Below are 69,605 nucleotides of genomic sequence, written 5' to 3'. Positions count from 1 at the left end.
CGGACTACTCTAAGTAATTGGCTCTCGGAGCTCCTTAAAAAAAACTTTCATATAATAAATACTAAAATCTCCCTATTTTAGGGAATTATATATCAGAACGTAATTATATCCAAATCCTTAATACTTAGCTAGGGATTAGAGAGAAGAAGCTTAAGTATCTTTCTTTATATTTAAGTAGTTCTGGAATATAAGAGGCTTTTATTATGATTTTTTAAAGCTTAGGAGAGATTTCTTAAGGCTCTTGCTAGCTTCAAATATACTAAAAAGAAACCTGGCCTTATATTACTTTTCTCTCCTTTTTCTTTTTATTACTCTTTCTTTTACTTTCTTTTAATAATAAATAATTCCAAGACCTACTTATTATATACTAGATACTTGCCACTTTTAGCCTTTTCTTACGGGCCTATAGGTACTATCCGTAAAACCTATATGGCCTATATAGTCCGTATTTCTCTTCTTTATCCTTAATTCCTTTAACTAGTTTCTAGGAGCAGTAATATACCCGAACTACTAATTAGTACCCTGCCTTATAAGAACTTAATCCAAATATTCTCCCTATCTCCCGGCAATAATAACGGTCGGTTACGGACGTCTCTATAGACAAGCCAGCCCTGTAGCGCCAGTAACGGATCCATTAATTATCCGTTACGGCCCCAGTTTATATTATAAAAGATCCTCTTACTAATTCACCTATTATACGGCCTCCTGCCTTCCTTTCCCGCTTCCGGCCAGCTCCTATATATATGACTGGTCTGCTTACAAATTACTATATAGCTTATAAAGCCTTCTATTTTGGCTATATAAATAATTACTTTAAGGCCTATTATAAGAAAGATAATATAATACTTCCTCTAATCCGCAAGCCTTCTTTATACCTCTCTTACCTCTTTACGGGCAATAATCTGCTTTACCGAATCTTCCGGGTAAATATCCGAATATATAATTATACTTTTGCTTTTATATTAGTTAAGTATAAAAAGGATATATGAATTGATTTCTCCTATAGAATCCAGTATTTTTAGATCTATAGTAAGCTTTTCTACTTCTAAGGCCTGCTATAGCCCGCTTTATATACCGAATCCTCCTTTATATAGCTTTTCTTTTATAATCCGCTCTTTATAACTAATATATAGGCTACTAACTTTCCTTATTTAGATTATATAGTTCTTTTATAGCTTACGGATATACTTACGGATTATAATCCGTTTATTACGGTTTATAAAACAGCCTATAAATGTCTTATAAGCCAGTAAACCGATTTCCGGATCTTATTTAATTCGCAAATATACTTAATTCTCGAATTAGATACTAATTATTATTATAAGAATCTCCTAATAAGTAATAAGGTTATAGCCCTTATCCCGGACAAGTATACAGATATAAGCTACTATAATCTGGTATTTATAGTCTATAAAGTAGGCTATAAGTATCCGTAAATATATATAGTTAATATTATATATATAATATATATATTATTTTACTATATCTTACTCTTCCTATATAGTAACCCGGGCTAGTACTATGATTTATAATTATAGGACTATAATAGAACCTATTAGTAAATACGGCTCAAATAGCAGGTCTTTTACTAGTACTATCTCTATATCCGTCTAGCCTTTTTCCTGTTTTTTTATACTAGCTACCTCTTTTAGTAGTATATTATTAATATATATATTACCTATAAGACTATCTCGCTTGACTGGCTCCGCTTATACTAGTAGAATATTTATACGAATATCTATACGGGACTTATAAATACTTTAATTCGTAAGAACATCTATATAAATAATATTAGCTATTACTTTATTTTTTTATTAAGCTTTATAGGTAATAATTACTTTATATAATAGCTCTTTTAAGACTTAATAGCTATTATATAGTACTTTAGTAAACCAAGCTTCTTTATTACCTTTATAACTAACCTATACTAGCCTGAGATTATAGATTACCTCTTAAACGGATAGTAAGTAATTAATTATCCGGATCTCTTCTACTAGGTCTTTATCCTAAAGATAAAAGAGCTCCTTATAGACCTTAAGAATTATCTTTTCGGATAGTATACGGGCCATATCTATATAATTAAATACTAGAAGTATAGCCTTTTATATATATATCTACTCTTATTTCTTAAAAGAAATACTATTTTCTTAATTCCTGATTTAGTTAATAAGATTATTTATACCAAGCTTCTAGACCTGTTATAGGATTCTATAAGTAAACTTATAGCTATAATTACTAGCCAGATATCTTACGGGCCATATAGTCTTAATAATAATTCGAAAGCCCCGTATATAGTCTATAAGATACCTATAGCCCTGCTTATATACCAGAAGAGGTTCTCTAAAGCATTTGCGGCTATAATAATTATTTATAAGAATAGGTATCTCGAATACTAGTACTAGAATAATAGCCGTATATTTACGGTTTATAAACCAGGCTTTCTAGACCAGAAAATCATTTATAATAACTACTAGATTATTTCATATAACCTATATTTCCTCTAGAAGTTCCATTTATATATTAATATCGAGGTTTATATATTTATATAAGTAATTAAGTATATCTATAAGTATATTTATAAAGAAACAGACTATATAACTATTATTATTTCGGGAATAAATAATAAGATTACCTAGTATCTCCAGGCTCGATATATAGACTCTATAAAGGCTTTCTAGTACCTATTCAAATACCTAATATACCAGGAATTCCTTCCGGTTTAATATTTTATAATTTACTTTCTTAAGTAATATATAATCTATTTTATAACTAACCTCTTACCCGAATAGATTATAGACCGGACTACAAATACCCGCTCGACCTTAATAGTCTTTTTTAAATATAATATAATATATAAGAACGGATACTAGTATCTATATTACAAGTTCCTATAGTACTTTATATAAATTACTAAGATCCGAATATAGAAATACTATAAGTAAGGATATAATATCGGCCGTATTTACTACTATAGCCCAGTTTCGGGTAAGCGGTTCTATTTATAGCTCTTACTAATGGTTATATACGGTCTATAGTCCTTTAATAAGCTCTACTTAGTTAAGGGCATTCGTTATCCTATATACTATACTGCCTATATTATTTGCGGCTTAGTAAAAAATAATTAGGAATAGTTCTAGTATTTTAATGAGACTATTTTATTAATAACCGGCTATGGTTTATAGATATTCTTTCTTATAGATATCTACTAGTAGCTAATTATGGATATATAAGTAATCTGGAACCGGTATAAGAAGTATTTCTATAATAACTTGGCCTATAAACTCGCCTATAATCTATTAATTAATTTCCCACTATTTTTAGTTAATTCTTACTATAATTATAGCCTTTTCTTACTTAATCTCGGCCTTATAGATCTCTAGTAAATACTTATAGATATTATCCTGCCTAAAAATACCTTTAACTAGATTATAAGCTACTATACGGCTAATTTATAGGTTAATTATACCCGTAAGATATTACTAGTAACTATAATATAAGCCTAGCTAAATATAAACTAGTATTCTTGCTTCCAGATAATTATAATAGTAATTACAGACGATTTATAGACGGCTCACTTCTATTTATAGGGCCCGGGCGGGACCGGTAAGACATTTCTCTATAAGACCCTCTACTACTATTACTATAGCTAAGATAAGGTAATCCTATATATGGTATTAATAGGTATTACGGCTCTCTTTCTCCCGGACGGATATATATTTCACTCCTAGTTCCGGATCCCACTTGAGTTTAATAAGTTATTTATAAGTATGATTACTAAGATAAGCCGGCTCAGAGCACTCTTATAATCTATAGACCTGATTATCTGGAACAAGGTACCTATATAGTATAAGTACTACTTTAAGGTAGTATACCGGCTAATAGTTAATTTACGGTCGGTTATAGATAATATTTTCTTTAGAGGAATACCTGTAATTCTTAGGGGAAACTTTACTCAGATCTTACTAGTAGTCCTATATAGTTTACAGGCTAATATAATACGGGCCTACCTATAGCAAATATAGATCTGGCTATAGCTCTATTAGTTATTATTACGGATTAATATACGGGTCTATAATAACTCGTCTAAACAGGATTTTATAGACTGGATTAGTTATCTGCTATATAATCCGTCCTTAAATAAACAGATTATACTCCTACCTTTTATTCTATATACCCAGTCAGTTACGGACCTAATTAATTATATTTACCTATAAGAATAATTCTTGCAGGCCTTATATAACTACCGGGCCTTTAGTAGATAGGTAATCCTATTAACCCTGAATAATACGGTCCGTAAGCTTAACTAAATAATCCTGGATATATTTCCTAGCCAGGAACGGATATATTTTATAGTAGATTCGGCTAATATAAATGAGGCGGATCCTGAAATTACAGAATTATCTCTAGAGATCTTATAAAGTATCTATTTACCGGATCTACCTCTTTCCAAGCTATAATTCAAGATCGGTATATCCGTAATACTTTTATAGAATCTCTATCTATAGGAAGGGCTTTATAACAGGTTACAGATATTAATTTATAGCTTTGGAAGGTTTTCGATTTATATACGGCTACTAGATAGCGACTTTAACGGCTAATTATAGACAATTCTATAGATCAAGCTCTAGTTAACGGATTAGTAACTGTCTTTTATACTCTCCCGTAAGCAGTTTCTACTTACTTTATCCTTTATAATAACTATTAATAAGTTATAGGGCCAGTTATTTGAGGTAATAGGAGTAAATTTATAGTTACCGGTCTTTTCTTATAGCCAGTTCTATATAGCAGCCTTACGGGTAACCTTATAAGCAGGGCTTTATATTCTTTTATTCCCTAATATAAATCATATAAGTAATATAATATATCCAGAAATATTACAGGGTCTTATTTAGCTTTTGACTTACTTATGGGCTATTCTCCTTCTTATACTATCCGTAAAGGCCTTTACTAAATCACATATCCCTTTTAATTCCAACCCTATTCGGGATAAGTTTAGGGCAAAATTATTAATTAGCCCCAGAGCTTATATAGGGCCACTAATTAATAATTTTAGTAAAGCGGCCCTAAACTTGTAAAATAAAAAAATCTTTATAAAAATCTATTTTATTAGTTTTAAGAATTAAAAAACAATTAATAATATTTTTAATAGTTTATATATAAAGAATTTAATAAATTAGGCCAAGTTATTAGAAACCGATTTTAAAATCTATATTATTCTCGAAAAAAAATTTATAACTATAATTAGAAGACTAATATATTAAGGAATTTATAAATATTTAATATTATTATAATAGAAATATTTAAGTAATTTAAAGATCTTTATTATTATAGATAAGAAATAAATATAAAATAAAATTATATTATATATTAAATATATTCTAATTAGGCTTATTATAGTTTTTAATATTATTTATATTAAATCTATTACTAATTTATTTTTTAATTATAAGTAGCTAGTATTTTTATATATATATTAGAAAAGATATTTAATTATTAGTAAATATTAAATAGTATAAAGATTTCTAGAAAAAAGATTTTAAAGAAAGCTTTAGTAATATTTCTAGTAATATTATAAAATAATTAAAAATTAAAGTTATTAGAAATATAAAGAATATAATTAAGAGATTAGTTTTTATATAAATCGAATAAATAGTATAAAAATAAATAATAAAATAATACTAAAATTATTAAATAAATATAAAAAATAATACTAGTAAATACTTATAGTTTTAGAAAACTATTTCTAATATTTTAAAACTAAAAGAACTAAAAAAGAACTTTTATAATTATTAACTAGAAACTATTATATATTAATAAATAGCTTTTATATTATATAAGATATTTAATTAATATTTTATTATTATATTTTATTATTATATTTTATTATTATATTTTATTATTATATTTTATTATTATATTTTATTATTATATTTTATTATTATATTTTATAATATATTTATTTATAAGATATTTTAGTTTATAAAACTTTTATTTATTAGTATTTCCTATAATTTCTTTTATTAGTTTTTATATATTTAGCTTGGGTTTTTTAAATAAATTCTTTTTTTTAAAAGTAAATTAAATATATATAATAGAAATTATATAATAAATCTTTTTAAAAAAAATAAAAGATCTAGTTTATATATAAAATAGCTAATCTTTTTTATAATTATAAAGTATTCTATATATTATTTAAAAAGTTTTAAATTAGGTTTTCTAAATAAATCATAGCTTTTATATAGCTTTAAATATATTTTATTATTAATTTCTAAAGAAATTAATTACTATTTAGTATTATAGCTTTTTTTAATAATATTTATAGCGAAATTAATTAAGACTTAAATATTTAAATAATATAGCCTATAAATAATTAAGGGAAATTTCTATTTCTATTCTAAATATAATAATACTTAATTTTATTAAAGCTATATTTAATTAGTATATAAAAGAAATTAAAGAAATAATATATTATTAAATTAGGAAATTCCCGAATATTTATATATATAATAATAAAAAGTAATTTTAATATATTAGTTTTTAATTTCGAATTATTTATTAGTTTATAAATATTATATAATTAAATAAAAAAGCTTAGTATTAAATAATATAAAAATCTTTTCTTAAATTACTAATATAAACTTAAAACTTTAATTAGAAATAAATTTCTTTAAAATATTTCAGAATATAAATAATAGTATTCTAATTAAATAATAATCTAATTCTTTATAATATATATATTATATTTAAGAATAAATAGAAACTTATAAGAAAACTTATAAATATTTATTATTAAATAATTAAAATTATTATAGCTATTAAAGAACTAAAATATAATTATATTAATTTCTAATAATATAAAAATAAAATTTATAGTAATTATATAAAATAAATAAGAAATAATATAAATAGACTAAAGTTTACTATTTAATTAAATAATATTTATAAAATAACTTAAATAATACTTAATAAAATTTTTAATTTTCTTAATTAGTTTAGAAATATAAAATAGTTTTAATTTCTAAACTATTTTTAAGATTTTAAAATATTTCGGGCTATAGGCTTTTTTAAATATATTTTAAAGAATTATATATTAGAAATATATAATTTATTATAGTTTATTATTATTATATTATATAATAAACTATTTTTAATAAAAAATAGAATTTCTAGCTAAATATATAATTCAGGAAACTTATTATTTATATATTTTAGAAATTAAAGAATTTACTAGAAATATAAATTCTTAATATATTTAATTATTAAATACTTTTTAAATTTCTTAGTTATATATATTTCTAATATTATATAAATATTATTAAAAGTAATATTCTTAGAAATATTCTTTAATAAAAAAAATATAAAGTTTAGAAAATATATTAGAAATAATATATTTTTAGACTAAATTATAAAGATATTATAATATATAATATAAATATTTTTTTATTTAATTAATATTAGAAGTTATAAATATAATATAATTATATATTTTATAAATAATAAAATAATTAATAAAAATAATAATTAAATACTTTAATAAATAAAATAAAATATATAAATAATAATAGATATATATAAAGTAAATAACTTTTAATATTATAAGATAATAATTCTTTTCTATAAGAATAAAAAGCTTATTAAGAAATAAAATAAACTAAATTATTATAAAAGAAATCTTTATTAAATTTTTAGATATTTTATAATCTTTTTTAAACTAAAAGAATATAATTTTAAACTTATAAGTATTTAAGGTATTAATTTTTATATAAGTAATTATTTTAGAATTATAGTATATTAGAAATTAAAAATTAGAAAAATAGCTTTTTACTAATTTAAAAGAAGCCTTTTCTAAATTAATTAATTCTTATATAAAATAGATATAGAATTTCTTTTTTTAATATTTTTTTACTAGTATTTTGGTTTTATATTATTATAAAAGCTTAATTACTTTTATATAAAAGAGAATATATTATTTAAGAAATTCTATTATACTAATAAAAATCTCAAGTTTTTTAATTACTAATATATATTTCTTAATTATAAATATTTCGAGTTTATTAGAAAAAGAAAAAGATCTATTTTAATAAATAAAGAAAAAATTTATTAAAGATAATAAATATATTAATTAGTAATTTTAAAAAAATATATATTATTAATAAATATATTATTAGTATAGCTATTTCTTTAGGAGTTATATATATAGTTACGAGATACGGGATACGGGATATAAGTAATAAGATATAAGTAATAGGATATAAGATACGGGATATAGTTATATAACCTTATATCTTATTAGTAATTTGACTAGTAAACTAGACTCCTTTAGGCTTAGTAGATTTAGGGATCATATATTAATACTATAATACTATAATCTCTACTTCTGAATAATAATAACTTTACTAATCTTATATAAATAGTATTTTACGAATATATAATAGTATTATATATTACTAGTAAACTAATACTAATTAGTTTATATTTAGATTAGAATAAGGTCTATTTATATATATAGATTAGAGAAGATTTTAGATTAGTTCTAAAAGCATTTAGTAGCCTAAGACAAATCTAGTCTATTTTATATTAAAGAAGGAAATTACTTATTAATTTTATAAAAGTATTCGGTAGCTTATAAAGAAGATATCTAGCTCTTACTAATTAGTAAGTAGTTAGCTATTTAACTATCTATATATTTAACTTCTATTATTCTTTAAAACTAATTTCTTTTAGTCCCAAGACTGCTTTCTTAGAAACTATCTTTTCTACTTATATAATACTTATATTTATAGGACCCTCTTTCCGGAATATATACCTTATATATATCCTTAAAGCTCTTTAATTACTACTTCGATTTTATTATTAAATTAAGTTCTTTAAGCTTTAGACCCTTCCGGAATTATAATATTTTACTTCCTAAATTTCTTATTACAGACGAAATATTTAAGGGCGAAATATTTACTTTAATACCCTACCAGTGTGTCAAATGAATAGAATAGAATAGAATACTGGCTAGTAATCTAATCTATTCATCAAAAATACCCACTAATTATATTCTAATCAGATTCTAATTAAGGTAATCATGAATATTCATGAATACTTTGATTACTGTACACGTGACTGTCGCACGTGATATACTAGCCTAATTAGGTATGGCTCCCGATCTAGAATCGTCTTTGCAAGCCTTTCGCCTACTAATTAGGCAGCGAGGTGGCGCTAAGGCGACACTAGAGCGGGGCCTCTACTTAATCAGGCTAGCGTATCACATGCTATAGTCACGTGTAGAGTAATCAAAGTATTCATGAGTATTCATGATTATATATTCTAATCTAATCAAATTATTTAAGCATTGCAGTAATTATATTCTATTCAAGCTAATCATGAATATTCATGAATATTCGGAATACCTTGATTACTTTTTTGACACACTGTACCCTACTAGATATCTGATATCTTAATCAGGTATCTGAATTAGGTATCTGGTATTTAAATCAGGTATCTGAACCAGATATCTAGATATCTTTATTACCGAACCCTTTCTATAAACCTACTATAAACTACCTTACTTTTGAATTCCTCCTGCCACGAATTATATATATATACTAGAGAGAACCTGAACTCGGTTTAGTATAAATACTAATAAGGGAAAGGAACTAATTAAGAAATAAGAGAACGGTATTAATCTAGTAACTATAATAAAGGCTAAACTTCAGGAATATATAATTACTAAAATATATTAGTATATCTTATATAGGAAAAGTAATAATAATCTATAAGATCTATTTTAGAATAATTTTAAAAACTTTAATACTATAATATATAGTCTAATTAATTATATATTTATATAAAATCTTTGAGCCTAACTTTAGTATAGTAGTATCTATATTAAATAGAATTATAGAAATCTTATTATTATATAATTTTTTATTAATTTTACCTAAAAAGAAATAAAAAGTATATAAAATAAAGCTAATATTATTAATAATAATCTAATTAGAATAGATGTTTTTTAGGAACCTATTATATTAGTTTATCTTATTCTAGATAGAACTAGATATAAGGGAACTAGATAATCTTAGTCGAGAAATTAAGCTATCTATTTACTTTCTCTAAATTAAGGCTATTTACTACTTCTACTTTTATTATTATTAGTATTACTACTAAACCCGAACTATTATTAATTAGTACTTACTATTTCTATTAGGAAGCTTATTAGGGAAGTAATAAAGATATATTCTAAAATATAGAAATATAATAGAACTAATAGTAGTTTTAATTATAAACTTATTATTTTCCTTAATATTTACTAATATATAAAGCTTCCAGAAAAAATACTAGTAAGAGCTTTTCCTATTATATTAAAGGGCCTAGTATAAGACTACTTCTATAATAATTAGCTCTTAAGTCATATATATATAAAGAGGCTTATATGAATATTTATAGCTTTTTTAAAGGCCCCGGTTTCTATTATTAAAATTTAGATAAATAAAATACTATTACCTTAATAACTATAATAGTAAAGAATTCTAAAAAGACAATATTTGAGCTTGTCTAAATACTAATTAATAACTTATATAAATTATAATATAGCCTTATTCCTATCTTATAAAATACCGAATTCCTATATAATAAGATTATTACTTCTTATTAAGGCTTACTAGTATACTAATATATAGTTTTAAACTTATCTAATAATCTCGGCTAGCTTATTAATAAGCTCTAATTATTTATTATTACCTATAAGAAGAAGTAATAAATTACTACTAAAACCTACTTTACTAATTAATAATACTATTCTTAAAATTCTTTAAATTATTATTTATCCGGAAATTATTAATATAGACCTAGTTATAACTTCAGAACTCGTAATAATTACTCTAAGTCCTATAATTATAATAATTATACTCTAAAGTTATATTTTATATATAAGAGATCTAAATACTACTTATAGAAATATATATTAGAGAAATAAGAAACTAAGAAGGCTCGATTTAAGAATAGAAATATTTATTAATTTAGATTCCGAAATCCTTATAACTTTAATAAATACTTTAGTAATACTTATATATAGTATATTACTAAATTTAAAAAAGAAGAAAATAATAAGAATAGTAAGAATAAACTAGTAGATAATAATTTTAAAGCCTTATTAGTAAAAATAAATAAAAGAGAGAAATATTATTTTAATTCCTATTTTACTTTTATTAAGAGCTTCCTAGCTACTCTTATAGCTCTTATTCTTATTATTCTTATAACTAATACCCTTATAAATAATCTCACTTCTCTTTTTCTTATATATTAGATAATAGGCAAAAACTATATCTTAAAACTTATTAAATAAATAAAAAACGCCCAGATATTATAATTAATAATATATTAAGATATAATACTTATTATTTTTATAGAGTTATAATTAATACTAGAGCTTCTAGATTCTTAATTACTAGTTCTAACTAATTCCAAGCTTTATAGCAGATTAATAGTAATATTTAACTTAATAAAATTACTAAAGATTAAGTTAATATCTAGTTTAGTATTAGATCTATATTCTTTATTAGATCTATAATAATAAGAATACTAATTAGGTAAGTATAATTCTATATTATACCTATAAAGACTTTATTTCTACTTAGCTTAGCTAATATAGATAAGCTAGGAGTTTACTTTAATAATCTTACTAATTATCTTATTATTTTTACTAGATGCTTTATACCTATAATATAATGTTTTAGATACTCTTTCTTACTTTAGAATATTATTCTATAAAGCTTTATTTCCGAATTCTTTATTTATAATTCCTGCTTTTTTATAGAAATCAAATTATAATATTTATATTACCGTTTTAGTTATTTATCTATTAATAAGCTTCGAAATATACTAGAATAAGCAGGCTATAATATTAATATAAAAGCCTTTAAATACCTTATAAAGTATTATAAGTAATACCAGAAATTCAAATAATTACCGGAATAATTTAAATTTAATCTAAAAAATAATATTAGCTTTAACTACTTTATTATTATTAATATTTTCTATATTTCTGGTAAGCCTATACTTTATATTATTAATAAAGGCACTAGATATTAAGCCGGCTAATAGCTTTAAAATATTAGTATATTATATATTTGGGATACCCTAAAATAGTATTAGATTAATACTTATTTAGGCTCTTCTAATTAGATTATAGCAGATATTAGAAAGTAGTTTACTAGTAAGAAGTTTACTTAGCTTATAAATACTATAGGAACTAAGGTCAAAATCGTTCCTATAAAAGCTTATAGTTCCGTCGGAATTATAAAATACTATTATAGCCTAATTTAATATACTTATTTTATTATTATAACTAAAATTAATAGAATTAATAAGGATATTATACTTTAAATAGCTTTTAAGGCTATTAATAATTTTGCTAGACCTAATAGTATTATCCTAACTCTTTTAATTTATAGCGCTTTATCTTAAATAACTAAATATAATATCCTATTACTAACTATATTATAGTAATTAATAGTATTTAAGAAGGCAATAATAGAAATTTAAAAGCTTTAAGTTAGATACCAGATTACAAATACTCTAAATACTCGAAATAGTTCTAGTACTACTAATATCTATAAACTTTTCTTGAATTTGAATATTCTTATATAATATAAAGAAAATACCGGTTAATCTAGTAATTAGAATAGGCTATATAAGCTAGTAGCTATTAATAGAAAGAACTATATACTAGCTCTATTATATAGTAATATTACCTTTTACTTAATCTCTATAAAACCCTTTTATATAGAAGATATTAAGGTTATTACTAATAGCCCCGAACTTAAACCTATTCCCGAACTTTATAATAAGGCTAAAAATAATACAGGTATAATTCCTTCTACTATTCCTATTTTTTTACTAAAGTATAATAAAGAATATCTTTATAAGAACCCGGATTTAATAATATTTCTATAGGATAATAACCTATATAAGAACTTTTATTAAGTTAAAGTTACTAGCTTTCTAGAAAAGGATATATTTGAAGTTATTTCTAGATCTCAGATACTAAAAGAGATATATATTTTTAATTCCCGGTTTATTAATAAGATTAAGAATAAGGATATAAAGAGAGAGTTTAAAAAGTCGAAACTAGTTATTTAGGCTTATAATAATAGTAAGAAATATATAATATTAATATAATTACTTACTATTTAATATATTAGCTAGAGAATTATCCTTAGTATTACTATTATAATAATAGATACTATAAAGCTATATTTATATAATATTTTATAAGCTTATATCTAATTAATAACCTTACTTAATTATAATTTTTATATTAACTTATTTTATGAGTTTACTAGAGAGCTAAATCTAAATAATAATTCGGTTCTAAAGGTTATAAAACTACTATATAATATACCGGAAGCTAGGAATTACTAGTTTAAGACTTATTATTCCTATTATATTAATAAGCTTTCTATAGAATAGTTAACTTATAACCCTTGCCTCTTTTATAGCAAGTAATTCTTTGAAATTATTAGCTTTTAAACTAATAATATCCTATTTATTAGAAATAATAATTTTATAAAAATAGAGTAACTAAAGCTCTAAGAAACTAAGTTCTTGGCCAAGAAATATAAATATCTTACTATTAATTATAATCTCAAGTTTAATAAAGATATTATTTATACGAATATTACTAGAATTAGTTTTATATAGGAATACTAATATAAAAACCTCCGAACTATTTCTATAAAGAATACTACTATTATAAGTAGTAGAAGTACTATTTATTAAGATCTCTTTATTAAGAACTAATATATTATCTAATATACTAGAGAAATATATATTATATTAGTCTATTAACTAGAAGCTTTATATAACCTATTAATTACTACTTAAGCTATTAAACTCTTAGAAACTAATATAAAGATATTTAATAAGTATATTTAATAGCAAATTGAGAATATTACTAGAGAACTAAGATTCGTAAAGCTAATAAAGAAGTTCTTATATTTAATTATTTTTACGAATGCTTTATTTATAAATAATAGAAATCTCTTCTCTTAAATTAGATATATTCTAGTTCTAGTAAATAGAACTAGATATACTAATATTATTTACTAGTTCTTTATTAAATATAAGAGAATTACTAGAAGTATTCTAGCTTTAGAATTCTATAGTATAGCTTATGGCTTTAATATAAGTACTTTAGTTAAATCTATAATTAATAGAGTACTAGAAATAGAACTATTACTAGTAGTCTATATAAATTCGAAGTTATTATATAAATGCCTTATTAAATTAGGAACTACTCGAGAAAAGTATCTAATAATTAATATAATATGTTTTTACTAGATATATAAATAACGAGAGATTATAGAAGTTAAATGAATTAAGAGAGAATTAAATCCTGCCGATTTCATAATAAAATCAAAGCTAACGAATGCCCTCAAGTATCTAATTAATATAAATATCATATAATTAGATATAGAGAAATAGGTCAAGTATAGATAGGGCAGGAAATAGATATATGAGATAAAAGGATATTATAGAAGAGAAGTTATATATAACTAAAACCTTAGAAGTAATATAAATATATAAAGTATTTGGGAAATCTGATACTAGGCCGAATTAGGGAATTTGTATATAATTAGAGGAAGATATTATTTTTTGCGTTTTTAGAGAATTTCTAGTATTAGTATAGCTATTTCTTTAGGAATTACATATATAATTACGGGATACGGGATACGGGATATAAGTAATAGAATATAAATAATAAGATATGAGATATGAGATATAGTTATATAACCTTGCACTTTATTAGTAACTGGACTAATAGACTAGACTTCTTTAGGCTTAGCAGATTTAGGAATCGTATATTAATATTATAATACTATAATTCCTATTTCTGAATAATAATAACTTTACTAATTTTATATAAATAGCATTTCACGAATATATAATAGTATTATATATTACTAGTAAACTAATATATATAAATTAAATTTTTATATAAATATAGCTTTTTATTTATAAACTATTAAATATATATTAGAGAATTCTAGAATTCTATTAATATAATCTTTAACTATTTTTAGTTATAGTAATTAATAATAATAAAATATTTTCTATATTTAAACTCAATTAGAAATTAATAAAAAAAGTAAAACTATTAATATATAAAGTATATTATATATTTTATAAAGCTTTAATAATTTCTAATTAAAGTAATATTAAATAAATATCGGAAATTCCTTATTTATTTAATAGTTTGAAATTAATTACTAAATATACCTTATATTTCTCTTTTATAATTTTCTAGATTATAAATACTATATAATTAAATAATATTAGAAACTTTAAATAAATCCCGAAAATAATATAATAAAATACTAATAATTCAAATATATTTTTTAAGTTCTTATATAAAAATACTAATAATCCGAATATACTTTTTAAGTTCTTATATAAAAATATTAGAAATTCTAATATATTTCTCAATTTTTCTAATAAGTTTTCTAGTTTTCTAATTAAGAGAAATCCGAGTTCCTGGCCTCTCTAATTATAATTCTTATAATTTCCGGATCTATTTTTAAATAATTCAGGATTTTATATCCGATTTCTAATATTTTATATAATTTTATTAGATTAAGAAACTAGTTTTCTAGTTAGCTAAAATATATCTATTTTAAAAATTATAAAAAACTCATTTATTTCTAGTTAAATACTAAAAAAAGCAAGTAAATAGTTTTATAATAATACTAATATTATAAGACTTATAATTTAATTAAAAGAAAATTAGTAAATATATTAAGAAAAGTAATAATAATTACTTTATATAAGCTATATATACTTCTATTAAAAATGTAATACAAGAGTTAGAAATTCCAAAAAAAATATCTTTAATTAGATTTAAAGAAATTAAGAAAAACTAGTTTAAAGATATTAATAATATAATTTATAATTTTAATAATCTTTTTCCCCGAAAATAGCTCTAATTTCTAATCTAATTCCGATATTAGCTTTAACTAAGACATATTCTAAAGCTAGTCTAATATTAGTTCTAAAAATAAAAATAAAATTCTAATTAATTCTAATAAATATTAAACTATTCTATAATATATAAAGGCTAGTTAGATTTACAAATAAGCTATATTTCTAATTATAATAAAGTAAAATAATAATCTATAATATAATATATTTATTACTTTATATAAAATATTATTAAAAAAGATTTCGAGAATAATTTCGAGAAATTATAATTATTCTTTCTAGAATACAAATATAATAGTTACTTTTATTTTATTATTCTTATTTCAAAATCCGTTTTTATATATATAGAATAATATATATTAAGATTTAAAAAGCATTTAATAGAATTTACTAATATATATAAAAAAAGTCTAGTATTTAGTATATTTTTCTATTTTCTTAAATAATATTATTAAAAGCTTTATATTATAATACTAAATAATAATAAATTTTATATATTATTATAATTATAGAAATAGCTTTATATTTAGAAACTATTTAAAAACCTATTTAAAGTTCTATAAAATTTTAAAACTCTAAAAAAATCCCGAAATATTATAAAATTATATAATAATAAATTCTTAATTAAATAATTAATAACTTCTTATTATTATAAATTTAAGAGAATATTAAAAGAAAGAAATAAAAAGATTAATTATATTTAAAAAAAAAAAGTAATTAAAGCAAATTATATTAGAAAAATTAAAGCTAATATATTAGTTCTAATAAAAAATATATCTTATTTCGATTTTATTTCTAATAAAGAAATAGTAAATTTCTAATAATTAGAAAATATATAATTATTATAAAACCAGATTTCTGAATTTAAAAAATAAATAAAATAATTCGAGAATTCGAGAATTTTAAACTAAAAAAAGAAGCTCTAAATATAAGAGCTTTAGTATTTTAAATACTAGCTAATTATATATATTATTATAATTATATAATAAATATTATAACTTCTAGTTATATATACGAATTCTGAAATAAAATTAATAATAATTATACCCTAAATAATCTTATAATAAAATATTATTATTATATTATAATAATAATATATAAATAAAAAAAGAAAAAAAAAGATATAATATAAATAATTAATATTTAAATATAATTAATATAATTATATAAACTTATATATAATTATTAGTATATAATTATTAGTATATAATTATTAGTATATAATTATTTGTATATAATTATTAGTATATAATTATTAGTATATAATTATTATATAATATATATTTCTTTAAAAAAAAAGAATTATATAATTCTTTATATTATATATATAATTTATTTATATATATAGACTAATCTTTTAAAAAAAACAGAAAATCGAATAAATTTTATTTAATATTCCTGAATTCTACTAGAATATCTAGTCTAATACTAGTAATTAAGATATTTTAGTAATATTATATATATATATTTAATCTATATTTAATATAAAAGAAAATCTATATTTAATATAAAAGAAAAGAAATAAGCTATTTAATAATAAAAGAAAAAGAAAAGGCTAGCTATTAATAAGCTAAGAAAGGCTATTTAATAATAAAAGAATAATAATTAAGGCTATATAGAATATATAAAAATATTTAATTATAAAAGGGGCTATTATAATATTTATATATATTATAATTAATATGAAAGTTATTTATAATATAGAAGTATTAAAAAAGTAGTATTAGTTATAATTATTAAAAGATAAATCTAGTATTTTAATTCAAATAATAGTAATTATTATATAAATAGTAATAGCTAAGAATTAATTTATTTATTAAATAAAATATTTAATTAAAAGATCTAATTAAAAAATATAATAATATTATAGAAATATTAATAGTTTCTAATTAATAACTTAATTAAGAGATTAACTAATTAAAATAAAGCTTTAAAAAGCTTATTAAGGAAATATAAAGGAATTCGCAAGTAATTAAAAATAAGAAAACTCTAATTAGATTAAATTAAAAGATATTACTATTAATTATTATAATAAAATATTATTATTATATTATAATAATAATATATAAATAGATAAAGAAAAAGAAAATATAATATAAATAGCTAATATTTAAATATAGTAAATATAGTTATATAAGAAATACTAAAACTTGAGCCTAAGCTCTTATATATTATTTATTTCAGGAATACTAAAGCTTTCTATTATTTCCTATATATCTCTTGGCCTTTTATTTAGCCTATAATTATATAAATATAAATTCTTCTCTATTATACTTTTATACTAGTTATAAATAATACTTTCTATATAGTAGATTTCTCCTAAATCTTAAAGAAAATTTATATAAGATATATTTATAATATAAGGTTTCTTTATTCTTATATATCCGGATTTATATATTTAATTACTAATTTTCTTTATACTAAACGGGCTATAAAGTATTTTTCTTTTATAGATATTAATTCGAATATTTCTTAATAGACTTATATTAGACTTATATAGCCTTTTATAGGCAAGAATAATCCTTGGCTTTAAAAACGAATTTATTAAACCTATAATAAGCTAAATATAGCCTATAGCTAGCTAGTAAAAACTATTTTATTTCTTTTTTCTTTTTTTTTCTTTTTTTTCTTCTCTTGTTTTATCTATTAGCTTTTATTTATAGTTCCGGAATCGGCTTGCTTATAATCTTAGTCTAATAAATATTAAATATAAGAATTATAATATAAGATATTAAATATTAAAAGTAATTATAAATATAAATCAGAAATTTAAGCTCTATTATAAAAAAGGAAATATAATAATAAATAAGTTACAAGTACTTTTATTCTTTTTATAAGTACTTTTTAAAAGAAATAATTTATAAGCCTATAGCTTTTATTAAAATATAAGAATATATAACTTTATATTTGCTTTTATATTTATAAACTATACTAAAAATATATATATTAACTTTTCTTATAGTTTTTATAACTTTTAGATTTATAAAAAGCTATTTTATTACTAAGAACTCTTAGAGCCGAATTTATAATAAGTTCTAGTCTTTATCTAGTTATTTTTTTATAATTCAGATTATATAACTAATTTCCGGTTATAGTATTATTTATAACTCAATTAAGCTATTCTTTATAGCCTTTATAAAATATTTATAAATTATAGTAATTTCTTTATATAAATCTATAAAATAGCCCAGAAGTAATTAGTTAGCTAAACAAGTTATTTTTAAATTCTTTTTAGTTTATAAATATATCTAATTCTCTAGTTTAGGGCAAACTATTATTATAAGAACCTTTTTATAACTATAGAACTAATAGGAATTCTTTTAAACGAGTTTATAAACAAGAATTAATATAATATTCTTCTTATAATCTATAAGTCTAGTTATTAAAATCCGTAATTTTACTAAATAAAATATTATTTATATAATATATATATTACTTTATTATATATTTCTTTTTTTATATAATAAATACAAATAGTATTATAAAATAACTTTATAGGATATCTATTATATCTATTAATAAATCTATTTAAAATAATAGTTCTTTTACTAGTTCTATTTATATATTTGTAATTATAAAACATTTTTTTCTTTTATATTTATTAGTTCTTTTAATAATATATTATAAATACTTTTATTTATAAGAATATTTCAATAGCTAATTTAGATTAGTAATTCGTTTTTTTATTTTCTTTTATAAATAGAAATTAGTTTATATAATAGCTTTTTTAAGATTTAATAACTATTATTTATTATTTTAGAAAGCCTATCTTTTTTATTATTTTTATAGCTAATTTATAATAGCTAGAGATTATCTAGAAGCTATATAGTTTATAATTTATAAATTAATTAAATCTAATTATTTATATATTTTAATTTAAGATTTAAAAGCTTTTTATAGATTTTAAAAATAGCCTTTTTAGATTATATATAGGCTATATTTATATAATTAAATACTAGAAATAAGGGCTTTTATATTTATATTTACTTTTATTTTTATAAATATTTATAAAATTTAATATATCTAAATATATAAATAAGATTATATATATTAAGCTATTAGATCTATTATAGAATTCTATAAATAAGCTTTTAGCCTTAGTTATAAGTAATATATCTTATAGTTTATATAAAGAAAATAATATACGAGCTTTATATATAGTTTATAAAAAAGCTTATAGCTATTAGTATATTTTAAAAAGTTTTTAAAAGCTTTTATAAACTATATTATAATCTATGAAAATAGCTATCCTAAATACTATTACTAAAATAATAGACAAATATTTATAATTTATAAATCCGGTATTTAGAATTAGTAAATTATTTATAATAATTACTAGATTATTTTATATAATCTATATCTTTTCTAGAAATTCTATTTATATATTAATATAGAAATAAATGCCTTAATTTAAGTAATTAAATATATTTATAAATATATATATAAAAAAAAAATTTATATAATAGTTATAATTATAGCTATAAATAACGAGATTACTTAATATATATATATCTATTATATGAGTTTATATAAGGCTATTTAGTAGCTATTCGAATTTCTTATATATTAGAAATTATTTCTTATTTAATATTTTATAATTTTTTTTTTTTAAAAAAAAAACTATTTTCCGAATAATATTTCTTTTATAGCTTTAGTTATAAAAACCGCAAATACTCGTTTAATCTTAATAGTATTCTTTAAATATAATACTATATATATAAATAATTAATAGTATTTATATTTTAAGTTTCTAATCTAGTTTATATAAATTCTAAAAACCCGGAAATAGAAGTATTACTAATAGAATAAAAGTAATTAAATTAGTTATATATATTACTATAGCCCTATTTCGGGCAAGTAATATTATTTATAACTTTTATTTATAATTATTTATAGTTTATAATTCTTTACGAATTTATATTTATTTAAAAATATCTATTATCTAATATATTAAACTATTTATATTACTTATAGCTTAATAAAAAATAACTAGAAATAATACTAGTATTTTAATAAGGCTATTTTATTTATATTTATAAGTAGTTTATAAATATTATTCTTATTTAGCCTCTATTAATAACTAATTATAAACTTATTAGTAATCTAAAACCGATATAAATACTATTTCTATAATAATTTCTAGTATTAGTTTATTTATAATAATAGTTTTTTACTTTTATTTCTTAATTTATATTATAATTATAGCCTTTTCTTATTTATATATAGGCTTATAAACTTGTAATAATTATTTATAAACTATAGACTCTTGTTTTTCATTTATATTATATACTTTTAAGAATTAGATATTATTTATAGTTATAATATAAGTCTAGCTTAATTCTAATTAGTAATTATATTTTATAGAGATTATTATAGCTATTAAATTAGATTTATAAATAGCTTATTTCTATTTATAAAAACTAGAAAATATAAGTAAAATATTCTTATATAAGATATTTTATTATTATTTTTATAAATAAAGGCAAATAGTTCTTTATATAATATTTATAGATATTATAGCTCTTTTATTACTAAATAAATATATATTTTATTTCTAGTTTAAGATTCTAATTAAGTTTTATAAATTATTTATAAGTTCTATTATAAAACAAAATACTTTTAAATAAATCTTTTAGTTTATAGATTTTATTATCTGAAATAAAATACTAATATAATATGAGTATTATTTTTAAGATTATTTACTAGCTTTTAGTAATTTATAATTTATAATAAATAATATTCTTTTTTAGAAAAGTATTTATAATTTTTAATAGAAACTTTATTTAGATTCTTTTAATTATATTATATAATTTATAGACTAATATTATTATTATATGCTTTTAATAATTATTTATTTAGCTATAGCTTAAATAGCTTTACTTATAGATTAATATACGGGTTTATAAAGGCAAGAATAACTAGAAGTTTATTTACTAGATTAATAAATTATCTAATAATCCAGATTCTAATAAAATAATAGTAATTCCGAATTATATAAATTAGCTAGTATTAATTACAAATCTAATTAGCTATATTAAAGAGGAGTATATAGGAAGCACTAAAATATATATTAAGAACTAAAGTATTCGAGATACTATTATTTTAGTAAGAAGGAGAGAAGAAGAAGAGAAGAGAGCTATATATAGGGATAGTAGATAGCCGAGAGCACCTGACTAGCCACGTGACCCGTTACCTGATTCCCTACTATAATATTTATTTCCTAGATCTTTTCTTCTAGGCTATTACGGATTTATTAATCTTTTATAAGTAATATCTTTTAATTATATTAAATAATATAGTTTTAAAACTCAATATTTATATTTTTAAATATTTATTAAACTAATTACAAATATACTAATTAATAAATTCCCTAAATATAAACAAGTTTTTAGATAATAACTTATTTCTTTATCTAATAAGATATTACTATATTAGTAATTATATATAAATATTCCTAATTTAGATTATATTTCGGCCGAATTAGAGATATTTATATATGGCCGCTAATATAATAATGTTTTACTAGATAAAGAAATATAAGCTATTTATAAAATAGTTATAAAATATTAATTTCTCTTTTTTATTATTATTTTAGTTTATTCTTAAGATTAGAGTTCTAGTATTATTCTTATAAAACTTATATTTATAAAAAAAATTTATATAATAAAACCCGAATAATAGTTATAAGCTTATAAATATATTATATTAAAGCCTATTTATTTAAAAAGAATTTTAATAACTAGTTATAAATAATTCTATAAATTAAGCTATTTACTATAAATACTAGTCTAGAAATTACTCTTTTCCGGAAATAGTTTCTGATTTATTTATATTTTATAATAATTATTAATAAGTTATAAGATTAGTTCTTTTATATTATTAGTTTAGATCTATAAATACCTGTATTTATTTATAGGCAATTTTATATAGGGGTTTCTTATATATTATTTATAAAAGGCTTAAATATTTTTCTATTATATAAAAACTTATTTAGAATATTTAATATAACTTATTCTAAGGTTTTAGCTAATTTATTTTAGTATTTTATTTCTTATAAGTATTTTATAGGTATTAGATAGCCTTATAAATTAAATTAAAGAATTTGGGGATTTATAATAATTTATAACTATTTATAAGTATTTGTATTTATTTATAAATAACTTATAATTATTATTTCAAATATTTTAAGACTTAAATAAACAGAAAATACTATATTATTAGATATTAAAAATATATATCTTTTTTAGGTAATTCTTTATAGAATTTATAACTCTTTTTTTTCTTTTCTCTCTTTTTCTCTCTTTCTTTCTTTTTTTTTCTTCTTTTTTTCTTTCTTTCTCTTTCTCTCTTCTTTTTCTTATTTCTTTCTATTTTCTAATACTAATACTAAATAATTCGTTTCTTTTTTCTCTTTTAATATTTCTATTTCTTTTTTATAAAAAGCTACTAGCTTTTTATAAAGCTTAGTAAAATAATATATTCTTTAAAAGGAAATAAATAAATAATAGTAATAAGTAATAATAATATAATAGGCTATTTATATATTAATTACGGTTTATAATAATCTATAATGAATATATATATATATAAAAATAAATTATTAAAAGTAATCTAATTACCTATATAATTACTAGTAATAACTCGAAAAAGTAAAAAAGAATTAATAAAAATAAGGCTAATAAAAGTAGTAATAGTAATAATAATAGTAATAGTAGTAATAATAATAGTAATAGTAATAATATCTGGAAATATTTATTAAATTAGTTATAATTCATAAAATATTATATAAAAGTATTTATAAAAAAAATAGCAGGTATTTTTATTATTATAATAATAGTTAATATAGCTTCTATTAAAAAAAACTAGTAATAATTATATATATTATTTATATATTTAATTTATTAATATAATATATATATTTAATAAAATAAATTTAACTAATAAATTAGTTAAACTTAGTTTCTAGATTAGTAAGCTAAATAGAATTAGTAATATAGCCCGATTATAAAACAGATATATAATAGGTAATAAGAAGAAAAAGAGAGGCTATAATATAAATAAAACAAGATAAAAAAATAAATAGAATAAGAGAAGCAAGTAGTAGTAGTAATAATAGACTAATAGTAAAGTTTATTATTATAGTAATAATAATAGTAATAGTAGTAATAATAATAATAATAATAGTAATAAATAATAAAAAAGATATTTTATAAATTATAAAAAATATTATAGGCTAGAGATAGGCCTATAGCAGATATAGGAATTAATTTATATATATATATATTTATTAAAGGAAAAAAGCTTTAGAATTCGAAATTAAAACCTATTTTATTTAGTTTATTTAGAAAATTTTTAGTTTTTAAAAAGTGAATTTTTAAAGTGAATTTAAAATTAATAAAGCTAATATTACTTAAATAAATACCTGAGGTATTTAATTAATCTCGAATTAAAATTAAAGCAAAATTAAAAACTAGTTTCAAAACTTATATAAGGCCGCCAGGCTTTAATTTTAGTAAAGCGGCCCTAATCTTATATATTATATAATAAAATAATATATATATATATATATATATATATATATAAGGCTTTATCTTATTTAGCTAGTTTTAAATAAAATTTAATAAATTATTCTTTATTATATATATTAGTATTTAAAAATTTATATAAATATATAAAGTTTAAAAATAATACTAAATTATTATATAAGACTATTAATATATTTGCTTTAAAAATTAATTATTTTTTATTAAATATATATTTTTAAATTAAAATCTTATTATAGATTTATATTTTATTAAATATTAAAATAATATAAATATATATTAATTATTATATTAGACTAAAAAAAAATTAATTTATAATTTAATAAAATAAAAAAGCAAATATATTATAATTAAATAATTAAATTAAACTAGCTTTTAAAATTATTTATTTATTTATAATACTTTTCTAATAAATTTTATTTAATTAAAAAATTTAATATTATTAAATTACTTTTATTAAAAAGTTTTAATTCTTTTTATTATATTTATATTAATAAAATTATAATTCTTTTAGAATTAATTCGTTTTTATAATATTATAATATTATTATATAATTGAATTATTTATTAATAACCTAATTATATAAGAAATATTAAAACTTATATTAAAGTTTATTTATTTTATTTATTTTATTTTTATTTATATATTTTTATTTATAATTACTTTTTTTTTAATAGTTTACTTATATTAATATTATAAGTATTAAACTTATCTAATTTCTTTAATTTCTAAATTCTTATATATATATATATTATAAGAAAAAGTACTAGATCTCTTAATTTGCCTATAAATTAAACTATTATTAAATATTAACTAGGTCTTTTAATTCGAAAAAACTTTATAACTTTAAAAAAAAATTAAAAAGATATTCTAAAAAAATAAAGAAGTTTTATAGGTTTATAAGAGCTCTATATGGCCTTATATAAGAAAAAGAAGTATTTTAGTAATAAAAAATAATACTAGAATAGCTTATATTAGTATTAGAAAAAATAAAGGGCTTTTATAAATATAAGAAAAGGCTAAAAGAGCTTTATAAATGCGAGAAAAAGCCTAAAGAAATTTATAAATATAAGAGAGAGCTTATAAAAGGGCTTAGTAAAGGGCTTTTAACTAAGAGAAAGCTAGAATAGCTTAATAAATAAAGAAGAAAGCTTTATATACTTATAAAATAGCTAGAAAGTAACGGTATTTCCGGGCAAGAATAAAGCTTAAGAGAGCTCTATAAATAATAGTAAGGCTCAAAAAGGCCCGCAAGAGAAAAGAGTAAACTTTGTAAGTAGAAGTAGGCTTGGGAGGAAGTTACGGGCGAGAGTACGGGTAGTAAGGGGCTTGCAGGGGCGAGTGAGGCTTGGGAGGGCCTGTAAGAGAACTAGAAAAGCTACTTCTTGTAATTAAAAAAGCTTATTATAGACTTTAGCTAGTTTCTCGCTTGTTATTAAGAAGATAAGTTATATGAAATCACGTGCGAACGTGGGTCTATTATATAGACTAGCGAGATTATAGCTTTATAAAAGTCTGAATTCTTTTTTTCTTTTTTTCTTTTTATAATTAATATAATTAAGTTTCTTTTCTTACTTTTATTATAAAGCTTTATAAAAGAACTCGAATTAATAATATTTAATATAAGAGAAAACAGGAATTTATTAAATTAAAAATATAAGAAAAAACCATAATTTATTAAACTAAAAAGATAAAAAGAATTATATATAATTAAGCTAAAAATATAAGGAAAAATAATAATATATTAGTAAATAAATATAGCTAATAAGCTAGAAAGACTTTTATTTTTATTATTAATAATTCTATAATTATAAAATACTAAACTATTATTCTTTTATAAATATAAAATATATTATTATAAATAATAAAGAATATATTTTTAAGCTCGAGCTTTAAAGCTAATTAAATTAAGAAATATAGTTCTATAAAATATTATTAAAGCTTTATATTAAAAAAGTCTAATATATTATTAAACTAGATAAAAACATATATTATAAATATAATATTTAATATACTAATTAAAGAAAAAGGCAAGAATAAAATTAATAAAATAATAAAGGAAATAATAAAATCAAAGCTTAAAAAGAACTTTAAAAAGCTAAAAGAAAAAGTTATTTAATATAATAAAAACAAAACTATTACTTTATATTATATTATTTAATTACTTCCTAATAAAAATACTACTATAGTTAATAAGCTAATTAATATTAAAGTAATATAATAATTCCTTAAAATAAAATATTACTAATTCTTTTTAATTAAAATTATAATAATAATTCAGAAAATCTAGAATTTCAAATATATAAAAAAAGGAAATATTATTATAAACTTGGTTTTATAAATTCTATAATAAAAAATATATATCCCGATCTTATATTATTTATAATATATAATATAAAGTAATTATTAATTATTAGTTTACTAGTAATATATAATACTATTATATAGGTATAGAAATACTAGTTATATTAGTTAGTAAAGTTATTATTATTATTACTCAGAAGTAAGAATTATAGTATTATAGTATTAATATATGATCCCTAAATCTGCTAAGCCTAAAGGGGTCTAGTCTACTAGTTAAATCACTTATATAATACGAGGTTATATAATTATTACTTATTACTCATATCCCGTTACCTCTAATTGCCTCTATATTATATAACTATATTATATAACTATTAATAACTATAGCTATACTAATATTAATAGATTTTATATAATATTAATATATAATATTAATAAAAAAAATAAGATTTTAATAAAGAAAAAAAATAGTCTTAAAATATATATTATATTAGAAAATACTTATAATTATTTCTCTTAAAATTATTATTATTATTATTATTAATTCAAGTTCTTAAAAAATAAAAAAATAAATTATTATATATATAAAAGATATAATTATTTATATTTTAATATTATATATAAAGCTATTAGATCTAATTAAAAGAAATTATAATTTTATTTCTTTATTTAAATAATTAAAAAAGCTATTATTAAAGCTATTTAAAAAGGCTAAAGCTCTAGTAATTATTAATAATTTCAAGTAAAATATTATATTTATTAAAAATTCTAATTCTAAAATAAATATTAAAATTAAAACTATTTTGCTTTCTTAAAATAATATTAATAAATATTTAGATTTCTAGCTATTTAACTTAATTTATATTATATATATAATTAACTAATCTTTCTATTTTAGATTTATACTAGTTTTTATTAAATATATATTAATTTAAATTAAAGAAAAAGTATTATATATTAAATAAAAAGAAATTATAAAAATATATATTATTAGTTTACTAATAATATATAGTATTATTATATAGGTATAGAAGTATTATTTATATAAGGTTAGTAAAGTTATTATTTAGAAATAGGAATTTATAATATTATAGTATTAATATGCGATTTCTAAATCTACTAAGCCTAAAGAAGTCTAGTTTACTAGTTAAGTTACTAATAGAATATAAAGTTATATAACTATATCCCGTATCTTATATCCTATTACTTATATCTTATTACTTATATCCCGTATCCCGTATCCCGTAATTATATACGTGACTCTCAAATAAATAGCTATACTAATACTAGAAATTCTCTAAAAATACAAAAAACAGAAAATAGTACTTTTCTCTAATTATATATAAGTTCCCTAATTCGGTCTAGTACTAGATTTCCCAAATGCTCTATATATCTATATTATTTTTAAGGTTTTAGTTATATACTAAAGACTGCGGTCTTTTATATATAACCTCCCTTCTTATAAGTCTATATTTCCTAATCCGGCCTAGTACTAAATACTTAGATACTAGATACCTAGATACTAGATACTAAGGAAATCTCTATATATATTCTCTTATTTATATATCTATTTCCTGCTCTATTTATATTTGACCTATTCTTCTATATCTAACTATATAATATTTATATTAATAAGATACTTAAAAGTATTTAATAGCTTTAATTTCGTTATAAAGTCGACAGGATTTAATTCTTCCTTAATTTACTTGATTTCCGTAATCTCTTATTATTTATATATCTAATAAAAATATATTATATTAATTATTAGGTATTTCTCTCGAATAGTACTTAATTTAATAAGGCATTTATATAATGACTTCGAATTTATATAGATAACTAGTAATAGTTCTATTTCTAGTATTTTATTAATTATAGATTTAACTAAAGTACTTATATTAAAACCGTAAGCTATACTATAGAGTTCTAAAGCTAGAATACTTCTAGTAACTCTCTTGTATTTAGTAGAGAACTAGTAAATAATATTAGTATATTTAGTTCTATTTACTAGAACTAGAATATATCTAATTTAGGAGAAGAGATTTCTATTATTTATAAATAAAGCATTTATAAAAATAATTAAATATAAGAACTTCTTTATTAGCTTTACGAATCTTAGTTCTCTAGTAATATTCTCAATTTGCTATTAAATATACTTATTAAATACTTTTATATTAGTTTTCGAGGGTTTAATAGCTTAAATAATAATTAATAAGTTATATAAAGCTTCTAGTTAATAGACTAATATAATATATATTTCTCTAGTATATTAAGTAATATATTAGTTCTTAATAGAAAGATTTTAATAAATAGTACTCTTATTACTTATAGTAGTAGTATTCTTTATAGAAATAGTTCAGAGGTTTTTATATTAGTATTCCTATATAAGAGTAATTCTAGTAATATTTATATAGATAATACCTCTATTAAATTTGAGATTATAATTAAAAGTAAGGAATTTATATTTCTTAGCCAAGAACTTAGCTTTATAGAGCTTTAGTTATTTTGCCTTTATAAAATTATTAGTTCTAATAAATAAGGTATTATTAGTTTAAAGGCTAATAATTCCGAAGAGTTATTTATTATAGAATAAGTAAGGGTTATAAATTAATTATTCTATAGAGAATTTATTAATATAATAGAAATAATAAGTTTTAAACTAGTAGTTTCTAGCTTCTAATATACTATATAATAGTTTTATAACTTTTAGAACCAAATTATTCTTTAGATTTAGTTCTCTAATAAGCTTATAAGATAGATTAATATAGAAATTATAATTAAGTAAGGTTATTAATTAGATATCAGCTTATAAGATATTATATAAATATAATTCCGTAGTATCTATTATTATAGTAATAATACTAAGGATAATTCTTTAACTAATATATTAGATAATAAATAATTATATTAATATTATATATTTCTTACTATTATTATAAGCTTAGATAACTAGTTTCGACTTCTTAAGCTCTTTCTTTATATTCTTATTCTTAATCTCGTTAATAAACCGGGAATTAAAGATATATATCTTTTTTAGTACTTGAGAGCTAGAAATAACTTTAAATATATCTTTTTCTAGAAGGCTAGTAACTTTAACTTAATAGGAATTCTTATATAGTTTATTATCTTATAGGAATACTATAATATCCGGGGTCTTCTAAGAGCGTCTTCTATTATACTTTAGTGAAATAGTAGGAGAAATTATACCTGTATTACCTTTAGCCTTATTATTAGGTTCGGGAATAAGTTTAAGCTTATAGCTATTAGTAATAACCTTAATATTTCCTATATAAAAGGTAGTATTACTATATAATAGAGCTAGTATATAGTTCTCTCTATTAATAGCTACTAGCTTATATAATTTATTCTAATTATTAGATTAACTAGTATTTTCTTTATACTAAATAAAAACATTTGAATTCAGAAATAGTTTATAAATATTAGTAGTACTAGAATTATTTCAGGTATTTAAAGTATTTATAATTTAATATCTAGCTTAAAGCTTCTGAATTTCTACTATTGCCTTCTTAAGTACTACTAATTACTATAATATAATAGGTAATAGGATATTATATTCGGTTATTTAAAGTAAAGTATTATAAACCAAAAGAGTTAGGATAATACTATTAGGTTCTATAGAGTTATTAATAGCCTTAAAAGCTATTTAAAGTATAGTATTCTTATTAATTCCGTTAATTTCGGCTATAATAATAAGATAGATATATTAAATTAGGCTATAATAGTATTTTATAATTCTAATAGAATTATAAGCTTTTATAAGAATAATCCTAACTTTAGTTTCTATAGTATTTGCAAACTAAGCAAACTTCTTATTAGTAAACTACTTTCTAGTATTTACTATAATCTAATTAGAAGGGCCTAAATAGTTATTAGTCTAGTATTACTTAAGTATATTTCAGATATATATTATACTAATATTCTAAAGCTATTAGCCGGCTTAATATTAAGTACCTTTATTAATAATATAAAGTATAAGCTTATTAGAAATATAGAAAATATTAATAATAATAGAATAATTAAAGCTAATATTATTTCTTAGGTTAAACTTGAATTATTCGGGTAATTGGCTATATTTCTGGTATTACTTATAGTACTTTATAAGATACTTAAGGGCTTTTATATTAATATTATAGCCTGCTTATTCTAGTATATTTCGGAGCTTACTAATAAATAAATAACTAAAATAATAATATAGATATTATAATTTGACTTTTATAAGAAAGCAGAAATTATAAATAATGAATTCGGAAATAAAGCCTTATAATATAGTATTTTAAAGCAGGAAAGAATATCTAAAACATTATATTATAAATATATATTTTCTAGTAAAAGTAATAAGATAATTAGTAAGATTATTAAAGTAGATCTCTAGCTTATCTATATTAGCTAAGCTAAATAAAAATAGAGTTTTTAAAAATATAATATAGAATTATACTTCCTTAATTAGTATACTTATTATTATAGATCTAATAGAAGATATAGATCTAATAGAAGATATAGATCTAATAGAAGATATAGATCTAATAGAAGATATAAATCTAATAAAAGATATAGATCTAATACTAAACTAGATATTAACTTAATCTTTAGTAATTTTATTAAGTTTATACTATTATTAGTTTACTAGAGAGCTTGAAATTAGTTAGAACTAGTAATTAAGTATCTTAGAGGCTCCGGTATTAATTATAACTTTATAAAAGTAATAAGTATTATATTAATATATTGGATTAATTATAAAAGTCCTACCCGGCGTTTTCTATTTATTTAATAGGCTCTAAGATATAGTTTTTGCCTATTATCTAGTATATAAGAGAAAGAGAAATAAGGTTATTTATAAGAGTATTAGTTATAGTTATTAGTAGAAGTAGGAGCTATAGGAGTAGCTAAAAAGCTCTTAATAAAATAAAATAGGAATCTAGAGTAATATTTCTTTTCTTTATTTATTTCTGCTAATAAAGCTTTAAAAGTATTATTTACTAGTTTATTCTTATTACTCTTATTATTCTTTTTTCTTTAGCTTTAGTAATATACTATATATAAGTATTACTAAAGTATTTATTAAAGTTACAGGTATTTCGGGATCTAAATTAATAAATATTTCTATTCTTAAATCAAGCCTTCTTAGCCTCTTATTTCTCTAGTATATACTTCTATAAGTAGTATTCGGGTTTCTTATATATAAAATATAACTTCGGAATATAATTATTATAATTATAGGGCTTAAAGTAGTTATTACAGGTTCCGAAGTTATAGCTAGGTCTATATTAATAATTTCCGGAGAAATAATAGCTTAGAGAGTTTTAAGAATAGTATTATTAATTAGTAAAGAAGGTTTCGGGATTAGTTTATTATTTCTTCTTATATATAGTAATAGATAATTAGAGCTTATTAATAAGCTAGCCGAGATTTATAGAAGAGTCTGAGATTATATATTATATACCCGGAAGCCTTAATAAGAGGTAATAATCTTATTATATAGGAATTCGGTATTTTATAAGTTAGATATAAGACTATATTATAATTAATATAGTTTATTAATTAGTAATTAAATAGTCTCAAATATTGTCTTTTCAGGAAATTTAGCTATTATAGAAGCTAATATAATAGTATTTTACTTATCTAAATTTCAATATTTGAATCCAGGGCCTTTAAAGAAGCTATAAATATTAATATAAGCCTCTTTATATATATATTAAGAGAGCTAGTTATTATAGAAGTAGTCTTAACTAGTTCCTTTAATATAGTAGGAAAAGCTCTTATTAGTACCTTTTATAAAAGTTTTATATAATTAGTAATATTAAGAAAAAATAATAAGTTTATAATTAAAATTATTATTAGATCTATTATACTTTTATTCTTTAATATAGATCTTAGTAATTTCCCTAATAAGTCCTTATAATTAAAGGAAATTAGAAGTTATTCGGATATGATTATAATAGTAGTAATAATAGAAATAATATTATTTATTTCTAAGAGCTTCTATACTAGTATATAATCTAATAGAAATATAGGATATAATAATAGAGGAAATAGTAAAGAAGATAATAGTAATATAGGAATATTTAAAGATAATAGGTTCTAGATACTTATTCTTTATAAGAATAATAAAGCCTAATAGGATTAGTTCCTTAATAAAATCTAGTCTAGCTACTAATATATTCTTATTTAATTATATATATTATTTATTTCCTTTATAATAGTATATAGGGTATTTATAATAGTATTAGTACTATTATTCTATTATATAAATATACTACCTATATTAAAGAATCTTATATAAGTATTATATCTCCGGGAGTTCAAAATTTATTAAAGTTTCCTTAATAAATAAAGTTCTTAAAATTATATTTAAATAGCTCCCAAAGATTATTATTAACTATTTTATAGAGAATATATTAAAATAGCTTAATATTTAAGAACTGAGTTATCTTATTTGCCTTAGTAAAGTTTAGATTAATTCTATATCTTTACTTTTTTACTAATTTCTTAAAATTATTATTATTTATAAAGTAAATAGATTAGATAGATTTAATAAAGGAATTATTTACTATAGTATATTCTGCTATTATATATTCTATAGGCTTATATCTAGTTCGAGGTATAGTAGTTTATAAGGAAAGTAGGTTCGTAAAAAGAAAAATAGTTTATAAGATAAATAGTTTATAATAGATATTATATTTGAGATAAAAATTTCGTCTATAATAAGAAATTTAGGAAGTGAAATTTATGAAATAAAATATCGAGATTCCGGGAGAACTTAATAATTCTAAAGCTTAAAAGCCCTAGGGATTTAAAAGAAAGCAGTTTTTAAAAGGGTTTTATAGGAATTAAATAGGAATAAAATGAGATAGTTAAATAGCTAATCGTTTTAGTACTTAGTAAGATTAAGTGCCTTTCTTACCTATATAACCGAATTACAGGTAATAGAAGTAATAGATATTTCCCCTTTTAATATAATATAATCGGGCCTTAGTAAGATTAAGTATCTTTCCTGTCTATATAACCGAATTACAGGTAATAGAATTAATAATTATTTCTTCTTTAACTAGAATAATAGCTTTACTCCTAAGTAATTAAATCTTAGGTAAGTATAGCTTAATCCTTTCTAATCTATAAATACTAACTAATTAGTATTAGTTTACTAGTAATATATAGTATTATTATATAGATATAGAAGTACTATTTATATAAGATTAGTAAAGTTATTATTCAGAAATAGAAATTATAGTATTATAGTATTAATATGTAATTCCTAAATCTACTAAGCCTAAAGTAGTCTAGTCTACTAGTCGAGTTACTAATGAGATACGAGATTATATAACTATATCCCGTATCCTATATCTAGTAACTATATATATAACTCCCAAAAAAATAGCTATACTAATATATATTATATAGAATTTTAATACTAGTTTTTAATTGTCTTTTATATTAGATTTAGATATTAGTTTCTTATTAGTAAAATACTTATATAAAATAAGTTTTAAAAAAGAAATTTATTATAAAAAGCTATATTTTAGATATAAAATAAAAATAATTAATAAACTTTATTTTATTTTTTATATAAAATTAAAAAGAAAAAGCAAGTTATATTTATATAAATTAAAATTAATATATAAGATATTAACTCTTATAAATAGCTAATTATAAAGCTAAATAATAAGGAAATTAAAAATAAGAATACTAAATTAAAAAAAAGAATTTAAAACTCTTAATTATTTACTTATATTAAATTCTAATAAAAATAGCTATTATTATTAGATATAAGCTTATATATAGAAAATTTAATTATTTTAAACTAAATAAACTATATTATTTTTATAAAGTTATAACTTTTAATAAAATAATTTAAATCGTATATAATATTAAATTTTATAAGATTTAGTTTCTAATAAAAATAAAGAATAAATTCTCGAAAATATTTAGTTTATAAAAAACTATAATTTTAGTTCTAATCTAATTTAATATAATAAGCCCGTTTTTAACTTCTATTAATAATTATAATTACTTTTTTTAATAATATAATATAAAAGAAATAAGTTTTATTAATAAAATAAAAATATATAATTATATAATATTTATAAATTTAAAAGCTTAATATTAAATATAAAATAAAGAAACTAATTAAGAAAATGTAATTAAATAATATCTCGGAACTATTTAAGATAATATAAGACTAAAAAACTTATAAAAACATGAAATTATAAAATATAATAATATTATTATATTAGAATAAATTATAAAAAATAATATATATATATTTTATTAAAGAAAATAAATTCATTATTAAAATTCTGGAATGAAATAATTAAGGCAAATTATTATATTTAAAACCATATATATAATAAGCTAAAGCTAAATAATAAGAAGTTTATAAATAAATATAAATATTAAAATAAGCTTATTAATTCTAAATAAGTAAATATATTTATAAGATATAAAAGAAAAGCTATAAAATACTTTTAAATATATTATTAAAATATAAATAAATAATTAAATATAATATTATATAAATTAATAAATTTATTAAAAGAAATATAGTTAACTTATAATTATAAAGCTTGAATAATTCTTATAATATATTAAATATAATAGTAAATCGACTAGTAATTAAATAATTAAAAACGGATATTTCTTTAATAAAAATATTTATAAAAAACCCAAATTTAATTCTATAAATAATTATTTTATTATATTAAGGCTTAATAAATATCTTAAGCTTTATAAAAGCAAATATAAGAAATAGTAATATTAAATTAATAACTTTTAAAAAATCAAAATAATAATAAATAAAATCTTAATTTTTATAAATAATTAATTACTAGATTATATAATAACTTATTTTTATTTCTTATTTTTAATGGTATAAATTAAGCTTTAATATTACTAATATCTCGAATCTTTATATATAATAAGGCAATTATATAATTATTAAATCTAATAATTCTATTTCAAATATTTTAGAAAATATATTAATTAATTAATTATATATAAGTATTATATTAAATATAAATAAAATTTACTAATATTTTACTAAATATTTTAAGTAATAAAGAGAAAAAGATACTAAGAAAAATAAGTATTTAATAAAGATTATTTAAGCTATAATTATTTATTTTTAAAATAAATATTAAATATTATTAAATAACTAGCTAGCTATAACAGAAATCCTTAATTATATTCTTATAATAAAAATAAAGGCTAGAATTCTAATTCTAATATTCTATAAGAAAGTAGTAAATAATTCTATATATAAAAAGTTCTAGAAATAAATAATATTAAATAAAATAATTTAGCTATTAAAAAGTAATTCTTAAAAGGAAATTCTTTATCTAAAAAAGCAATTTTAATTAATTATAAATGAGTTTTTAATATTAATTTTTTTTTAATAAAAATAAAAATAATATAAAATAAGACTAATTATATAAGAATTTATATAAATTAAAAATAAAAACCATAATTAGATATTTGCTCTAATAATAAGAAAAAATATCTTTTAACTTTTTCTAATAATAATTACTAAAAAGAACCTAAAGTATTACTAGTTTAATATTAAAAATATATTTATAAAATTATATTTAAAAAAAAAGTTTATTTAAACCTTTTTTAAAATATAAATATTAAAAATAGATTTATACCTGAAATACTATAAAGCTTATATAAACTAAAGCAAGTTATTTAAAACTAGAACTAACTAATTTATTAAAAAAATAAAGAATTAGAGTTTTATATAAAGCTTAACTAATTTATATTTATATATATATATAAATTGAGGTATTAAGCTTTCTATTTATTAATAATATTATTACTATTATAAAAAATAATTAAATATAAACTAGTTTTTTACTTAATTATTTAATAAGTTTAAGGCCAAGCTTTTAAAAGAAATCTCTAAGATTCTAGGCTATAAAGTTATTAAAAACAGAAAAAACTATATTATTTACTTTAATTAAAAATAATATTTAGTAATAATTCTTAATTATTTTGGAATTATATAAGAATTTTATAAAAAGAAATCTATTTTAATATTTAATTATAAGTTATTATAAATAACTATTTTAGAAAATTAGAAAATTAATATTATAAAATACTAGTTAAATATTAAATATCTTATATTTATAATAGTACTAACTTATTAAATATTATATTTATATTTAGTAAATTAATATAATTTAGAAGTAATCTAGTTAAATATTATAAATATATATTTAAAAATGTAATAAAATATCTTTAATTTATATTAAACTAAAATATTTATTCTAATTTTAGAAAAGAATTTAAATATTTTACTCTTTATTTTAATACTAATTCGACTAATAATAAATCTAATTAGAAAAGTATTAGAGAATATATTATAATATTTTATAAAGAACTAATTTTATAATAAATTAAAAAGTAATATTTAGTAATTATTTTAAGCTATAAATTAGAATATATAATACTTGTTATATATATAAAATAAAAGTAATAAATTATATAGACTTTCAGGAATTTAGGCTAATTATAATATATTATAGATAATAAAATTAAAGTTTATATACTAAGAAATAATTAGAAAATAATTACTTTAGCTAAAAACCTTTATTTTTATAATTATTTATTATTTTATTTGAAATATAATAAAAATATAAAAGGCCTAAATAACTACTAATAAAATAATAAAATTATTATTTAGAATAGCCTTTAAAATATTTAAAAAAAAATATTAGAAATAACCGGAAATAGAAAAGCTAAAGAAATAAAAATATAAGACTAATATATTTAAAAAAATATATTCTAAAAAGAAATATTAAGCAAACTAGTTATATAATATTATATATAAATAGAGTACTATTATATAAGCTAGTAAGATTATAGCTTTATAAAAGTCTAAGATTTCTTTTTCTTTAATTAATATAATTAAATCTTCTTTTCTATTTTTGCTTTTAATATATTATTTTCTTATTAAATTATATTAAACTAAAAAATATATTCTTAATACATGTAATATATATTAGAAATAAAATAAAAAACTAAACTTGGCCTTATATATAAAATAAAATAGTAAATATTTAAATAAAAGCTTTTAAAAAAAATTTCTCATATATTTATATAATAGTTCTTATTACGTCACGTGCTCCGCACCTAATTAGGACTAGAGCGGCTCGCTAAGCTATGTATATATATATATTTTATACTTAAGCTTAGTTCTTTTCTTAAGAAACCTCTTCTTTTTTCTTTATCTTAGAATTCTTAATAAATAATTCTCTTATAAGTATTCTATTTATAAACTCTCTTTACAGGTTCGTAATAATTTATATCTTATATTAATATAAGCTTATAAGTATAATATAATTATATATAATAAAGAAAAAGTTTTATAAATAAGAAATAATTTAATAAGTAAAATAAGGCTTAAAAAAAACTTATAAAAGAAAAAGAAAAAGCTTTAATAATTTATAAAAAGCTTTATAAATTAAAATTAGTCCTTAAAAATATAAAAGAAAAAAGAAAGCTTTATAATTATAATTAAAAAAAAGTATTTTATATTTAAAAAAAGAATTAATATAGATTTATTAATCTTAAATTAAGATTAATACAAAATTAGAAGCTAATTCTAAAGCTTATATAAGGCTATTAGGTTTCAATTTTAATAAAATAACTTTAATTTTATTACTTTAAATAAATTTGAAATTCTAGTAATTTTAAGTAATTTTAAATAATTCAATAATTAAATAATAAGGAAAATTCTAAGCTTAATAATTATATTTTCTTAAATTATTATTATTATCTTTTTTATAAATTCTTATATTTTCTTTTATTAAATATATTAATTTAAGATTATAAGTTATTAAATTATTTTAAAGCTAATAAAAGTACTTTAAATATATATTTTATAAAAGAATTTCTTATTAATATATTTTAATTATAATAACTAATATTATATATTTTATTTTAGTTAAACTTTTAGATAAAATATTAAAAATAAGATTTAAATTAAACTTAATATTTTAAGAATTTTAATTATATTTATTTATTATTAAATTCTTTCTTTATTTTTACTATAATATTTATTAGTAAATTCTTATAAGTTCTTATAGTATATTATTAAAAATAATATTATTTCTTTCTAAATAAATAGGAATTAATTAATATAATAATTTTGGTTTTTATTTCTAAAAATAAGCTAAATAATTTAATATTATAAAAGTAAATAAGAAAAATAATTATAAAAAGAATTTAAGTTAAAATATATATTAGCTTATAAACTTTTTTTTTAATTTTTTATTAAAAACAATTTTATAATTATAATTAGATATATATATTTATAATAAATAATATAGTTTTTTTTAATTTAATTAGTAATATAATATGAGTTTAATTATGGTATATATTATATTAATATTATTATTAATTTTCGAGGCTTTAAATTATATTTCTTTAGGCAATATATTACTTTTATATAAGATAAAAAAAAGATATAAAATAATTTTAATATATTAAAAGATTTATATATTTTTATAAAATTAAATATTGAATTTATATCTTTAATAGCTTTAAAGCTAATTTAATATTTAATTAGTTTATAATCTTTTAAAGGCTTAATAAAAATTATTAAAAAACCTTAATTCAAAAAGAAGTTTAATAAAATATATAATAAATATTATTAAAGCTATTAGTATTTATAATTATTTAAAAATAATAATTTTAATATAAAAGATATAATATTACTTTATTTATTAAAGGTTTTAAAAGATTTAAGAGATTTATTTAAGAATTATTATTATAATTATTATTTTATATATTTTAAGTATTAATAAATACTTTATTTGTTTTTAAATTTAATATTAAAAGACTAATACTAGAATTATTTTATAATAATATTTTTCTTTAATAAAAGTTATTTAAAGCCTTATTTTAATTAAGCTAAAACTTTATTAAAAAGCGTTTAAAAGTTTAAAGCCCCTAAAAAATACTATTACTAATAATTATATATTATAAAAATAGCGGTTTTACTTAAATATATAAATCAAATTAAGCTAAAATATTAGCTTTAATTTAATTAGTATTATTATTTAAGCAATTAAAGTTAGAGTTTAATATAAGAAATAATAATATATTATTATTTAATTTTTGATATTTTCTTTAAAATTTAAGTTATAAATATTTTAATTAAATATAATATTATTTTAAAAGCTATTTTATATAATTAAATTCTTTTATAAATATAAATCTATTTTAAAGAAAATAAAAGTTAAAGACTTTTGCCTTTAATTAAGCTTTTATAAAACAGTTTTTATAGAAATAAGAAATATATTAGCTTTGAATTTAATTAATTTAAAAAAATACTTATAAAAGAAGGCTTTATATTAAAAGGCATAATAATAACAAACTTTAATAATAAAGAGAATGAGATTAACTCTTGCCGGGTGTTACAAGGCTATAAGGTATTTAAGAATAGAGCGATTGAGAATTTTATTTAATATAAGACTAATAACAAATTAGTCGACTTGTTGCAGGCCGACAGCACTAATTAGTAGAGAATGCATAGTTGCTATAAATGGACTTTATTCATTGAGAAAAGATAAAGCGCTATATGCTAGAATGAAGAATTTAATTAGAGATCCTAACCAGCTATCATGAATAACTAACATTCTTTCTCCTTCCTAGAATATAGCAGTCGCATTCAAAAAACTCGCAATACCACCTATCGTCCTAAACGGCGCACTTGTGAAAAAGAACGTCCACCTCCCCTCCCTCCTCGCGACCTCACTCACCCTTTCCAGATCTACCATCTCCCCAATTGGTATCCCCCACAATGCCAACAAATACTCATGCAACATCCACTTTTCCTCCGTCGGCCACCGCTCAAAACCAGGCGCATCGCCCGCGACAGCCGCAAAGTAGCAGTCATGCAACCAATCCACCATCTTTTCTTCCTGCTTCACGCCGGCGAACGTAGTCTCCTCAATGCTGCGTAATGCGAGAGCACGATTCTCATCCTCGCTGCGGTGGTAGTAGTCATGCACCCAGCCGGAGCGGATGAATAGAATATCTCCAACCTGGCTATCGCCGCCCTGGCTCGCCGGTCGAATATCAATGCCCTGCCACTTCCCGCACGCCTCAAGCTCGCCATAGGAGATCGAATGTCTAGACGCGCTGTCGTATCTCAGGCCAAGACTATCGGCGTAACTCCGATAATCAAGCAAGATGCCCCTTCCCGTGATCCCTCCAATCTGGTCTCGCCAGTGATGGATACTTCCTTTGCCAAGGTCAGCGACATCTGATCCTGCGAAATCCTCCGCTGTTACTCCGTTGTAGAACTTGCGGCTTCCTTTGTGGGCGACGTGTCGGAAACCGTCCCATTGCGTGCTGGACTGGGTGTTTAGGGCGTAGATGTCGTCGTAGGCGAGACCGGGCGCGAGGGTCTTGATTTCGTGCTTGAAAGGGAGGCGGCCCGCGGCCGGTGTCGCGGGGATGCTAGTGGGTAGGTCCATCGGGATCAACTCTCCTGTCTTGATGTAGGTGCTGGCGGCTCTGATGCGGTTGGGCGTCAGGAGGTTAAGGCGGCCACAGCAGTCGTCCTATACCAGGGATCAGTTTACTTCTTCGTCTGGCAGCATTCAGGAATCAATTTGCCTTTCCCCAGACCCAGGCGGCGTCTTCGGGTGCATCAGGAAGTCGAAGCAGGTCCTTTCTCGATGGGAAGGATGTGTTGTTTGGATCCCAAGGGATTGAATTGGCATCTTGAGTTCCGACTGGCATCGTAGTCTTGAGTCCAGTATGGCTACTCGATAAATCTAAGAAGGGAATTGTCTTCGAGTCCAGCATGCTTAGACAATACAACAACACTTATATATTTGGCTTAGACCCCGAGACATTTGGATCAGCCGGTGCGCCACGGTTGGTGCCTTAAACTGTTCACTATTCCTTTCAGAGTGTGGTAGGGATTTTACCTTTGGTCACGTGGCTTATTCATGTGACCTCCGTGTTGGAACTGAGTGTACGCTGGTACACTGTAGTTTATATACCAGATGTATATATAGAGTGCTTACCCCGCGTAAGCTGAAAAATCAAGTCGACAACCTCCAAAACATTGCAACACTCCGGACGTCCGTACAGTCCGCAGTCCGCTCCACATTACCCCTCTCTCCTCCTCAGTTCTTAGAAATCAACCAACCTTCACTCACTAATTCCACATCTCACTCGTATGCTGTGATCCCTCGCTGTGGAAACCCATTCAATTCTCTATATATTACTGCTTGTTTTATATCCACGTCACAATAGTATCTATTGAGAGCAGATTAACTGCTATCGAGTTGTATTTGGTCCCTGGTTTCGGGATTTGACAAAAACTGAGTCACATTAAAGTTCCCTTTCTAGAATATTTTGAGAGAGAGCTGCCTGATTACTGCTACTTGTAAAAACATCAGATTTTTACGCTAAAAATCTGATGTTTTTACAAGTAGCTATAGTTGATCCAGTCCCGCTCACCACCCTTGCCCCTTTTACATTTGTAATCGACTGTACTTTACAAATCATACCGTGCCTTAGCACTACCTTGTGTTCTTGTAGATTTCTAAGCAGACTTCAGCTATTGACATGGTCTTCATTCGTCTTTCGAGAGGCTTAATCATTACGACAACTTACGTATCACTAGAGCGTCTACTGAGGCCATTAGCAGGCTAGTCGATAAAACCGAGAAGCGAAAAGTGATTTTCTGATCTTTTGATTTTCGCGCCCGTACACCCCCCCCCCCAAATCTCACTAAAAAAAAAAAGTACAGTATACACGCCTTATTCTCGACTACTCCTAGCCCTCCCTTAGCTTGCGTGGTCCGTAAGGCAAATCCCATGGATTACAAGATATATCTCCCTTATTTTCTATATTCTTTATACTATCTATATTACTCGAATTATTTATATTTTCTTTATTTTCTTTATTTTCTTTATTTCTAGTATTTTTACTCTCCTCCTCTACTATAACCTCCTTTCCCTTTGCCTTCTAATTTTATATCTTATAAATAATTACGGCTTTAATATAAAGGGTTTTATAAATACAAAGCAAGGCTTTTTAGACTTAATAAAATTAGTATTAAATTAATAAAAAATATAGATTTTATTATTATTATATTTATAATTTATATAAGTACTATTAAATTTGCCTTTTATAATTATATAATATTTAAAAGAGCTTCTTAATCTCATTTTATTATTATAAATAGTATAAGCCTAAAAGAATTCGGTTTTATAAATATATATTAAGCTTCCTTCTAGATTTGCCTTATTTTTCTCTAATTTCTTTAGCTTCTTACTCTAATATAGCTTTATTTCTCTAATTTTAGCCGTATTATTAATTTGCTTTATTACTTTAGTAATATTATTAAGTAATATAAGGAGATTAAAATATTATTATAAAGAATAAAAATTAAAAAATTAAAAATAAAAATTAAAAAATTAAAAATTAAAAAAATTAAAAAATTAAAAAATAAAGAAATTTATTAATTAAATTTATTAATAAAAAAGAATATTATAAACTAAGTCTAAATTATTAAAAGATATATTATTATTAGTATAGCTATTTCTTTAGGAGTCACGTATATAGTTACGGGATACGAGATATAGGATATAGGCAATGAAATATAAGTAACGGGATATGAGATACGAGTTATAGTTATATAACCTCGCGTTCTATTAGTAACTCGATTAGTAGACTAGATCTCTTTAGGCTTAGTAGATTTAGGAATTACATATTAATACTATAATACTATAATTCTTATTTCTGAATAATAACTTTACTAATTATATATAAATAGTATTCTATAACTTATATAACGGTACCATATATTACTAGTAAACTAATACTAATTAGTTTATATATATAGATTAGAAACAGAATAGTTATACTAAAAGAGGCATCTAATAGCCCTTAGTAATATTAATCTAACTATATTAAAGAGGGAAATTACTTATTAAACTTTACAAAAAAGCATCCGGTAGCCTAAGGAAAAAGACCCTAGTTCTTGCTAATTAATAAGCGGTTAGCTATTTGATTATCTATTTATTTAACTTTTATTATTCTTTAAAACTAACTTCTTTTAGTCCCAAGACTACTTTCTTGGAAATTATCTTTTCTACTTATATAATACCCGTATCTACGGGATACTCTTTCCAGAATATATATCCTATATATGCCCTTAAAGCTCTTTAACTACTACTTCGATTTTACTATTAAATCAAGTTCTTTAAGCTTTAGATCCTCCCGGAATTATAATATTTCACTTCCTAAATTTCTTATTATAGATAAAATATTTAAAAGCAAAATATTTACTTTAATACCTATAATATCTCTAGATATCTAGGGTATCTAATATCTGGACCAGATATCTGATATCTAAACTAGGTATCTAGTATCTAAACTAGATATCTGGTATCTAAATCAGGTATCTAGATATCTTTATTACTAAACCCTTTTTATAAACCTATTACGAATTACTTTATTCTTAAACTTCTCTTACTATAAACTATATATATATATCGGGAAAGGCTTAGCCCTAAGGATTTGGGATAGTAAATCTTTAGGATAAATACAAATAGATAAAGAAATAGAAGAATAGTATTAACCTGGCTAGTTCTAATAATAAGAAAATCCTGAATTACCTTAATACTAGATTATTTTAGTATAAGGTAAAAAAATTAACTAATAAGGATCTTTAGGAATTATTTAAAAAGGATTTTAGTAACTTTAATCTTGAGATATTTAATTAACTAGATTAATACATATTATACTAATTACGAGCTATTTTATAATATAATAATATTTATATTAAATATAACTATAGTTACTTTATTATTATATAGTTCCTAGTTAATATTATTTAGAGAAAAAAGTAATATATCTAAACTACTAATAGTATTATTATTACTACTAGATAAGACCTTAAAACGGGCCCTATTACCTTATTATATATATTCCTAAATAATTATATTATAAGAAATTAATATATTAAACTAATTATTACTTATATTTTTTTATTACCTATTACCTCTTTATTATTTATAACTACTTCTGCTAGTACCGGATTATAGAGAGCTAAAGCTAATGATTTCCTATTACCTTTATTACCTTTAAATGGCTCTCTAGCTAGCTCTCTTATTATAAAGCTAATTAGAGAAATAGTAAAGATATATATCGAGATATAGAAATATAATAGAACTAATAGTAGTTTTAACTAAAAACTCGCTATTTTCCTTAATATTTACTAATATATAGAGCTTCTAGAAAAGGTATTAGTAAGAGCTTTTTCTACTATATTAAAGGGACTAGTATAAGACTACTTCTATAATAACTAGCTCTCTTAATATATATATAAAGAAGCCTATATAAATATTTATAGTTTCTTTAAAGGCCCCGGTTACTATTATTAAAATTTAGATAAATAAAATACTATTACCTTAGTAATTATAATAGTAAAAGACCCTAAAAAGACAATATTTGAGCTTATTTAAATACTAATTAATAACCTATATAAATTATAATATAGCCTTATTCCTGTCTTATAAATTACTAAATTCCTATATAATAAGATTATTACTTCCTATTAAGGCTTATTAGTATACTAATATATAGTTTTAGACTCTTCTAATAATCTCGGCTAGCTTATTAATAAGCTCTAATTATCTATTACTACTTATAAAAAGAAATAATAGATTAATACCCAGATTCTCTTTACTAATTAAAAATATTATTCTTAAAACTCTCTAAACTACTATTTATCCGGAAATTACTAATATAGACCTAGCTATAACTTCAGAACCCGTAATAATTATTTTAAGTCCTATAATTATAATAATTATATTCTAAAGTCGTGTTTTATATATAAGAAACCCAAATACTATTTATAAAAGCATATATTAGAAAAATAAAAGGCTAAAAAGGCTTAATTTAAGAATAGAAATATTTACTAATTTAGATCCCGAAATATCTATAACTTTAATAAATACTTTAGTAGTACTTATATATAGTATATTACTAAATTCAAAAGAGAAGAGAATAATAAAAGTAATAAGAATAAACTAGTAAGTAATACTTTTAAAGCCTTACTAATAGAAATAAATAAAGAAAAGAAATATTATTCTAGTTCCTACTATATTTCTATTAAAAGCTTCCTAGCTACTCCTATAGCCCTTATTCCTACTATTTCTATAACTAATACCCTTATAAATAACTTTATTTCTCTTTCTCTTATATACTAGATAATAGGCGAAAACCATATCCTAGAGCTTACTAAATAAATAAAGAATACCTAAATATTTATAATTAATAATATATTAAGATATAATACTTACTATTTTTATAGAGTTATAATTAATACCAGAGCTTCTAAATTCTTAACTACTAGTTCTAACTAATTCCAAGCTTTATAGCAGACTAATAATAGTATTAAACTTAATAAAACTACTAAAAATTAAGTTAATATCTAGTTTAGTATTAGATCTATATCCTTTATTAGATCTATAATAGTAAGAATACTCATTAAGTAAGTATAATTCTATATTATACCTATAAAAACTTTATTTCTACTTAGCTTAGCTAATATAAATAAGCTAGGGGTTTATTTTAATAATCTTACTAATTATCTTATTATTTCTAATAAATGCTTTATACTTATAGTATAATATTTTAAATATTTTTTCTTGCTTTAGAATACTGCTTTATAAAGCTTTATTTCCGAATTCTTTATTTATAATTCTTGCTTTCTTATAGAGGTTAAATTATAATATTTATATTACTATTTTAGTTATTTATTTATTAATAAGTTCCGGAATATACTAGAATAAGCAGGCTATAATATTAATATAAAAACCCTTAAGTATCTTATAAAATACTATAAGTAATACCAGAAATTCGAATAATTACTAGAATAATTCAAGTTTAACCTAAGAAATAATATTAGCTTTAATTACTTTATTATTATTAATATTTTCTATATTTCCGATAAGCCTATATTTTATATTATTAATAAAGGCACTTAATATTAAGCTAGCTAATAGCTTTAAAATATTAGTATATTATATACTTGGAATGCCCTAAAATAATATTAGATTAATACCTATTTAGGCTCTCCTGATTAGATTATAGTAGATACCAGAAAGCAGTTTACTAGTAAGAAATTTACTTAGCTTGCAAATACTATAGGAACCAAGATTAAAATTATTTCCGTAAAAGCTTATAATTCCGTCGGAATTATAGAATACTATTATAGCCTGATTTAATATACTTATTTTATTATTATAGCCAAAATTAATAGAATTAATAAAAATATTATACTTTAAATAGCTTTTAAGGCCATTAATAATTCCGCTAGACCTAATAATATTATCCTAACTCTTTTAGTTTATAGTACTTTACTTTAAATAACTAAATATAATATTCTATTATTAACTATATTATAGTAATTAGTAATATTTAAAAAACTAATAGTAGAAATTTAGAAGCTTTAAGCTAGATACTAGATTGCGTATATCCTAAATACCCGAAATAGTTCTAATACTACTAATATTTATAAATTTCTCTTAAATTCGGATATTCTTATATAATATAAAAGAAATACTAGTTAACCTAATAGTTAAAATAAACTATATAAACTAGTAGCTATTAATAGAGGGAACTATATACTAGCTCTATTATATAGTAATACTACTTTCTGCTTAATCTCTATAAAGCTCTTTTATATAGGGGATATTAAGATTATTACTAATAGCCCCGAACTTGGCTCCGAACTTAAACCTGTTTCCGAACTCTATAGTAATACTAAAGGTAATATAAGTATAATTCCTCCTATTATCCCTGCCATTTTACTAAAGTATAGTAGAGGATACCTTTATAAGAACCCGGATATTATAGTATTTCTATAGGATAATAACTTATATAAGAACTCTTACTAAGTTAAAGTTATTAGCCTTTTAAAAAAGAGTATATTTGAGATTACTTCTAGATCTCAGGTATTAAAGAAAATATATATCTTTAATTCCCGGTTTATTAATAAGATTAAGAATAAGAATATAGAAAAAGAGTTTAAGAAATTAAGACTAGTTATTTAAGCTTATAATAATAATAAGAAATATATAATATTAATATAATTACTTACTATTTAATATATTAGCTAGAGAATTATTCTTAGTATTATTACTATAATAATAAATATTATAGAACTATATTTATATAATATCTCGCAAGCTTATATCTAATTAATAACCTTACTTAACTATAATTTTTATATTAACTTACCTTATAAGCTTACTAGAGAGCTAAATCTAAATAATAATTTGGTTCTAAAAGTTATAAAACTACTATATAGTATACTAGAAGCTAGGAACTACTAGTTTAAAACTTACTATTTTTACTATATTAATAAGCTTTTTATAAAATAATTAACTTATAATTCTTATTTCTTTTATAGTAAGTAATTCTTTAAAATTATTAGCCTTTAAACTAATAATACTTTATTTATTAGAACTAATAATTTTATAAAAGCAAAGTAACTAAAACTTTATAAGGCTAAGTTCTTGGCTAAGAAATATAAATACCTTATTATTAATTATAATCTCAAGTTTAATAAAAATATTATTTATACGAATATTACTTGAATTACTTTTATATAGAAATACTAGTATAAAAACCTCCGAATTATTTCTATAAGAAATATTACTACTATAAGTAATAGGGGTACTATTTATTAAGATCTCTCTATTAAGGACTAATATATTACCTAATATACTAGAGGAATATATATTATATTAGTTTATTAACTAGAAGCTTTATATAACTTATTAATTACTACTTAAGCTATTAAATTCTCGGAAACTAATATAAAGGTACTTAATAAGTGCATTTAATAATAAATTGAGAATATTATTAGAAAACTGGGATTTATAAAGCTAGTAAAGAAGTTCTTATATTTAATTATTTTTATAAATACTTTATTCGCAAATAATAGAGATCTTTTTCCTAAATCGGATATATTCTAGTTCTAATAAATAAAACTAGATATACTAATATTATTTACTAGTTCTTTACTAAATATAAGAGAATTACTAGAAGTATTCTAGCTTCGGAACTTTATAATATGGCTTATAGTTTTAATATAAATGCTTTAGTTAAATCTATAATTAAAAAAGTACTCGAAATAGAATTACTACTAGTAGTTTATATGAATTCGAAGTTATTATACGAATGCCTTATTAAATTAGGAACTACTTATAAAAAGTATCTAATAATTAATATAATATATCTTTACTAGATATATAAATAATAAGAGATTATAGAAGTCAAATAGATTAAGGAAGAATTGAATTCTATTGATTTTATAACGAAATTAAAGCTAATAAATACCCTCAAGTACCTAATTAATATAAATATTATATAATTAGATATAGAGAAATAAGTCGAATATAGATAGGGCAGAAAATAGATATATAAAATAAGAGAATATTATAGGAATAGAAGTTATATATAAAAGGCTATAGCCTTTAATATATAACTAAAACCCTTAGAAGTAATATAGATATATAAAGTATTTGGGAATTTAGTACTAGGCCGGATTAGGAAATTTATATATAATTAGAAGGAAATACTATTTTTTCGTATTTTTTAAAGAGTTTCTAGTATTAGTATAGCTATTTCTTTAGGAGTTATATATATAGTTATGGGATACGGAATACGGGATATAAGTAATAGGATATAAATAACGAGATATGAGATACGGGTTATAGTTATATAACCTCGCATCCTATTAGTAACTTAACTAGTAGACTAGATTCCTTTAGGCTTAGTAGATTTAGGAATTATATATTAATACTATAATACTATAATTCTTACTTCTAAATAATAACTTTACTAACTATATATAAATAATATTCTATAACTTATATAATAATATTATATATTATTAGTAAACTAATAATTATAAATATTATTTTTATTTATTTGGGGCTTTATTACTCTTTTAATTACTTTTGCCTTTATTACAGCCGCTATTTAAAGCTATAATTAATATATTTTTAATAAAAAAAAGCTTTAATAATAGTATTATATATTAGAATTAAAGTTATTTTTAAAAAAGAAATTAGAATTAAGACTAAAACTAAAGCTAATATAGCTATATTTATAATAGTTCTTGTTATATCACGTGATCTGTACCTAATTAGGACTAGCGCGGCTCGCTAAAGCTATATATCTATATTTTATATTTAAGTTTAGTTCTTTTTTTAAGAAATCTTTTCTTTTTTTCTTATTTTAGAATTTTTAATAAATAATTTCTCTTATAAATACTTTATTTATAAGCTTTCTTTATAGGTTTATAATAATATATATTTAATATAATTTATAATAAATAATACCTAATATATTAAATAAATAAAATAAAATAATAGCTATTATTTTATTTTATTTAAATATAAACTTTATTATTTATATTTTATTTATATATTATTTAAGTTATTTATAAATATTTATAAATAACTTAAATAATATATATAATCCATATATATAATAAGCTAGCTTAATTAAGTAAGGCCTCGAGTAGTCCCGTATCTAGTACTACTTTACTAGCTAATTAGGTAATAGTAGTATATAATAAATAAATTAAACCTTAATAATACTTCTAGAACCTCTATAAATTATAATTGTATTAAATTATTAATATATGAGCTAAAAATTGGGAATTAGAGAATAAGAATATTTGAACTAAAGTAAACCTTTATAATTAGAAGAATTATAATACAGACTTTAGAATATTAGAACTTTCTATAAGAATATATTGTTTTTCTCGATTTTACTTCTTTTATATATTTTAATTATTTATAAAAAATTAACTATTACTCTTATTATATTACTTTATATTTTATATATTCTTATATATACTTAATATACTCGAAAATATCTTAAGACTCCTTAATTAAGCTTAATATAAATCAAAATTACTCCGATTTCGAATTAAAACTATTTAATAAGCAAGCTTCTCTTTTTAAAAAAGGCTATTTAGAGAAGATATTAAATCCTATATAAGAGAATATCGAGGACCTCTATATATATATTATTAAGTATATAATTAGAGGGTATTTATAAGTTAATATATTAATTTTTAATAAATTTTTTATTAATTAATCTAATAGTAAAATATGGCTTAATTAATAAATATATATTTTTATAAGTAATTATTACTTTTATTTTCGGTATTCCTATAGATTTATAGATCTTAAGAATCTTAAGAATAGTAATAATAATAATAAGTTATTTTATTATTAATTAAAAAGATATATTTACTAATATATTTAATAAGTAAAAGTAAAGCTTCTAGTTAAGTCTTATAAATAACTATAACTAGCCTTTTTAATAAGTAATTAGAATAATAAAAAGAAAGCTTTACTATTAATTACTTTAAGAAATTATTATTAAATTTTATTATTAATAATTATTATGAGTATAAGATCTAGGGCCTGGAAAGTATAGTTAGACTATCTCTATTTCAATAATTCAAAGCTAAAGAGAGAAGAGGATCTCGAAGAAGCCTCGGATCTAAATAATCGCAAGCTATATACGGGCCCACGTACTAGCTTAAGCTCGGGGTCACGTGCAATAATCAGGTGACTACAGATGCCTCGCTCAGATACCAGATGCCTCTCTAGCTCTAGTCTAATCCCTACTAGTACCGTATATTATAATAACCATAATAATAATAATATTTCTTTTCGGGCTATTACTTTCCTAAAGTTTAAAAAGCTAATATCTTATTTAAATTAATAAGCTTTTATTATCTTATTCTTTATTTATATATATACTAATATTTAATAATTAAATACCTGCTATATACTCGAAGGCTCTTATTAATAAGCTCAAATTATACTATATTAAAAAGAGTTTAAATATTAAAAAAGAATTAAAAGAAAATATTAATTCTTAAGGAATTTTCTCTATTATTTTAGATACTTAAATAAGTATAAATTAAAAGGCCTTTTTGGAATTATTATATAAGTTTATATATTCTAATAATTATTAAATAAAATATATATTAATATATTATAGATATTTTATAAATAAGAATTTTAAATTAAAATTTTATTTATTAGCTATAAAAGATTTAAATAATATATACTCCGGTATTTATATTCTTTCTGCTTTATTAAAAGCTTTAAAATAATATAATATTAAATATAATATTACTAGATAAGTAATTTAAATTTAATTTAATTATATAATTACTAATATTTTTTTTTTACTATTATTCGAGATAATACTAGCTTAAATAATATCTTATTAAAGGGTTTTATAAAGTATTATAATAAAAAAGGCATTAAATTTTAAAGAGATATTTCTTATATAGCTTATATATTAAATCTAATAATTCAAAATATTTTAAAAGCTCTTATTAAAAATAATTATAATACTTTTTATTCTATAAATTTATACGAGTAAGATATGAAAGAATTTAAAAATAAAGAAGAAAAAGAAAAAGAATAAATAATAAATAAGTTTCCTATATAATTTATAAGAATTTTATTAATAAATTCTAGATTTATTAATTTAGAGAAAGGTTAGAAAAACTATTATAAGTTTAAATATAATTAGAAGAACCGACGGCTATTAGAAGTTTAGATTAAAGCTTTTAATATAAAAAATATTCGATTTCTTTAATTTAGTAAATAATTAATTCTTTAATTATTAAATTATTAATTAATACTAATTATTTATAGATTAAAAAATATAGTAGTCTTTAATTTATTATATATTAAAGAACTTTTTATATATATAGAAAGCTATTCAGGTAATTATTAATAGCTCTAACTCGAAAGCTTTTAAAAATAAAAGTCTAGTTTTAACTAATATTAAAATTATTTATTTAAATAATATTTTAAATATAATTTCAATATTTATTAAAGTAATAACTAAATTACAAGCCGAAAATTACTCTATTATATATTATATTATACCTGAAATATATAAAATATATAATAAATTAGAAAATTTCAAAAAGAAATTTAAAATAAGTCTTTTTTTAAACTTTTCTTATATTATTAATATTTTTATACTAATATTTAATAGGATAAAGCATTTGCAGATACTATTAATAAAGATATAGCTAATTTTCGAAAATATTATCCTAAAACAGGTATTTTAGATAATAGAAATAAAGCTTTATATTTAGCTTCTATTCTTAATTCTCGAATTAAATAAAAAGAATTAACTAGTATTAGCTTATTTAGTAATATATCTTTAGATATATATAATAGATTAAAAACTAATTATAATATATAAGTATTTTCTTTTATTAGCTATTAGTATTTTAATAATTAATTTTTGAATTTAGATATAAATATAAATATAATATATTTCAAGCTAGATCTAATACTTCAAATATTAGTATAGCCGATTCCGATTCCGATTCTAATAGCTCGAATATATATTTTACTAATTCGTTCTTTAAAATAAAGGACGAATTAATAACTTATTTAGAAGAAAAAAAGAAAAAAAAAGGTTATTTAAATTCTATTAAATATCTATTTAATATTCTCTTAATATTTTTTAATATATTAGTATTAATATATATATAGACTAAGCCCTTAGACTATTAGAAGTCTAATATTACTAGATTTCCTATATTAGCTTTAATAGCTAGGAAATATTTAGGAATTCCGGCTTTCTTAATAGCTAATAAGAGGTTTTTTTCTCAGAGTATTCTTATTATATCTAAACTATATAATAGATTTAATAAGAGTACTTTTAAAATAATATCTTATTTAAAAAGCTAGGGATTATTTTAAGATAAATTAGAAGAGGCTAAAAAAGAAAAGAAAAAGAAAGAGAAAAAAAAGAAAAACCAAGATTTTAAGGAAAATAATTAGTTTATTATTATAGAAAAGTAGTATTTAAATAGTTTTATATAAGTTCTAGCTTAGCTTATATAAAGCGACTTAATATATACCTTAGTTAAATTTTTTTTTAAAAATATATAATAATTTATTATAATTATATGACTTTTATATAACTTTTATATAATTATTTATTATTATTTATATTATTTATAAATAATTATTTTATTTCATTCAAGTTTTTTAAGTTACTTATTACTTATATTTTATTTAAATAATTTATAAATATTTATAAATAATTTAAATAACTTTAAGAATTCTTTAATATACTAATAATATCTTAAAATAAAAATATTAGTATTTAATAGCCCTAGATTAAATATATTTAAATATTAGGAAATTATAATTTTAGATATTATAATTATAAAAACAAAAACAAATCATTCTTTATTTTACTAATTTATAAAAGCCAAGATATATTAATAATAATTAAATTATACTCGATTTATATACTTAATTAATTTATTTTACTAGTTATAAATAATTCGAAATAATTTAAATCTTTTTAAATTTTTATATATAACTTATTATATAAACTTTTATATTTTTATATTTAGTAATATTATAATTATATTTATTAAATAAAAAGAATTCTTTTATTCTAATATATATAATTATTAAATTAGAAAGGCTTAAGAATTCTAAATAATAAAAATAAATATAGAATTATATAATAATATAATTATCTTATATTAATACCTTTATTTTATTTTTAAAATCTTTATTTTCTTTTATATTCTTTTAATTTTATTATTAATATTAAAAGCTTTTATTCTTTATTAATATCTTTATTAATACTAAGAGTTAATATTTAATTATTTTATAATCTTTTCTTTTTTCTTTAAACTTTTTCTTTTTAACTTTTTTATTAATAAAACTAATAGCTAATATCTAATTACTACTTTTAAGTTACTTTTATTTAAAACTTTTATATTATATATTTTTAATTTACTTTTCTTTTTTTAGAAAACTAAATTTTAGATTTCTTTTTTCTTTTTCTAATATCTCTTTTTTTCTTTTCTAATATCTTTTATATTTTTAAGCTCTTTAGAAATACCTTTTCTTAAACTTTTAAAAAAGAGGCTAACTTCTATTTAAATTCCTTTAAACTATAATACCTTTTTTCTTTTTCTAATATCTCTTATATCTTTAGGCCCTTTAAAAATACTTTCTTTTAAACTTCTAAAAAAGAAGCTAAATATAATAGCAGAATCGAGGTAATAGCCAGAACTTGAAAATCTAAGAATCTTATATATTGAAAATACTAAGCTAAAGAAAGGAAAGAGAGAGAGAGAGAAAAGGAGAAGATAAAAAGGAAGAAATACTAGCTAAAACTACTAAAACGCCGGCTAGTTAGATGAAATTAGTTATATAATAGCTATTTTCTTTTAATTCTAGCCAGTATTATTATACTAAGTTTTATTTATATTTCTTTAAACTTTAATACTTTTTTCCCTTTTCTAATATCTCTTATACTTTCAAGCTCTTTAGAAATACTTTCTTTTAAACTTCTAAAAAAGAGGCTAATTCTTATTTAAATTCCTTCTCTTTTTTATTAATATCTCTTTTTTTTCTTTAATATCTTTTTCTTTTCTTTAATACTTATAAAAGCCTTTAGGCTATTACTAAATATCTTTATTCTTTATTTTGAAATATATATTAACTTATTCTTATAAAAAATGGCCTTTCTTTTTCTAATTTCAATTTCTTTAATATATATTTCTTGCTTTTAGGCTATTTAGTTATTTTTTTTATTTATTTTTATAAAATATATATTAATTTATTTTTTAATTTCTTTTACCTTATTTTCTATTTAACTTTATTATATACATATCTAGTTAATACTAGTTCTTATAACTTATAATTAGGCTTTTTTTTATTATAAGTTAGAATTCAAATAATATTTAGTTTAAATATTATATATTTTAATCTAGGCAAATTTATAATAAAAAAGGCTATTATTTATATATATAGCTATAATAAATTAATTATATTATTAAAGCTTTTATTAAGTATTCTAGAATTAAGTATAAAATACTAGTATTAAGAAAACTAGATTATAAGAGAATAAAGAAATATAAGTAATTATAATTAAATAAAGTTATCTAATATTAGATATAATATAATAGAAATATAAAACAAGTAATAATATATAAGAATAGGCTTTTATGGCATGGGATTATAATATATAAGAACTGGAATTAAGGAGTAAAGATTGGTTTTCTAAAACAGAGAAGGAAAGAGGAGTAATATATAAGCGGGTTGCGGACTGCGGACGTCCGGAGGTCACATGACAGAACCACGTGACCAATAGGAGTAAAATCCCCACTACAATAGTTACTTCCGCGGTTCCTGATATGGGGTGGGAGGATAAAGCCTAGCGCTTGAGTATTGCATGAGGGTTATCGGTATAGCAGATTTTGTAACAGGTCGAGACCCGATTTATATACTCGGCTATGTTGAAATTAGGGGCCTGAGGCCCCTAATAGGCTTAGTAAGCCCTGGAACCGAACGCCATGGGGCTGTGCACTAGCTTAATACCCTGTCCAGCTGGAATACCCTGTATAGCTGGAATACCCTGTACGGCTGGAATACCCTGTACGGCTGGAATACCCTGTATAGCTGGAATACCCTGTACGGCTGGAATACCCTGTATAGCTGGAATACCATGTACGGCTGGAATACCCTGTATAGCTGTAATCAGTTCAGCTGGCATAGGGATTTAGTACATGTGACTTAGGGGGTTCAGGGCTATATATACGGGCTACTCACCACTGTAGAACAGCAGTCAATTCAGTACGTTTTACTTGGTTTACATTGCAAGCACGTGACCCTAGCTTTGCTTTAGCTAGTTCAACAGGCTAGAAGCCTTCGCCAAGTCACATGACAAAGGCCGGAGCCTTTGTTATGTGACGCGCCTCCTTGGGTTAACGGAGCAACCACGCGTCACTCAGGGAGCTCGGACACTTCAGAGAACACGGTTCCGCTTCTCCCCGTTTTTCTCTTTCTTTTCTCCTTAGAGAATTCTATTCACTTAATCGAACCACCAGTCTTCTTTGTACAAAGGTCTGGCCCGTGACAGACTAGATATAAGAATATCGTGCCATGCGGCCCTTATATATAAGGAAAGTTCGTGTGGGCCAAGCTTCTATAGGGATGTCTCACTTATAGACCTTATATCTGGCCTAATCCCCCTTATATTTCATTTTATATAGTAAATAATATACTTGTTTTTGCCCTAATTAAATTCTCCGTATAACCCTTAGTATCTGTTGCCTATAGTAGTAATACCACTCATTTAATCGGCTGGAATCGTGACAATCTAATAATATATGCAACATGTACAGGTCAGATAATTTGCTAACCGAAGTCACATACATAGCGGGACTTCGGGATTATTATAGCAAGCTTTAATAACTTATATTGCATCTTTAATAACCCGGGGAAGTTGAACCTCTCTTGATAACATGTTTGAAGCAGTACTATAAATAAGATTTAAATATAAACTAAATATATACTATTATTCAATTAATAATCTTCTGTATTCGCATGAAGATACTGGAAAGTTCCACTCTCCTGTCCGCAACAGAACGCGGTTTGGGCGTCATTGTCCGCACCGCCGTTAGGATCAACGCATTTGCAAGCTTGAACTGAGAGTGTTGTGGCAGCAGCTACGAGAATTAGACCGACAAGCTTCATCTCGACTTTGACAGGTTTGTATTGATTGTGGATAGTTGCTGTATACGAATATTGCGGCATAAAGTCATGCGACTTCAGCGTATGTGCCCTGTAGTGGTTGTGGCTATAGCGCCACGCTGTTGGCCCAGTGACTATAGCGCTCAGACGCTGGAACTTAGAGGTCTTAATAGGGCCCTTTAGCGATCAAGCCCCTATACTTGCAGGGGCATACCCTAGAATTGTCTTTCAATCCCTGAAACTCCTTACAGGGCTTCAGCCTATGGCCTTAATAAACCTCGCTTTTACGGGGGCAGGTAGCCTATAATTTAGGTACGGACCCACTAAGCTACAGGTGCTTCCAGGGCACTTTAGCGGTGGTGGCTTTACAGGCTAGTTTCACTGATCACAGCGTGTGATTAGTGGCTGAGACATCATGTGCCCTGTAGTCGCATGACTTTATGCCGCAGTATTCGTACCTGAAAGTGAGACAGGAATGGAGATAGTGAAGAGATAGAAGTGGTAGTGGTGAAGACACTAGGGAACACAAACGGGTCCCTCCCCTCTTTAAATACCTGTAGTCCGGTTGTCGGGGTGGCTCATCGGTGTATTGCTATAGTAAGAGCATGTCCATGAACTTGCTGGTCCGCCTTGTTAGTGCCTACTGGATTAGGCAAGTCTTAGCTGTGCCGTACAAAAGTCCAGCGGTTAAGTATTTGAATATCGCTAGCACTGGGTCAGTTGCAGTCAATTCATAATCCCGCCCATTTCATCCGCAAGCCTTTACTTTTGAATATCTTCTATAACACAAAGATTTTTGCAATGTTCACTAAATGAAACGATATATTTATCATATATTTAAGTATCTATCCTCGCTTTTATAAAGGAATGAAGTTTAAGAGAGGTGTAAATAAAAGCAGAGGGGTGGCGATAAAATTACATTTAAAGACCCCTGTAAGAAGTAGGCACTTAGATTTTCACAATCACACTCGGACTATAGGATCCCGACAGGCTAGATATGCAAGGTAGAGGCAAAGGTTACAACGTCATCCATGAACAGTCTATCTCATTGACGACCGTAGGAGGCTTTTAGGATAAGGGAACCATAGCAAGCAGGAAGTCGGAGAAGGTTGCTACTGCAGTTCCCGGCTTACAGGGATAGCATTAACCGCGGGGCTAAAAGCCGCAACTACTTCAGGAACGTTGTAATTGGTCCCTAAATTCTCACCAAAATAATTAGCCCGAAGAAGTACCATGATGTTACACCAACACATCCAACACATCCAAATATACTTACTCCAAGGCCGAGATGTTGCGATCGCAACAAAGTGACTTATGTTTTGGATGCCTTGGTGGGGATTTGTATGTATTAGTCGGCTGTTGCAAGTCCCTACATGTTGCAGGTCGGTCAGGACACTCCCAGAGGGCGAATCTGTGCTTCAGTTCAAACAGCCAGGGGCAAGGTCAGGGGGGACACAATTAAGGCGCAGTAAATAATAAATGATGACGCCACTCTCCTTAATTACCAATAATCTCGCCTTCCATTTCTAGTTCTTACTTTCTTTTTACGCTTTTCCTTTAAATTTACACTAGGTTATATCTTCGGTTGTTAAAGCACAAACGCAAGCTACTACGATCAGCACTAATAGTGCCTACCTAACAGCACCTACTCAACAACACCTACCCAACAGTGCTCCCATAGTAGTCGACATGCCGCGTGATGGGCGCCCGCTCGACCGGCGCGTTGCCGCGGCGATTCGCAGCTTCAGTCCAATATGCCGCTGGCTGCCGACTAGGCCTAGGAGCAGTCTTGCGTTCACGATCCTCGCGCTGTGCATCGTCTGTCTGGTCCTGCAATTTGGCTTCTGGGAAGACAAGTTCCCAGTGCAGAGCGGCTTCGTCTATCGACTGAGGGATGGCAGCCAGTCTCACCCGGTGGAGCACCTGCACGCCGCGGCCAAGAAGCAGTTCGACGCGCTCCTGGCACGGCAGTCCACCACCCCCGAGGGTGCCGTGGTCGAGTACAGGAGGAGGTATGGACGAGTGCCGCCGCCGGGGTTCGAGAGGTGGTTTGCGTTTGCCAGAGAGCATTCGTCGCCTATCGTTGACGACTACGATGAGATGATGCGGTCGCTCGAGCCGTTCTGGAAGATGGCGCCGGCCGACGTGGTGCGCCTGATGGAGCGCAGCGACTCCCCAGGGCAGACGCGTGGCGCCATCAAGAAGTGCTTTGTTGCGGGGGGGAAGCTTAAGGACTGTGGCGCCTGGGCGGACGTCATGAGTCGGTACCTAGGCGCGGCACTGCGCGGCATTCCCAACATGACCTTCCTCGCCAACTATATGGACGAGCCCGCCGTGCTGCCGCGGCACCCCATAGTCTCGCCCTCGGACAGCGACGAGAAGTTCGTGTGGTCCGAGATATCCCACCAGCCCATCTGGCCCCAGGTGCAGGATATGTGCGCCAAGATCGGCGGGCCATCTGAAAAGGCGCCCGTGGACGGAGCCCTTGCGGCTGAGGATTCAGGGGAGGAGCCTCGCTTCGTGCGCAACGTCACGCGGGGGACGGACCTGTGTGCACACCCCGAGTTCCGGGAGGCGCACGGCTATCTCGCCTCGGCCGTGAGCTCGTTCCATATCGGCCATGCCGTACCCGTCCTGTCCCGGGCCGTGCCGCGCCCCTTTGGCGACATCTTGTTCCCGGCGCCAAGCTACTCGTGGCCCCAGTTCGCCTACAGCGCGTGGCGGGACCGGTCGTGGCGACGCAAGACTGACGCGCTGTACTGGGCGGGAAGCAATACCGGGAGTTACACGCACGACGAGACATGGCGGCGTCACCACCGGCAAAGGCTGGTGCTCCTGGGCCTGGGCGCCGACGAAGGGAAAAAGTTCACCTACCTCCGCAAGGCGGGCGGCGGGGACAGTTGGATGCCCTACACAACGTCGCGCTTCGATAGGTCGCTGTACCACGTCGCTATGACCAAGATCCGGGCGTGTGACGAGCCCGCGTGCAGGGAGCAGAACGACGCCTTCCGCCCGCGTAAAAAGCCGGAGCCGGCATCGGAGCCGTACCGGTACAAGTACGTCTTCGACATCGACGGCAACAGCTTGAGCGGGCGCTTCTACCGGCTGCTCGCGAGCAATAGCGCCGTGCTTAAGACGACGATATTCAAGGAGTGGCACGATGAGCGGCTCGTACCGTGGCTGCACTACATCCCCGTCAGCCTGGGGCTGGAGGAGCTGCCGGAGCTGGTGAGGTTCCTGGCCACGACGGACGAGGGGCGCGAGGTCGGGCGGAGGGTGGCCGAGGCAGGCAAGAGATGGCACGCAAAGGCGCTCAGGGAGGTTGATCGCGGTGTCTACTTTTACCGGCTGCTGTTAGAGATAGCGTGGCTGCAGAGCACCGAGAGGGCGGCGGGATGAGGATGGGAAAGGGGCTGATATTAGATGTGGAGACGGTAGCACTCACGCCTACGCGAGAGATGTGAGAGGCCTTACATGATAGCCGCTTATTAGGGTGATAGGAAACAGTGCTGAATAGACTGCAATTAGATTCGGCAAATATTCCTTCGGTGGAATTTCATCCCTGGCGGTCAGTGGATGTTGCGCGTGCTAGGATTGGAAAATGACTGCTGGTTTTCTCGGACCACTTCGAACAATACTCTCAGAGAAGGATTTTAATGGATGAAAGAGATGGTTTGGACGCTGTTAGAGGTGTACTTGCAGGATATTTGAAAACAGCTGGAAGGATCCTTAATTGACACCATGCCAATATCTCATAATTAAAAGCATGGCCTTTTTTTTGCATTTAGACGCCCTTGCACGCAAGGCACTAGGGATGGATTTTATTCACGCAATTAAAAAAATACAATTACTTAATATAATAGTCCATATATAGCTGAGTTTTTCGAACGTCTTTCTAGTAATTCTTTTAATTTATACTTAAAATAAATATTAAATACTACTTTACTTATATTAAAAGGCTTTTTTTCTTATTCTTTCTTAAAAGAAATACCTTTATTAGCTTAATATATATATATATATATATATATATTTCTAATTTAATGAAAAGCTTATAAAATAAAATCCTTTATAATAATTACTTAAAATAATTGTTTTTCTTTTCTTTTTTTATTATAATTTCTAAATATATATTTATGATATTTTATTTCTTTACTTAATTATTTTAAAACTCGTATATTAAAATCCTAACAAATTAATTTGTTTTTTATTTTTTTATAATATTAAGCCATTAGCTTTATATTTATAAATTAATAATAATAAATATAAGGATTTTATAATAAAAAGCAGTTATAAATATATATATAATAAGAAAATTAGTTTCAAATATATTTAAAATATAAATTTTATTACTTTTATTATTTAAAGAATAATAAAATTCTTCTTATATTTATAAAAAATATAATAAATTTTAAAGACATTTTAAGTCATTTATTAAATCTTATATAATTAAAAAGAATACTATTTGTTTTTATATTTAAATACTAATATATTAAAATTATAATTACTATTATTATTTAAGTTATTATATAAGCTTTATATAAAATAAAAATAAAAATAAAAATTTATTATAATTATTAAATTAAGAATTATAAAGTAGTTGTAAATACGCTTTTAAGTTATAAAGCTTATATTATAACTTAGTTTTATTATTTAAAAGCTAATTATTTTAATTATAAATAAAAGGCTATATTAATTTCTTTTAATTAATTTGCTTTTTTTAACTCTTAATTTATATTATTAAATTTTAATATTACTACTATAAAAGTAAAACTTATAATATATAAGATTATTAGCTAAAATTCTTTATTTCTTAAATTCTTAATATTATTTATTTAATTTATATTTGAAAATATTAAAAATGATTTTATTAATTAATTAGGCTTTTTTAATAAAGCTTAGTTAAACTAATAATTAATAGCTAGTTTATATATACTAGCTTATTTACTAAATATATTTATAAAATGAGCTTTAAAATTATGGGTTTTGGTATTAAAAGACAAGAAGAGTAATTGCCAAACAAGCTACTCGATTTAGTTTAAGGCTAGCTAGTAATTAAATATTTCAATATAGTAAAATTATTATATTACTTACAGAGATATTATTATATTACTTACAGAGATATTATTATATTACTTGCAGAGATATTATTATATTACTTATAGAGATATTATTACTAGCCTCGAATAAATAAGACAGTTAACTAATATATTAATAACTGCCACAATTACAAGAGAGCAAAGCCACGACGAGACTAATATAATAGATCTTGAACTATCTCTCAATATCTTATGAAAGACACCAGGCCGACGTTTTATTTGATATGTTACTGGGTTACAGCTGCGTTGGCTAACCAACCTCTCTTTTCCAGGTATTACGTCGGGCGTGAGCGTTGTGAGTGAATGTTGCGCTGCCCGATTGGGTTAACAGGAGTCGACTTACAGAGTCGACTTAACCGAAGTCGCAAGTTCTCTCTCTTGTTCTCGGTGCGGTGTTCATTGGTGTGAGCGACTGTCCCGATCCTATCGTAGGTTGCATTGTACTGGGAGGGACAAAATTAAAAGTACTGCGGAGTAGTTGCTCTATTTTGTCTGCAACTTTTTGCTTCTTTATTTTTAAGTTTAAAGAAACACTTGCAAAAAAGAGGGGGGAGTAAAACGTGGCCTGGGCAGTTAGGCTTTGCACGGAAAAGGTTGATCCTCCGTTTGGCATTTGAATATTAGTATAATCCTTGTTGCGGATTATTAAAACCACCGTTCGTCCTTTCTATAGACGTGCGTAATAAGTTAACATCGGCGAGGCTGCATCAAGCACCACATTCTATTCGCTAGTACGAATCATATAAGTACCTCCTCAACAAGATCTCCCCACCATCCACCGAACTAGAACCTACTGCGGAAATCTTCAAAACCCCAGTCTTGGCTAGGTCAGAAATCAAGTTCAAGAGCAGCCAATCGCAGCCTCTTGCAATCATCAAGTTGACTGTAACGGGCAGTTCTTCAGAGTGATTCGTCACAGTCGAATTATATGTTGTTTGCCCAACTAAAATCGCGAAGTCGTTAGTAGGCCGAGGTTGGCTAAATATCTCAAAGGGGAAGCGACGAAGCGTGGAGGACTCACTGGGCACAACAATGTCGGAGGTTTCTGCGAAGACGCTGTAATACTGGCTAGAGAAAGTAAATGGTGGCTTTGGTGAGGTCCTGTAGGCATTCCGGTATTGGGCCACGGGGGGGACGATGTAGGCGAGGATTGATGAGGAGCATGTTTTGTTGTCTGGCTTCAGTATGTGGCTCGCAAACCAGTCCTTAAAGATCGTCTTGTTCATCAAAGCCTCGGAGGAAGCCACGTCCGACTGGCTATCCCCATAACCCCATCGTACCAAGGGAACCGGATTGACAAAGGGTAGTCTGCCATTGTGCAGACGAGCGTAGTGGGCGTAGAAAGGATCGCGCACGAGTTTGCTTTGCCTCTTGCCGATCAGGGTGGGGTATGTTGTATTCAGCATTCCTGCTAGGCTAATGGGGGCGCTAGCAGGTCGAGTGGTCTCCCATTCCCTAGTCAAATTAAGGGAGATCCCATCAGCGATCCTAAGGCTAGCCTTAAGCCCACCGAGAAATCCTTCTAGAGCGGTGGTGGTCTCTTCGTCCAACCCTTCCGGGATGCTGTCGATGAGGAGACTTTGGGGATAGTTATGGGACTTGCTCGCATCCTGAGAATACTGGTACAGGACTGCGGCCACATCACGGAGGAGCCAGGGATTTCGGGCTATGATGCCGGCTGTGTCCAATTCAGGAGCTAGTGGCATGACATAGTCCAGAGGTACTGCGCCATGAGATGGTCTCATGCCATACAAGCCTTGAACACGAGCCGGCCCACGAGTGCTCCCACCAGTGTCCGACCCAATTGCAACATCTAGCCAATAATATGAAGCCATGGACGCACCGGCTCCAGCAGAGGAAAAATTTGGATCCTGGTAACCATCACCTCGAGGGTTGAATGGGGAGTGGTAGTCGACCCAATCCGCTGTCGAGTACTCGCCATTCGCAAACTGTGCCGTCTTCTGTTTACCCACCACAACGGCACCAGCATCAATCAGTCTCTGGATTGCCGTGGCCGTTTCGTTCGCAGGGGGGTACAAGCCATACCAAGCCCGATTTCCCAATCCCGTCTTGATGCCGGAGAGATCATAAATATCCTTGACGCCAATGCGCACACCCGCCAATGGCTTTTCAGAGGACCACTCGTAGTAGAGCCTGGAGGGAACTGCGATGGCCAGACTCTGACCGGGGATATTGGCGGTGAGAACTATGTGAGCGCCAGTCGGCCCGGTATAGACGGATTCCGTAAAGGCCTCTTGCGAGTCCGAGTAGAGCCGGAAGGCCTGATGGATTGTTCCTTCAAAGGAAACAAAGTAGGGTCCGTTCGGAATGATTTCCTTTTTCTCGGCTCTGATGTCGTGAAGAATCACGCGATCCCCCCGCTCCTCAGAAGACAGGTCTGACAGGGCCGGATCCTTTTTGGGGTTGACGTCTGCAAATTCCTGCACATAAACCACTAGCGTACGTTGCGAGACATCAGGGGCTGAATTGTGCCATGGGAGAGAGGAGTGGACTAGGAGTTACTCACCGTAAGAGAAATCGGTGCTCCACACATCGTCAGAAGCCTGGTAGGCGGAGAAAATTGACTCCAGCGTCGATGTAGAATCGTTGCCAGCTTGCAGTTGAACCACGCTTATGGGCAGGTAACCTGAGCCGGCGGTAACAGATTGGCTCTGAAACACCTTGGTGATGATGCCGAGATCGAGATTTCCGACGGGGTCTGGGGCCACCCAGTAAGGGGTATCTGCGAGCGTAACGGTTGCGCCGGTAAACTGGAGTGCTGGAGTTTTTAAACTGCTGACTGCTGGAGCTGTCGCCACGCAGACGAGAAGAATAGAGCGGAGCGCCGTGCGTCCAGGGATAGAAACCTTATATCGGCCGCTGCTGCGGTTATGGAACATACTGTACACGCAAAGAACTTAGATCACGGCAAGAGAAGCTTCAAAGGCGTGGAATAAGTTGCAATGGAAGATGCGAGAAAATCTCTTCTAAATCGCCACTCCATATATTTAAAATCACTTTTACTCCCATGTCATTACTATTCCTCTTCGGTGTTTACGGAGTATCAAAATGCAATTAAAGAGGGTGGATGCATCGGCATGTCCCTTGTAAAGGCGATCATATGTCGCTGTGCTATTACCCTAGAGGCTTTTACACCTAAAAGCTTAATAGACAGGGTGTGCACTTTCACTATAGTCGCCGAAATATAACCGAGACCCCTGGGAAAAGTGAGCCCCGCACAAAAACTTGATTCGGCGATTTTTTTGTTTTCTAATAACTAAGTAACTCTAAATCCGTTTTATATAATATTTTATTTATAGATTTTATAGATATAATAAAAGAACAATTTTATGTAATTGAAGGTAATAAGTATATAAAAGTATAAATTTTAAATTTTATTTATTATATTAGCTTAAAATTTAAATAAATTTAACTAAATTTAATATTTTTAAATAAAAGTTTTAAGTTTAAATTTCTAATATTTTATATGAGAAGTTCATTTATATTTTAGTATATTTCACTTTAATATAAAATAAAATATTAATAATTAGTATAATAGTATCTAATTAATCTTTTCTAAAATAATATCTTTATTATAATTTTATATAATTTATTTAATTATAATTACCTTATTATTATTTTATTATTATTTTATTATTATTTTATTAAAAATAAAATAGTTCTTTAATTAAATAAAAGAATAAATACTTTTATGTTTTAATATAATTTATATGAATTTAATAAGAAATTAATAATATATTCATTTATTTATATAAGCCTTTAATAACTGACATTTTAAATATTTTATATAAATTTATATATTCGATTTATTATTTTATAAATTTAGTTTTCTTTTTGGAATAAATAAAACCTTCTTTTATATTTTAGAATTATTAGTAATTAGGCTTTTAAAGCTAATAAACTATTAAATTTTAATTTGTATCTTAAACTTGCTATTCTAAAATAACAAATTTGTAATTCTTTTATTTTATAATAATATATAATATAAGAATAATATTAATTTTCTTTAATTTATTTCAAATAATAATTAAATAATTATATTAAGAAATATTATATATTTAAATTTTATTATATTCAAATTTTATCTTATATACTTAATAAGTTATGTATTTAGAAATTAGACTAATTATAAAGTAGGTAATTTTTAATTAATTAAACAATTTTTATATAAATAATGTTTTTGGGCGTGGCGTGCTTTTGCCAGGGACTTTAGTTACCTGCACGTACAGGCGTCCATTCCGATGTGTCCACCCTCTTTTCTCCTTATTCCATATTCTGTACTCACAAATGCGGTGGCGGGTTCCTGGACTTCAGCATCGTAGTAAAAAGTTCTCTTGCATAAACGTACAGACGTCCCCGATTTCGCACCCTTTTTCCTGTTAGGCTTTATTTCTATGCTGGAGGCAGCATTATTGCTCCCTGATATATGAGTTATGAAATAAACTACCTTGATTCAATTTTCCCATCACCAAAGATCATAGCACACGAAAAGTCTTCCACGATGGGCGGAGACAACGCCACGCAAGACATCCCCGGGTCTGGGACGTCTACGGAAAGCCGTAAGGATCAGAAGACCAAGCGATTTTCGAATCTGGTTTTCGACCTTCGATATCTGATTTATGATACGTATACACCCTACCAAAAATTGCCCGTAACCAAAATACCGCATTCTACGGGTGCAACCACTATTATACTCGTATATATAACTTATATAGAGATAGCCAAAATAAAGCTATTCGCAGTTACTAAATATACTAATATTTATATTTGTCTTTACTATAATATCTCTAGTATCCCCTCTACTCCCGCTCCTGCCTCTACCCCCCCTTCTCAACTACTATTAACCCCCCTTTAACTTGTATAGTCCATATAATAAATCCTATAAATTACAAGATATACCTTCCTTATTATTATTATCCTTACTATTATCTCCTATAATATTCGAAATATTTCTATCTCTATTATTCTTTTTATCCTTATTCTTACCCTCTTCCTCTCTCTCTCCCTTTCCCTTTATTAGTCTCTTTACTTTATTACTCTATTTCGAGGGTATTTATAATTTTAAAAGTTGAGGTTTTATAAAGGCTAATTTAGGAAGAGCTAGATCTTTTAGTACTATATTAAGGTAATATAAGGTATATACTTTACTATTATTATTATATCTATAATTATAATAGGCTCGGTTAAATTTACCCTAAACTTATATATACTTCTACTATAGGCCTTTAGGGTTCTTTTTCATATAATTAATATAAGATATAGGTACTAAATAGCCTCGAGTTTAATTATATATTACCTCCAGGTTTACTATAATCTTTAGATTATCTAAGTTAACTAGCTTCTTTCCAAAACAAAACTTTATATCTTGAATTTCTAGTATTTTATAAATATTTTTTATAACTTATATTATCTTATTAGGGATATCGAAAAGCTCGAGATAATACTATTTATTAGTAGTAGTAAGAGGTGGCTATAAGGTATTTAAGAAAGGAAGGAGATTTAGTAGATTTAATAAATTATTATTCTAATATTTAATTAATACTATATTCTAGCTTTTTATATAGGGAGAATATAACTTACTATTCCTCTATAATACCTTAAGTTTTTAAGCCTTTATATTCGAGCTATATTATATTATTTATCTTTACTAGACAGGTATAGGTTATTAATATTACTAATATTATATATATTATATTTTTTCTTTTTTTTTAAGAACTTCTTTAGTAGTATAATAAAGGATTATATTTACCTTATAATAGGAAGAAAGGCTTGAATAATACTTGAAGGAAGAAGAAGAAAAACAAAAAGGAGGTTAGATATAGTATTATAGTTAAGAGAAGGAGAGTTAGTTAGAAGAAAAAGAAGGCCTTTTTATAATATCCTTTTTCCGAGAAGTAATTATAAATTCGGAGTTATCTTTATACTATAAAGGCCCAAAAAATATAAAAGAATAGATTTATAAATAAACTAGGAAATCGAATTAATCTTTTCAAGCTCTTTTTTTTATAGAATAATAATAAATTCGTAAATAAAGGTAATAATAAGATTAATAAACTAATTAGAAGATAAGATTAATTTTATAAGTAATAATATCTATTATACTAATACTACTTTTATAAAAAAGAATTATAAGATATAATTCCCGGGCCAAATAAATAAGTTAGGTAAACTATATTTATAGGTCTATTACTAGTATAATACTAGGATATAAATAGAGAGTTCCTAGTTAAACCTAAAGAATATAGGATTAGATTAGAAAGCCTAATAATTTTGGAATTATATAAATAATAAATTACCTTCTCTAAATTTTATATTAGTTTCTTGAATCCAGGGAATTATATAGTTATATAATACTAAAAATAAGCTTTCTTTATATATAAGAAACGAAATATTAGTATTATTTTATAATCTAGATATAGTATATCTAGATAATATAATATAAAAATAAAACTATTTTTAATAATTATAATATTATATTTTATATAAATATAAAAATAAGGTTTTTATACTAGTATAGACTAATATTTAAAGACTATATATTTCTTTTTCTCTTTACTTTTTATTTCTAATTACTATTACTATAACTTATAAACTATATTATATTATAGAAATTAATAAAATTAATTCTTAATTATAGAAATAATATTAAACTCAAATTAAAGAGCTTTATTATATTTAAAAAAAAACTCTTTAGGATATTAGATATACCTTATAACTAGAAAGGTTTAATACTAGTAAGACTAGCTATATTACTTAATTATAATAATAGAATACTAAACTCTTTCCGAATTAATAATAAATAAAATATAAAATATATTTCTATAATAAGAAGCTAGTTAAAATAATATATTACCTCTAGTATTAGAACTATTTACTCAAATATATACTTTAGATCTTTAATTATAAACTTAATTACCCTAGGCTTAATATATATATTTTGAAAATAATTCAATACTATTATAAGCTTTAGCTAAGATAAAATCGATTTAATACCAAGTATATTAATACCCTTAAGGAAGCTAAAGAATTCATTTTTAAGAAACTAAAGAATA

General features: G+C 23.6%; 4 protein-coding genes across 4 annotated transcripts; 2 read left to right on the top strand and 2 right to left on the bottom strand.

Annotated features, from left to right (window-relative positions):
- Window positions 1-743: 743 nt before the first annotated feature.
- K444DRAFT_521416 (uncharacterized protein) lies at window positions 744-989 on the top strand (the record flags this gene model as incomplete). Its single annotated transcript, XM_024874127.1, has 1 exon — window positions 744-989. One exon carries the CDS (start codon window positions 744-746, stop codon window positions 987-989), a length of 246 nt encoding a protein of 81 aa, XP_024741169.1.
- A 39,384-nt stretch (window positions 990-40,373) lies between these two features.
- Window positions 40,374-41,767, bottom strand: K444DRAFT_609219 (uncharacterized protein). Its single transcript, XM_024879534.1, has 2 exons — window positions 41,451-41,767; window positions 40,374-41,395 (listed from the first exon to the last, which is right to left on the bottom strand). Exons 1-2 carry the CDS (start codon window positions 41,640-41,642, stop codon window positions 40,478-40,480), a joined length of 1,110 nt encoding a protein of 369 aa, XP_024741168.1. The 5' UTR covers window positions 41,643-41,767; the 3' UTR covers window positions 40,374-40,477.
- Window positions 41,768-58,908: 17,141 nt separating this feature from the next.
- On the top strand, window positions 58,909-61,131 carry K444DRAFT_609217 (glycosyltransferase family 90 protein). Its single transcript, XM_024879533.1, has one exon. The coding sequence runs from the start codon at window positions 59,126-59,128 to the stop codon at window positions 60,833-60,835; it is 1,710 nt and encodes a 569-aa protein (XP_024741167.1). The 5' UTR covers window positions 58,909-59,125; the 3' UTR covers window positions 60,836-61,131.
- Window positions 61,132-63,132: 2,001 nt separating this feature from the next.
- On the bottom strand, window positions 63,133-65,482 carry K444DRAFT_650885 (amidase signature enzyme). The gene is made up of 4 exons (XM_024885670.1): window positions 65,085-65,482; window positions 64,997-65,044; window positions 63,554-64,868; window positions 63,133-63,475 (listed from the first exon to the last, which is right to left on the bottom strand). The coding sequence occupies exons 1-4, from the start codon at window positions 65,430-65,432 to the stop codon at window positions 63,261-63,263; spliced, it is 1,926 nt and encodes a 641-aa protein (XP_024741166.1). The 5' UTR covers window positions 65,433-65,482; the 3' UTR covers window positions 63,133-63,260.
- Between the last annotated feature and the right edge of the window lie 4,123 nt (window positions 65,483-69,605).

The sequence above is a fragment of the Hyaloscypha bicolor genome (assembly GCF_002865645.1).
Source record: "Hyaloscypha bicolor E unplaced genomic scaffold K444scaffold_39, whole genome shotgun sequence".
In the NCBI taxonomy this organism is placed as follows: Eukaryota; Fungi; Ascomycota; class Leotiomycetes; order Helotiales; family Hyaloscyphaceae; genus Hyaloscypha; species Hyaloscypha bicolor.
The sequence above is the reverse complement of the archived record's forward strand: the minus strand, read 5'-3'. Positions and strand labels throughout refer to the sequence as shown.

Bases quoted from the DNA above. Each gene is read 5' to 3' on its own strand.
- K444DRAFT_609219 (XM_024879534.1), bottom strand. From the start codon at position 41,642: ATGCTGGACTCGAAGACAATTCCCTTCTTAGATTTATCGAGTAGCCAT. The intron at 41,396-41,450 runs GCAAATTGATTC...TCCCTGGTATAG, and splicing joins CCGCCTGGGTCTGGGGAAAG to GACGACTGCTGTGGCCGCCT.
- K444DRAFT_609217 (XM_024879533.1), top strand. From the start codon at position 59,126: ATGCCGCGTGATGGGCGCCCGCTCGACCGGCGCGTTGCCGCGGCGATT.
- K444DRAFT_650885 (XM_024885670.1), bottom strand. From the start codon at position 65,432: ATGTTCCATAACCGCAGCAGCGGCCGATATAAGGTTTCTATCCCTGGA. The intron at 65,045-65,084 runs GTGTGGAGCACC...AGTAACTCCTAG, and splicing joins CCTACCAGGCTTCTGACGAT to TCCACTCCTCTCTCCCATGG. The intron at 63,476-63,553 runs GTGAGTCCTCCA...TCGCGATTTTAG, and splicing joins CTCCGACATTGTTGTGCCCA to TTGGGCAAACAACATATAAT.